The 72,089-nt window shown below is 46.9% G+C and overlaps 1 protein-coding gene across 1 annotated transcript; it reads left to right on the top strand.

Moving 5' to 3' along the window:
* Positions 1-31,805: 31,805 nt before the first annotated feature.
* On the top strand, positions 31,806-35,418 carry LOC123430731 (cyclin-dependent kinase inhibitor 4-like). Its single transcript, XM_045114580.1, has 3 exons — positions 31,806-32,303; positions 34,580-34,780; positions 34,874-35,418. The coding sequence occupies exons 1-3, from the start codon at positions 32,008-32,010 to the stop codon at positions 34,938-34,940; spliced, it is 564 nt and encodes a 187-aa protein (XP_044970515.1). The 5' UTR covers positions 31,806-32,007; the 3' UTR covers positions 34,941-35,418.
* The last annotated feature ends 36,671 nt before the right edge of the window (positions 35,419-72,089 follow it).

Here is a 72,089-nt window from a genome sequence, read left to right as displayed (position 1 = left end):
CTATGGTTACTACTCAGGTAGAACAAGTACTTAAAGTTCAGAATGACTTGCTCAGTGAATTAAATGACAACTCTGTCAAAGTCACTACTAGAGGAGGCAAAATGACTCAGGAACCTTTGTATCCTGAAGGCCATCCTAAGAGAATTGATCAAGATTCTCAAGGAATTAATGCGGATACACCCAGTCATCCTAAGAAGAAGAAGAAGGATGATAGAAACCTACATGTGAGTTCACCAAATACTGTCACACCTGAAGAACCAAATGATATTTCTGCGTCTGATGCAGAAACATAATCTAGTGATGAACATGAACCTCGCGACAATATGGATAGTGATGTTCGTAATAATGCTCAACCTAGCAATGATAAGGATGTGGAGATTGAACCTACGGTTAATCCTGATAACCCACAACCTAAGAGATACGATAAGAATGACTTCACTGCTAGGAAGCATGGCAAAGAAAGGGAGCCATGGGTTCAGAGACCTATGCCCTTTCCTCCTAAGCCATCCAAGAAAACGGATGATGAGGATTTTGAGCGCTTTATTGAAATGTTGAGACCCGTATTTCTGCAGATGCGGTTAATTGATATGCTCAATATGTCTCCATATGCCAAGTACATGAAAGATATCGTGACGAATAAATGGAAGATACCAGATCTTGAGAGCTCCACCATGCTCGCCAATTACACTTTCAAAGGTGAACTCCTAAGAAACTTGGTGATCCCGGAGTGCCCACTATACCTTGCTCCATTAAAGGAAACGATGTAAAAACTGCCTTATGTGACCTTGGAGCCGGTGTTAGTGTTATGCCTCTCTCTCTTTATCGTAGACTTGAACTGGATAAGTTGACACCCACTGAAATTTCTCTGCAAATGGCCGACAAATCAACTGCTTTCCCTATCGGCATTTGCGAGGATGTGCATGTCGTGGTTGCTAACACCACTATCTTAACAGACTTTGTTATCTTGGATATTCCCGAGGACGATGCCATGGTTGTCATCCTCGGAAGACCCTTTTTAAACACTGCAGGGGCTGTTATAGATTGCAACAAAGGCAATGTCACTTTCCATGTCAACGGTAATGAGCATACAGTGCACTTTCTGAAGAAACGATATCAAGTACATTGCATCAATGCTATCGAAAAAACTTCATCGATTCTTATTGGGAGCTTTGAATGCCCTATTCCTCGTGTCAAGATGAAGTATGATTTGCTTGTTGGGGAGATTCATATCCCCATTGAGGTGACTTAGCGGCTATTCGACAATTCTCTGTTTCCTTTTGCGATTTGAAAAGGTTTTGTCATGAGAACTTGATCAACCCCATTGACGGATTTCTTTCGATGACCATGAAATGGATAAATCAAAGAGTCACAAACCTCTGTTTTAAACTTTCACTTTTTGTTGTTTAGAAGAAAAATGATAGGTTTAGTTTAGTTTTCCGTGTTTTATGTCTTAGCGTCCAGTGGAAAAGTACCCCGAAAATAAAAGTTCTCCGAACGCTGTGAAAATCTAGTATGATTTTTTCTGGAATATTTGAAAAATACTGGGACTAAGAGCTGGCCTGGGGGCCACACCAGTGGGCCACAAGCCCTGACACCGCGGCCTCCCCCCTCGCCACGGCCACCAAGCTTGTGGGGCCCATAGGGACCCCCTCCACTCATTCCAGCTCCCATCCTCTTCTTCTACCTCCAGAAAAAATCGTTTCGCAGCTCAAACCCGTGTTCTTGCTCATTTGGCTGTGATTTTCGATCTCCTTGCTCAAAGCACCATTCTCCGAACCATTTTGGGAAATTACTCCTTGGTAAGTGACTCCTCCATTGGTCCAATTAGTTTCTACTCTAGTGCTTTATCCTTCGCGTATTCTTGCTACCTTGGTGACCCCGTTCTTGAGCTTGAAATGTTGATTTTAGCTGGCCCAAGTAGTTTTAGCGCGTGATACGGTCTCTAGACACTAGTAGGAGTAGTTGCTACGAGTTGGGTTAATCCTTACTCACTTTTCTTTCGAAGTCTCTAAAAATTTCAGAATTTTTTAGAGTAAGAAAAGGGGAAAGATGAGGAGGTTCTTGAGAGGCTCTTCAAGTCATAACCCCAAGGAGGATGAGAAGAACCACCCCAAGTACGTGGTTCCTCGAGTCACAGAAGTTCGAGCGTGCGAGTGGCCAAGTGATGAATTTTTGTGCGCTGCTGGGCTTTATGAAGACTTTTATTACTTGGTGGAGAACACAGGTCTTACCACGTTCGTTGAATATAAGAGCCCACAATACCTCCTTCTCACCAATATTTTTGTTCAAAGCTTCAACTTTTATCCGAGGAAGAATCCTCCTATGGTTGAGTTCATGTTATACGATATCCCCCAGTGCATGACACTACAGGATTTTTGCAATGTTTGCAAATTACCTTATGTTGGGGGTATTCATGATCCTCGTCCATGGGACTTGGAGGCTTTCATAGATAGTATTGCTGTTGGAGAGGAGAGAGGAGTGTCTCACGCTAGAATTGCTAGCATACATTTTCCTATGCTTCGGTACTTCTCATTATTTGTGGAAAAATGTTTGATTGGCCATGGGGAGGCTGGATCACTTAGCTCTCCAGACCTTGCGGTTTTGCGTGAAGGCCTTTATAACAATAAGACTTATAGCCTAGGTGTAATAGTAGCTCAGCGGTTGAACACAAACCGTTCCAAAGGTGTCGTCTATGGAGGTATCTATGCTACTCGTCTTGCTAGACACTTTGAGATACCTATTAGACTTCGCGAGGAAGAAGAAATGCTTCTTCCTGAGAAATATCTGGATTATGACAGCATGGTTCGCCATGATTTTCTGGATAGAGATGCTAGTAGACGGATGATTTATAACCTGGTATTTAGTCAGGGTACTCGAGAGACTATTACTTTGCCTGCTCCTTGTTTGTTCAACCTTTATGCAGGTAGGTACATTATTATGCCCTCGTACATCTACGTGTATTGGGGTTTGGCCCAACCACAAGTGCCCGTGCCCGAGCCGCCAGTCGAGTACCAGACGCCAGTTTATCAGTGGGAGCCAGAGGAGCTCACACAGCAGTGGCATCCACAGTCCGCTCCGGAGTATCCCGGAGCTAGTTATTTCCCTCCTTAGGAGTAGACCAAGCTAGGCCAAAAGCCTAAGCTTGGGAGAGTACGTGTTCTCACCGACTTTACATTCTTGCTTATGCTTTCACCTTGTTAGTCGGTGTTTACACTTTGCCACTGTATTATCCATGCTAGTTTATTTTTGTTTTCTTGTTTTGAGTCCTTCTGAGAAAACCCAAAAAGATTTTCCTTTCTTCTTTTGCTTGTTGGGAGCTTTCCCATGTAAATAGTTTTCTTTTTCTTTGGGTCAAGGTAGAAGATATTGGTTACAATGTTTAGAGGCTCTTGCATGCATACCTGTTTAGCTTTCAAAGAGCCATATTACTTCTTCTTCTCCTTTGTGTTTGCCTATAGATTCTAGCTTTAGTCCAATGCACAAGCACTCTTATTATTGTTCACATCGTTCGATCATGCAAGTGAAAGGCAATAATGATGATATATGAAGAAGTGACTGGGACTGGAAAGCTGGTATGAACTCTATCTATTTTGTTTTTGTAAATATGACTAGCTTGTTGTCCCAGATTCAGCTTTGTTGAGAGAGAACCATGTTTGCAATGACAACTTAGAGATCATAGTTTCTGATGCCATGCTTAATTAGCTAGGATCTTATAATGGTTTGTCTTGAATGCCAACATACATTTCGAGATGACTATGATGTAGTATGATAGGATGGTATTCTCCTTTAAATGATTCAAGTGGCTTGACTTGGCGCATGTTCATGCATGTAGTTGAAACAAAATCAACATAGCCTCTATGATGTTCGTGTTCATGGTGATTTATATCCAGCTCATGCTTGCACTCAATGTTAGTCAAACTCATTGCATCTTGATGACTGTTGTCGCTCTCTAGTTGGTCGCTTCCCAGTCTTTTTGCTAGCCTTCACTTGTACTAAGTGGAATACTGCTTGTGCATCCACTTCCATAAACCCAAAAGTTTTTCCATGAGAGTCCACCATACCTACCTATTTGCGGTATCTACCTGCCGTTCCAAGTAAATTTGCATGTGCCATTCTCTAAACCTTCAAGAAATAATCTGTTTTGCTTGCCCAAACCGCTCATGTGGTGACAGGGGGCTATTGGTATCTTCCATGTTAGGCGTGTTATCCTCGACATGTGCTTATTCACTGTCATTCACGAGAAAGGGGTCGGTAATTGGAATGCCCGGTTCCACGCTTAAATCGAAAACAAAACTGTAAAACAAGACTCCCCCCAGATTGATGTTAGTATGGACGGTACCCGAGGATTCGGCTAGCCGTGGAGTGTGATCGATTGGTGGTGGGGGAGTTAAAACTTTACTTTTCTGTTTGGGACCCGCCTATAGCATGAGTAGCATGGAAGATATTGAGAACTCTTGGTCATTGCATTGACAATGAAAGCATGCCACCCAAAATTATTATCTCTGTTTTCAAAGCTTGAGCTCTCGCACCTGTGCAAATCAATGCTTCCCTCTGCGAAGGGCTTGTCTATTTATTTTTCCTGTTGAGTCATCCTCTTCTTATATAAGCACCAATTAGAGAGCACCTCTGTCATTTTTATGCTTTGCTTTTGATTGATATTGAGTATGACTATGACTGGATCTTCGTTGCTATGAATTGCAATGTTTAGTCAGCCCTTGATCTTTGAAAGTGCTCTGCATTTATGTTTTGCGGTCCCAGAAAGAGCTAGCGAGATACCACTTATTCATATTGCTTCATGCTTGTTTTGATTGAATTGTTAGTATCTGACACTCATTATTATTTGCTCGCTAGCTGATTATGCCATTGATATTAGTTTACCATGAGACCTTTGTGTCACTTGCTTATGTGGTTAACTTGTGATCTTGCTGAAATTCTGGTTATGAGTTAGATATAGTTGCAACAACAAGATCAAATAGAGTTTGTCAAAGTTTTTCTTTCTCTTTTAGTTTGTCAACTGAGTTGCTTGAGGACAAGCAAGGTTTTAAGCTTGGGGAGTTGATACGTCTCCATCGTATCTACTTTTCCAAACTCTTTTGCCCTTGTTTTGGACTCTAATTTGCATGATTTGAATGGAACTAACCCGGACTGACGCTGTTTTCAGCAGAATTGCCATGGTGTTGTTTTTGGGCAGAAATGAAAGTTCTCGGAACATCCTGAAAATTTACGGAGAATATTTCTGGAAAATATGAAAAATACCTGCGCAAAGATCCACCAGAGGGGGTGAGCCAGTGGGCCACAAGCCCTGTGGCCGCGGCCACCTCCCCAGGCCGCGCCGTTAGGGCTTGTGGGGCCCACGAGACTCCGCCGCCTCCAAACTCAGCTCTATATATTCCCTTTCATCCCAAAAAAAATCAAGAGAGAAGATTTCATCGCGTCTCACGATCCAGAGGCGCCGCCAAATCCCGTTCTTGCCCTGGAGGGCAGATCTGGAGTTCGTTTTGGGCTCCGGATCAAGGAGATCGTCGCCATCGTCATCATCAACCTTCTTCCCTCTCCAATTCCATGAAACTCTTCATCGTTCATGAGTAATCTATTCATAGGCTCGCTGGGTGGTGATGAGTAGGATGAGATCTATCATGTAATCGAGTTAGTTTTGACAAGGATTGATCCCTAGTATCCACTATGTTCTGAGATTGATGTTGCTACTACTTTGCCATGCTTACTGCTTGTCACTAGGTCCCGAGTGCCATGATTTCAGATCTGAAGTTATTATGTTGTCAGCAATATATGTGTGTTTTAGATCCGATCTTGCAAGTTGTAGTTACCTACTATGTGTTATGATCCGGCAACCCCGGAGTGACAATAACCGGAACCACTCCCGGTGATGACCATAGTTTGAAGAGTTCATGTGTTCACCAAGTGCTAATGCATTGGTCCAGTTCTTTATTAAAAGGATAACCCTAATATCCCGTAGTATCCATTTGGACCCCGCTGCCACGGGAGGGATGGACAATAGATGTCATGCAAGTTCTTTTCCCTAAGCACGTATGACTACACACGGAATGCATGACTACATCACATTGACGAATGGGAGCTAGCCACATATCTCTCCGTGTTATAACTGTTGCATGATGAATGTCATCCAACGAATCACCGATCCATTGCCTACGAGTTTGTCCCACTTCTATTGTTACTTGCTGCTACTGTTACTTGCTCTGCTTCTACTGCTGTTACTATTGTTGCTGCTACTGTTACTTGTTGCTACTGTTACTTGCTTTGTCCTGCTGCTGCTGCCACTACTGTTGCTACTTGCTAGTGTTGTTACTCGCTATTGCTGCTACTTGCTACTGCTGTCACTATTGATGTTCCTTGCCACTGTTGTTACTCGTTACACTGCTGCTACCTGCTACAATACTTTTTTGGCGCCATTGATACTTCAGTTGGGAATAATCTGCCTTGTCAACAGATCGTTTCTAGCACCGTTGCTATCATACTACTTTTGCTGCTTATATCCTGCTTGCAGATACTAATATTTCAGGTGTGGTTGAGCTGACACCTCAACTGCTAATACTGGAGATATTCCTTTCATTCCCATCGTGTCGAACCAACAAATTTGGTTTGAATACTCTACCTCGAAAACTGTCGCGATCCCACACGCTGGTGGGACGTTGCAAGACAATTGCTAATTGTTGAGCAACTGGAAGCAACTCTTTTCTGGCGCCGTTGTCGGGGAGGCATCAAGTCAGGAATAGTTGCACATCAACAGTTAGCACTGATGCACCTAGTCATCCTAGAAAGAATAAGAAAGATGATAGGAACCTGCACGCTAGCAACCGTGTTGCTGCTACACCTCAGAGTCCAAACGATGCCTCTGTCTCTGATGTTGAAAGACAATCTGGTGATGAACATGAGCCTAATGATAATATCAATAGTGATGTTCATGAAGATGCTCAACCTAGCAATGAAAAGGATGTGGAGATTGAACCTGTTGATCTTGATAACCCACAGCCTAAGAATAAGAGATACGATAAGAAGGACTTCACTGCTAGGAAGCATGGTAAAGAAAGGGAACCATGGGTTCAGAAACCCATGCCCTTTCCTCCCAAACCATCCAAGAAAAAGGATGATGAGGATTTTGAGCGCTTCGTTGAAATGATCAGACCTGTCTTTCTCCAAATGCGTTTGACAAATATGCACAAAATGTCTCCGTATGCTAAGTACATGAAAGATATTGTGACTAATAAGAGGAGGATACCTGAGATTGAGATTTCCACCATGCTTGCCAATTACACCTTCAAGGGTGGAACTCCCAAGAAACTAGGTGATGCCGGTGTGCCCACTATACCTTGCTCCATTAACGTTAGAACTGCGTTATGCGATCTTGGAGCTGGTGTTAGTGTGATGCCTCTCTCTCTCTCTCTCTTTATCGTAGACTTGGCTATTCCTGAGTATTCCTGAGGACGATGCCATGGCTGTCATCCTCCGAAGACCCTTTTTAAACACTGCAGGGGCTGTTATAGATTGCAACAAAGGCAATTTCACTTTCCATGTCAACGGTAATGAGCATACGGTGCACTTTCCGAAGAAACAATATCGAGTACATTGCACCAATGCTATCGAAAAGACTTCATCGATTCTTATTGGGAGCTTTGAATGCCCTATTCCTCGTGTCAAGATGAAGTATGACTTGCTTGTTGGGGAAATACACATCCCCATTGAGGTGACCTAGTGACTATTCGAAAATTCTCCGTTCTCTTTTGCGATTCGAAAAGTTTTGTCGAGGGGATTTGATCAACCCCATTGACGGATTTCTTTCGATGACCATGAGATGGATGAATCAAGGAGTCACAAACCTCTGTTCCAAGCTTTCACTTTAGGTTGCTTAGAAGAAAAATGATAGATTTAGTTTAGTTTTCCCTGTTTCTGTTTTACCGTCCCATAGAAAAGTACCCCGAAAATAAAAGTTCTCCGAACGTCCTGAAAATCAAGTATAATTTTTTATGGTATTCTTGAAAAATTCTGAGACAAAGAGCTTGTCTGGGGGCCACACCAGTGGGCCACAAGCCCTAGGGGCGCGGGCACCCCCTGGCCGCGCCACACAGACTTGTGGGGCCCACAGGCACCCCCTCCACTCATTCTTGTTCTCATCTGGTTCTCCTACCTCCAGAAAAAAATCGTTTCGCAGCTCAAACCCGTGTTCTTGCTCCTCTTGCTAGGATTTTCGATCTCTTTGCTCAAATCACCGTTCTCCGAACTATTTTGGAGAAATTAGTCCTTGCTAAGTGACTCCTCCATTGGTCCAATTAGTTTTTTCTCTAGTGCCTTATACTCCGCGTATTTTTGCTGCCTTGGTGACCCTGTTCTTGAGCTTTGCATGCTAATTCTAGCTGGTCCCAAGTAGTTTTGATGCGTAATATGGCCTCTAGGCACTTGTGGGAGTAGTTGCTACGAGTTTAGTTGAACCTTGTTCACCCTTCCTTTGGGTTACTAAAAATTTCAGAAAAGGAAGATGTTCAGGAGAAACTTTCATGGTGGTTCCTCAAGCAAGAGAGGTCCCCGTCTTGCGATTCGGGAGCCTGATCCTTACCAACCTAGGGACGCGCAGGTACAACCATGTGAATGGCCTTCTAATGAATTTATGATTGAGGCAGGCTTCAAAGATGAGTTTGATGCACTTGTTCACAACGTCGGACTCGAAGAATTCATCTCCGATAAATGTGAATAGTATGTTGCTCTCACTGCCTCTTTTGTTCGTAGATTCAAATTTTCAGCTGGCCGTGAGCCATCAGTACTGTTTGATCTCTATGATAAATCTTATACCATGGATTTAGAGGATTTAAATAGAATTTGCAAGATACCTATTTGGGGTAGCCTCAATGATCCTCCTAAATCTTCGGATATAGATTTTTGCTCTGGTATTACTGTTGGAGAAACTAGAGACATTACGCAAGCTACCATGGGGAGTATTCATTTTCCTGCCTTGCATTACTTTGCCCTCTTCATAGGCAGATGCATCAATGGCAAGATTGAGCATTGTCACCTCTGCGCACCCGACCTTAGTATCCTTAAGAGCGCAGTGACGGGTGACAAGAGCTTAAACATGGGAGCTATAATAGCAAGGAGGTTGAATAAGAATGCTATTGAAGGGGATTTCTTTGGTGGGATCTATGCCACTCGCATAGCAAATTTTCTTGGAGTACCCATCTGCGAAGGAGATCCCTCGCTCCATACAGCTTTCCTTGACCGCGTCGCTTTGACACGCTACCAGTTCCTTGAGAGGGATGATGAATCCCTCCTATACCGTTTGATATTTGACCGGCAGCGTGTTTTCCATATTACCCTTCCTGCTCCTGCCTTCTTTGTCTTTCAGGTAAAACGGAGATATTACATAACCAGAGGAGAGGCAGAGGAGTATGAGAGGGAGGCAAAGGCTGCTCGTCTCCGTGAGGCAGCTATTCAGGCAGTGGCTGCAGCGCTCCCGTATAACCCCCATTATGATTTTGGGTTTCGCCAGGACCATCCTTGGGAGTAGACCAACTTAGGCCAAAAGCCTAAGCATGGGGGAGTACGTGTTCTCACCGACTTTACATTCTTGCTTATGCTTTCACTTTGTTCGTCGGTGTTCACACTTTGCCACTGTATCATCCATGCTAGTTTATTTTCTTTTTCTTGTTTTCTTTTCGTGTGTCTCTCTAGTTTGAGAAAAACCAAAAAGATTTTATTTTTCTTCTTTTGCTTGTTGGGAGCTTTCCCGTGTAGATAGTTTTCTTTTTCTTTGGGTCAAGGTAGAAGACCATGGTTACAATGTTTAGTGGCTCTTGCATGCATACATGTTTAGCTTTCAAAGAGCCATATTACTTTGTCTTCTCTTTGTGTTTGTCTGCAGATTCCAGCTTTAGTCCAATGCACGAGCACTCTTATTATTGTTCACATCGTTCGGTCGTGCAAGTGAAAGGCAATAATGACGATATATGATGAAGTGACTAAGCCTGGAAAAGCTGGTATGAAATCATCATGCCTGATTCAGCTTTGTTGTGAGAGAAACATGTTTGCAATGGCAACTTAGAGATCATAGTTGCTTATGCCATGCTTACTTAGCTAGGAGCCTATAATGGTTTGTCTTAGTTGCCAACATGAATGTTGAGATGACTATGATGTAGTATGATAGGATGGTATCCTCCTTTGAATGATTCAAGTGGCTTGACTTGGCGCATGTTCAGGCATGTAGTTGAAACAAAATCAACATAGCCTCTATGATGTTCATGTTCATGTTCATGGTGATTTGTGTCCTACTCATGCTTGCACTCAATGTTAGTTAATCTCAATGCATTTTGATGACCGTTGTCGCTCTCTAGTTGGTCGATTCCCAGTCTTTTGCTAGCCTTCACTTGTACTAAGCGGGAATACTGCTTGTGCATCCACTTCCATTAACCCAAAGTTGTGCCTTATGAGTCCACCATACCTACCTATGTGCGGTATCTACCTGCCGTTCCAAGTAAATTTGCATGTGCCACTCTCTAAATCTTGAAGAAACAATTTGTTTTGCATGCCCGAACCGCTCATGCGGTGACAGGGGGCTATTGGTATCTTCCATGTGAAAGGATCGATACGGTTGACTAGAGGGGGGTGAATAGACAACGACCACTTTTTAATTAATCTTAACAAGTTAAGGTAAACAACATATGGGTTCACAAATATTACGACAATGAGGTGAACCCTAATGGAGCTAACAACGAGAGCTATTAAGACAAGTAAGATATAGTTAACAACATAAGCATACACAAAGTAAAGGTTAGAGATAACCACAAGTGGAACCGATGGAGACGAGGATGTGTTACCGAAGTTCCTTCCCTTTGACAGGAAGTACGTCTCCGTTGGAGCGGTGTGGAGGGACAATGCTCCCCAATAAGCCACTAAGGCCACCGTATTCTCCTCACACCCTCGCACGATGCAAGGTACCGTGATTCCACTATAGGTGCCCTTGAAGGCGGCGACCGAACCTTTACAAACAAGGTTGGGGAAAACTCCACACAAAGCTTGGAGGCTCCCAACTAGACCACGAAGCTTCACCACAATGGAATATGGCTTCGAGGTGACCTCAACCGTCTAGGATGCTCAAACACCCAAGAGTAACAAGATCCGCAAGGGATTGGTGGGGGAATCAACTTTTCTCTTGGTGGAAGTGTGGATCTAGGCCTTCTCAACCAATCCCTAAAGAATCAACAAGTTTGATTGGCTAGGGAGAGAGATCGGGCACTTTTGAGCTTAGGGAGCAACAATGGAGCTTGAGAGGGTGAGAAATGAGGTTCCACAGCTAGAAGAACCCTTTATATAGTGGGGGGGGAATCAGACCATTTTCCCACTCTCTGCCCGAGCTCCAGCGGTACTACCGCTGGCTGCAGCGGTACTACCGCTGACCAGGGGCGGTACTACCACTAGCTGCAGCGGTACTACCGCTCGCACTCCAGCGGTACTACCGCTGGGCCCCTGGTAGTGCAAAGGCACTACCACCGCCAAGAAAGTCTTCGCAAAAAGGTCCGTCCACGAACAACCGCTAGGCAGGCGGTACTAAGCTCGTGGAGCGGTACTACCGCTGACCACGGGCGGTACTACCGCCAGCTAGCGGTACTACCGCTGGCTGCAGCGGTACTACCGCTGGCTGCAGCGGTACTACCGCTCGCATTCCAGCGGTACTACCGCTAGGGCCAGCGGTACTACCGCTGGGGACCATTTTGCAAGGAGGAATGAAACACAGTGGCGGGGGCCGCTCCAAAGATGAAGGTAAGGGAAAATATGTGAAGTGTGCGTGTGCAAAGATAGATTCCACCCAAACCTTTCCACTGCGGTTCCCCTCTTAATAGTACGGCTTTCCTATGACTCAAATAAAGAGAATCGTAGAGAGCGCCATGCTTCCGTTCCATGAATGAGGAGGCGAGTCGTCTTGTGCCGTTGACGTGTGTTATCTGAAACCTTAACACACACGGTTAGTCCTTTACGGTACTGTCATCAATCACCAAAATTACTTAGGCATAAACTATGCCCCAACAATCTCCCCCTTTTTGGTGGATTGATGACAATACCGGATTTGCACAAAGAATAATATGAGAACAAGAAGATAGAGATATATGACAATACGGGGCATATGACTCACAACATATGATGGAAATAAATCTCACATAAGTTCATGTCTCGCAAACGATAGCAAACTAGAAGCAAACCAAGTTCGAAGCAAACCACGAAAGAAAGCAAAGCAAAGCAAAGTTCGACTCTGAAAGCAAGTAAATCCAGCTCCTAGACTCTCTCCCCCTTTGGCACAAGACACCAAAAAGGGGCACACCTAACGCCACAGGTGGTTACTCCTCATCCTCAGCATCGCCAGACTCGTCGGTACCCTCCTAATCGTCCTGCTCCTCCTCTTCCTCCTCAGCGCCAGACCACCGGTAATCTTGAGCCTGCATCCAAGTAGCCTCTGGAGTGATGTCGTCCTCTGATCCGCTGGAGATGTCAACATCAAGAGTCCTTAGGACACGCTTGTGCCTCTGGCGGCTCTCCTTCTGAGCCATGTGCGCCTGGTACTGGCCCTTGGCCTGCATACAGAATAGGGTCTTCATCTTATCCTGCAGTTTGATGGCCCAAGATGGCATGGCAGAAGAGCGGGACTGAGAGGCGGTTCCTCTGTCAGCAGCAGTCTCTGTGTCAGTATCCATGTGCTGAGAGGAAGTTGATGGGTTGGCCCATTTATCCTTGACGCAAAGCTTGACAGGGTCGTGCACAATGTAGTCATACTGAATGTAGAGTTCCTCCTGCGGATAAGTATCTTGCCACTTCTGACGAATATAAGCGAACAGATAGGGCCCGTAGATGGGAACCTTACGCATTATGATGCAGTTCCAGAGCTCCGTGAACATCACATCAGAAATATCAAGAGGGGCAGACTCCTTAGTCATAGCCTCCTCACAGAGCAGCAGCATCTCATCCAAAGAGCCATGAACCTCGTCGAAGTTACTAATGCGAGGGAAGAGGGTGTTGCGGAAGATCCGATGCATGATGTCCAAATGCTTGGGGAGCACACCCTTCCTCACATAGAGTTGTTGTAGTCTGTCCTTGGCTGGGGGCCTATCAATGGGGGCTGCAGCATGAGGACGCGACCCAAATGGAGTGTCAGCTCCCTGGCACTCAACCTTGAGGAATGCCATGAATTCACGCCAGGTACCGGTCATCTTCTGAGTCCAAGTCATCCATACCATAGAGCGCTCTTCATTAGGAGAGAAGTGGACCGTGACATAGAACTGGGCAACAACATTGGGGTCAAAATCTGTCTTGAAAGTGATGATGTCCTTGATGCCAAGTTTGTCAATCAGAGAGAGGGCATCACCAAAATAGTCCAGGTTCCGCTGAAGATGAGCTAGGTCAATCCACTGAACGGGGACATAGTTCTTCTGGAAATGCATGACAATATCACGGTAGATCCTGCAGTGATCCTTTGCCCAAACATGGTCAACATTCTTGATCACAACCCTCTCTTTGAGATAATGGTTCTGAGTGCGGAACCGTAGAAAGTCCTTGGGGGGCATTGTGCGGACATTGATCCCCTTGTCCTTGTTCGCGGTCTTCTTGAAGGACTGCTTTTTGGGTTGCAGACCTGAAGTGGTAGAACCCTCTGGAGCCTCTGGGTTGCGATAATGCTTTGACTGCGTGTCCCGTGGGGGGTTCGAACGGTGAGAACCACCTGTGACACAAAACACACAGCGAAAAGACGCGACAAAAAGAGTCAAGGCAATGAACTAGAAAAAGCAGAAAAATAAACACTCATTGCCAAGCACATGAAAAGAATGCACAGTGAATCCTCCTGGCGGTAGTACCGCTACCCCTGGCGGTAGTACCGCTACCCCTGGCGGTAGTACCTCTTGGGGTCCTAGCGGTAGTACCGCTACCCCTGGCGGTAGTACCACTGGGGTTTGATTTTCAGATCTGACAGATAAAATAGACCTCATGGATAGGGCTACATGATTTTTACGAGGGGCATGGGTTGTATATGAACACTAAGAACTCCACCACAGCCCTACACACATGAGGATCACAGGTATCACCGAAATAAGTACATGCCTAGGCAAGAGAGAGCAAGTTTTAGATCTAATCCAAACATAGTTCAAGTGCTTGATCTAAAACAAGTAAATCCTAGGGCATGGCAAAATAATCAGCAACGATTCATAGGACCTACACTCCCCTCAAATATCTCCTTCATGCCATCCAAGAACAAGGCACAAGATCAAAGATATGGATCCAAACCCCCAATGCTCCTAACCCTAGAACAAGAACATCAACCAAGAGAAGAAGGAGAGGAGCTTTACCGGGATTCATGGCCCTTGGAGGAGGAAGGAGAAGTGGAGCAAACCCTCCAATCCAACGGAGAGAAGGAGCTCCACGAAAAGAGATCAAAACAGTGGGATTTCGTGGTTGGTAGGGAGGAGCCGCGAGGAAGAAGAAAGAACCAGAGAAACACGGGCTCCCCCTCCTTTATATAGCCCAAGGGGTACGGGCCAGCGGTAGTACCGCTGCGGACCTGGCGGTAGTACCGCTGCCTCGCGGTAGTACCACTGGATGCAACGGTAGTACCGCTGGGGTCCTGGCGGTAGTACCGCTCCCCCTGGCGGTAGTACCGCTCCCCCTTGAGACAGCCCTAAAAATTTCCTAGCAGGTCGTGTTAGATGGGGATCCTGGCGGTAGTACTGCTATCCCTAGCGGTAGTACCGCTGGGGTCCTGGCGGTAGTACCGTTGGGGTCCTGGCGGTAGTACCGCTCCCCTTGGCGGTAGTACCGCTGCAAATGACACAACACGACCTAGAGAAGAGAAGAACGTGTGCAAATGACAAGTAAGTGAAAAATGAAGATAGCACCAGAAATACATACTGACTTGTCATTTTATATCCTTTCTCCGATATGAGAGAAAGGTGGAGGGGGGCGGTGGCCGAGGCCACCTACGTTTGAGATAATGGTATGACACCGCGAAGAATTATCCTTGGGTTCATGACCAATGCTCGTCTTTGAAGCACAAGTGCCATTTGACAATGGCTAAAGTGAAAGACTAGATTGATTTATGCATAATGGGGGGAGGGAAAGTTCATTGAGAGAACAGCACTCCCCCTATGTCCATGCCTACATCTAGACCAAGATGGAATGCAAAGTGAGGTGCCACATGGCTAGTTTCAATCCACATTACTTGAATCAATGATATTTAGCTCATGCCTTAACTCCCGGAACCTTGCTTCATCTAGAGGCTTAGTGAAAATATCTGCAAGTTGCTCTTCAGTGTGGATGAAGTGAACCTCAATATCACCTAGCTTGATATGTTCACGAATGAAGTGATGGCGGATATCAATATGTTTGGTTTTGCTATGTTGCACTGGGTTGAGGGAAATCTTGATAGCACTTTGATTGTCACATAGAAGAGGCACTTTGTCACAAGTGACACCATAATCCTTTAAAGTTTGCCTCATCCATAGCAATTGTGCACAACAACTTGCAGATGCCACATACTCAGCTTCGGTGGATGATAAGGAGACGCAATTCTGCTTCTTTGACGACCAACTTACCAATGAGCGACCAAGGAATTGGCATACTCCAGACGTTGACTTCCTCTCCACACAATCTCCTGCCCAATCTGAGTCAGAATAGCCAACTAGATTGAAGTTTGCTCCTTTGGGATACCAAAGGCCAAAGTTTGGGGTATGAGCCAAATATCGAAAGATTCGCTTAACAGCCATGTAATGGCTTTCTTTTGGTGCGGATTGAAACCGTGCACATATCCCTACACTCAACATAATATTCGGTCTAGATGCACAAAGGTAAAGGAGGGATCCAATCATGGAGCGATATACCTTTTGATCCACTGCTTTACCATTGGGATCACTGTCAAGCTTGCATCTCGTTGGCATGGGGAACTTGACCGGTTTGACATCTTCGAGCTCGAACCGTTTGAGCATGTCTTGAGTGTACTTGGCTTGTTTGATGAATGTCCCTTCTAGACCTTGTGTAATCTCGAACCCGAGGAAGAACTTCAACTCTCCCATCATGGACATCTCAAACTTCTCAGTCATTAGTGCAGCAAATTCTTCATTGAAGGAAATGTTAGGAGAGCCAAAGATAATATCATCAACATATAGTTGGCATATGAACAAATCCCCTTTAACCCTCTTAGTAAAAAGAGTGGGATCTATCTTCCCAATTTCAAACCCACGATCTTGTAACAACTCAGTAAGATACTCATACCACGCGCGTGGGGCTTGTTTAAGGCCATAGAGTGCCTTATTAAGTTTGTACACATGATTGGGGAGCTTGGGATGTTCGAATCCCGGGGGTTGTTTGACATAGACCAACTCATTTAAAGGACCATTAAGAAAGGCACTTTTCACATCCATTTGTTGCAATTTGAAGTTATGATGAGAAGCAAATGCAAGCAACATGCGAATAGATTCTAGACGAGCAACAGGGGCAAAGGTTTCACCGTAGTCGATACCCTCGACTTGGGAGTAGCCTTGAGCCACCAATCTTGCCTTGTTTCGAATCACAACCGATTGGCATCTTGCTTGTTCTTGAATATCCATTTGGTCCCGATGACATTATGTTCCTCCGTTGACCTAGGCACTAAATCCCAGACTTGGTTGCGCTCGAAGTTGTTAAGTTCTTCGTGCATGGCCATAAGCCAATCCTCATCATCGAGCGCTTCATGCACCTGTTGAGGTTCACAATACGAGACAAACACGTGATGCTCACAATAATTCCAAATCTGTTGACGGGTGCATACTCCCCTTTTTAAACTGCCAAGTACATTCTTCATAAGATGTGACTTGACTCTCAGCTTGTTCGCAATCTTGGCTGCTCGACGCTCCAAGAGTTCTTCATTAGATAACGGGGGAGCATCGACTTGTTTTCTTTGCTTGCCCTTGCGTCTTGAGCCGGCTGTTGGTGCTCCAGAAGGGAATTGTGAGACAGTCTCCTGATCATCTTGTCCTTCGACTTGAGCAGGTTCACTAGTTTGTTCTTGTATTTGTGGTTGCTCTTGATCTTGATCTTGTGTTTCTACTTGGTATGGATCTCGGGGTTGCACTTGATCTTGATCATGAGCAGGTTCGGAGTCTTGGGGTAGTGCTTGAATGTCCTGAGACACATCATCATTGTTGGGCAATTTATCTTGACCTTGAGCTTGTTTATTTTGTTGAGAGTCTTCTCTTTGTTCATCGGAAGCGTGTGGGACTTGTGGAGGTGATGGCTCCACTTGAGTAGAGCATTGTCCTTCTCCTTCGGCCACAAGGGGTTCCTCAATGGGGAGTATTTGACCAATCCCCATTCTTCTTATGGCTTGGGGAGGAATTTCATCACCTACATCACACAGACCACTTTGCTCCACTTGGGAGCCATTATTTTCATCAAACTCTACATTACACGTCTCCTCAATTAGTCTGGTGGACTTGTTGAGGACACGGTAAGCATGAGAGTTTGTAGCATAACCAACAAAGATACCCTCATGTGCTCTAGAATCAAATTTAGCTAACCGTGCACCTTTCTTGAGAATGAAACACTTACAACCGAATACCCAGAAGTACTTGAGATTGGGTTTGTTTCCAATTAGAATCTCATACGGAGTCTTGTTCAAGCCTTTGCGGATGTAGAGCCGATTGGATGCATGACATGCTGTGTTGATGGTCTATGCCCAGAAGTTATATGGAGATTTGAATTCTGCCATCATTGTCCTTGCAGCGTCTATCAAGGTTCGGTTCTTCCTTTCTGCCACGCCATTTTGTTGAGGGGTATATGGTGCAGAATATTGGTGTTTTATTCCCTCATCACCTAGAAACTCATCTAAGGTGTAGTTCTTGAACTCGGTGCCGTTGCCACTTCTAATCATCAAGATCTTTGCTTCATGTTGACGTTGCGCTTCATTAGCAAAGTTGATGACCGTTTGTTGAGTTTCACTCTTCTTTTTAAAGAAATATACCCATGTATATCTTGAGTAGTCGTCAACAATCACTAAGCAATACTTTCTGCCTCCAATACTATCAAATGATGGAGGACCAAACAGATCCATATGGAGAAGTTCCAATGGCCTCTTAGTGTAGATAAGAGTCGTTGGACGATGAGCAGTTTCATGAATCTTTCCTTCAATGCAGGCACTGCAAACACGATCTTTAGCAAAGCTCACATTTGTTAGTCCATGAATATGGTCCCCTGTCAGAAGACTTTGCAAAGATCTCATATTGACATGAGCTAAACGGCGATGCCAAAGCCAGCCCACGTCAACTTTAGCCATTAAACATGTCGCAGTCTTAGTGGGTCGCTTTGAGAAGTTCACCACATAAAGACCATTTTCGACATGTCCAACATAGGCTACTTTAAGAGTCTTGCTCCTCAGGAGGACCACGGTATCAAGATTAAAGAATGTGGAAAAACCCATAATTGTGAGTTGACGAACCGAAAGTAAATTGTAGGCAAGTGACTCAACAAGCATGACCTTCTCAATAGATAACTCTTGAGAGATGACCACCTTACCAAATCCCAATACCTTTGAAGAGGATGCATCGGCGAATTGGACATGGGTGGGCATAGATGGAGAAGGATGCACATCCACCACTAAGTCCTTGCTTCCGGTCATATGATTTGTTGCTCCACTATCGAGCAACCATGACACCCCACCGGAAGCAAACTCCTGCAATATATCAAGGCTTGGTTTTAGGTACCCATTTTTTAATGGGTCCTTTCATGTTAGAGACAAGGGTCTTAGGAACCCAGATAGCCCATTCACTATCCTCATCGTAGGAACCAACAAATCTGGCATAAACATGCCCATCACTAGCACAACATAAGACATAAGAAGAATTGAATTTGCCGGCTGTGTTAGTAGGAATGGTTTTGCCCTTCTTGAGGTTTCCATAGTCCACCTTGTTCCTGTTCACCTTCTGAGTCCCCTCACCCTCTTTGACAAAGATGTCCATGAGGGTGGGAGATCACTTGTTCCTGTTCCTCCTTTTACCTTTTGACTTGGAGGTAAGTCCAAGTCCCTCCTTTCCTAAAACACCCTTTTGAGTGCTCAAGAGGTCGTTCAGACTCTTCTCACCTTGTATGCATGCCACAAGGCCCTTCTAAAGTTTCTCCTTTAACTTGGCATTTTCCTCCACAAGATGTACATGCTCACAACAGGGGTTAGTTGCACAAGCATTATCAATTAACACAAAGGGAGGGCAAGTAGAGATCTCCTTGGTAAGCTTTGCTTGGAGTTGATCATGAGACTCTTTCAGAGAGAAATGAGCACCTTTCAAGACCTTGTGGGCCTTGTCAAGTGTGTCAAACTCCTCTTTGAGTCTGTCATGGCCAACCCCAAGAGCATACTTTTCAGACTTAAGCATACGAGTAAGAACAACATCATGATCTAGTTTCTTTTGCATTTTAGCGCAGTCATCGTTATATGACTCCTCAAGAGCCAAACGAAGAGTGCGCTCCTCTTCTAGAGCATTAGATAATTCGGCAATTTCATCGGCATAGTCACGACTGTGTCCCTGAAGCTCGGAGATGGTCTCCTCATGAGACTCAATGAGGTCAGTGGCCTCACCCAGTTGTTCCAAGAGAGCAACAAAGTGCTTCTTGGGTTCTCCCTTAATAGTGCACAGAAACTTGTCAAGATCATGCTCATTAAGTTCCCCAACATCACTATCTTCAACACAATTTAACAATGAAGGAGCAGAAGCAATGTTGGTCTTAATGATGGGAGTTACCTGATTGATACCTTTTGCCATGAGGCACTTGGTGATGTGGTTCTCGTTGGGGGCGTTGAAGAGAGACACCTTCTGGGGAGAGGTAGTGGCAATAGCAACAGTTTCCATTGCCACTGTATCATCATCATCACCATCATCATCGGAAGGATACTCTTCAAGGGCCACCATACCTTTTGGGTGAGGTTTCTTCACAAAGTTGTTCTTGATTGGAAATGATTTGGTTTTGTCTTTGCGAATGAGCTTGCCTCCGTTGTCTTCCCTTTTCTCATAGGGACATTCGGCCACGAAGTGACTCACGTTACCACAGTTATAACATGTCCTTACTCGTTGTTTGGGTTTGAATCCACTTGAGTTGTTCTTGGTGAAGGTGGGTCTTGAGTTCCTCTTGTTGCCCCAGAATTGCCTTGATGCAAGAGCCATGTGCTCATGATAGGTATACTTTGTGTCTTCAGGGCAGCCCTCCTCTTCCTCATCTTCTTCTTCTTCTTCAAGCATTGCTTTTGCTTTCAACGCAAGGTTGGGTGAAGTTGTATTTGATCGAACACGAGCAAGTGCATTGTCGGCTGTTTCGTTCATGATTGACATTGCAATGAATTCATCCAACACATCACTGGAAGACAAGGAGTGAAAGTCTGGCCGCTGACGAATGACAGATGACATGGCTTTGTTGAAAGGCATGATGGCTTTAAGGAATTTGCGCTTGACCCTTGTATCACCCACATCCTTGCTCCCATGATCCTTGAGTGCCACAGCAATAGTAGTCACCCTCCGATAGAGATCACGAGGGTCCTCTTCTTCCTTCATCACAAACTCATCGGCCTTATCAAGTATCACTTCAAAGTTGGATCGTTGAATGCTTGAGCTTCCCTTGTACAACACCATAATATGCTCCCAACAATCCTTGGCCAAAGTGAAGGGACGCAAGTGAGGAAGATCTTCAGGTGGCACTGCAGACTGGAGAATAAACAAAGCAGAGTGATTGTATTGATTGTCTGCATCTTCTCTTGGAGTGAGGTTGCTTGGATCATGGGGATAATATCCTTGCTCGATGATTCTCCACAAGTTTGTTGAGCTGTGATTCAAATGAGACTTAATAGAAAATACCCAGTTAGCAAAGTCACCTTTCACAAGCTTAGGAGGAGGACCAACAGGATTAAGACGAGGTGCGTGAACGGATCCTCCATAGACCATGGGGGTGGAACTAAGGCATATGTTCCAGTCCCATCCTTTTCGTGAGATGAGGAAGGTCGCATACCTTTAGTCGCTTCCTTAGAGGAGTTGGCCTCCAAATCGGTGACGGTGGGTTTAACCACTATAGCCGGTTCGGGTGAACTTTTAAATCCCTCAATTAACTCTTTAAGCATGGTCTTGACTTCGTTCGTCAAGGACGTCTTGAGGGCGGCCATAGCCGTATTCAAGTCGTCCCTTCTAACCGAAGTCAAGTCCAGGGCCTCGGGTTGCCCTTGGTTAATTCCCTCTTCGCCTTCCATACTCTTCGGGTGGTTAAACCCTTAATAAAGAGACGTGGCTCTGATACCAATTGAAAGCATCGATATGGTTGACTAGAGGGGGGGTGAATAGACAACGACCACTTTTTAATTAATCTTAGCAAGTTAAGGTAAACAACATATGGGTTCACAAATATTACGACAATGAGGTGAACCCTAATGGAGCTAACAATGAGAGCTATTAAGACAAGTAAGATATAGTTAACAACATAAGCATACACAAAGTAAAGGTTAGAGATAACCACAAGTGGAACCGATGGAGACGAGGATGTGTTACCGAAGTTCCTTCCCTTTGACAGGAAGTACGTCTCCGTTGGAGCGGTGTGGAGGCACAATGCTCCCCAATAAGCCACTAAGGCCACCGTATTCTCCTCACGCCCTCGCACGATGCAAGGTACCGTGATTCCACTATAGGTGCCCTTGAAGGCGGCGACCGAACCTTTACAAACAAGGTTGGGGCAAACTCTACACAAAGCTTGGAGGCTCCCAACTAGACCACGAAGCTTCACCACAATGGAATATGGCTTCGAGGTGACCTCAACCGTCTAGGATTCTCAAACACCCAAGAGTAACAAGATCCGCAAGGGATTTGTGGGGGAATCAACTTTTCTCTTGGTGGAAGTGTGGATCTAGGCCTTCTCAACCAAACCCTAAAGAATCAACAAGTTTGATTGGCTAGGGAGAGAGATCGGGCACTTTTGAGCTTAGGGAGCAACAATGGAGCTTGAGAGGGTGAGAGATGAGGTTCCACAGCTAGAAGAACCCTTTATATAGTGGGGGGAAATCAGACCGTTTTCCCACTCTCTGCCCGAGCTCCAGCGGTAGTACCGCTCTGGCACTCCAGCGGTACTACCGCTGACCAGGGGCGGTACTACTGCCGACTAGCGGTACTACCGCTGGGCCCCTGGTAGTGCAAAGGCACTACCACCGCCAAGAAAGTCTTCGCAAAAAGGTCCGTCCACGAACAACCGCTAGGTAGGCGGTACTAAGCTCCTGGAGCGGTACTACCGCTGACCAGGGGCGGTACTACCGCCAGCCAGCAGTACTACCGCTGGCTGCAGCGGTACTACCGCTAGCATTCCAGCGGTACTACCGCTAGGGCCAGTGGTACTACCGCTGGGACCATTTTGCAAGGAGGAAAGAAACACAGTGGCGGGGGCCGCTCCAAAGATGAAGGTAAGGGAAAATATGTGAAGTGTGCGCGTGCAAAGATAGATTCCACCCAAACCTTTCCACTACGGTTCCCCTCTTAATAGTACGGCTTTCCTATGACTCAAATAAAGAGAATCGTAGAGAGCGCCGTGCTTCCGTTCCATGAATGAGGAGGCGAGTCGTCTTGTGCCGTTGACGTGTGTTATTTGAAACCTTAACACACACGGTTAGTCCTTTACGGTACTGTCATCAATCACCAAAATTGCTTAGGCATAAACTATGCCCCAACACCATGCTAGGCGTGTTATCCTCGATATGTGTTTATTCACTATCATTCACGAGAAAGGGGCCGGTAATTGGAATTCTCAGTTTCATGCTCAAATCGAAAAGATAATTGCAAACAAAACTCCCCCAGGACTGATGTTGGTATGGACGGTACCCGAGGATTCGGCTAGCCGTGGAGTGTGATTGATTGGTGGTGGGTGAGTCAAAACTTTACTTTTCTCTTTGGGAACCGCCTATAGCATTTGTAGCATGGAAGATGTTGAGAACTCTTAGTCATTGCATTGACAATGAAAGCATGCCACCCAAAATTATTATCTCTGCTTTCAAAGCTTGAGCTCTGGCACCTCTGCAAATCAATGCTTCCCTCTGCGAAGGGCCTGTCTATTTATGTTCATGTTGAGTCATCCTCCTCTTACAAAAGCACCAATTAGAGAGCACCTATGTCATTTTTATGCTTTGCTTTTAACTGTGTTGAGTATGACTGTGACTGGATCTTCATTGCCTTGAATTACAATGTTTAGTCAGCCCTTGGTCTTTGAAGGTGCTTTGCATTTATGTTTTGCGGTCTCAGAAACAGCTAGCGAGATACCATCTATTCGTACTGCTTCATGTTGTTTTGATTGAAGTGTTGACACTTGAGGCTTATTATTATTTGCTCGCTAGTTGATTATGCCATTGATATGAGTTTACCGTGAGACCTAGATGTCATTTGCTTATGTGGTTTGTTTGTGATCTTGCTGAAACTCTGGATATGAGTTAGACATAGTTGCAACAACAAGATCAAACAGAGTTCGTCAAAGTTTTTTTTTTAGTCTCTTTCAGTTTGTCAACTGAATTGCTTGAGGACAAGCAAGGCTTTAAGCTTGGGGGAGTTGATACGTCTCCGTCGTATCTACTTTTTTTTGAAGGAATCGTATCTACTTTTCCAAACTCTTTTGCCCTTGTTTTGGACTCTAATTTGCATGATTTGAATGGAACTAACCCGGACTGACGCTGTTTTTAGCAAAATTGCCATGGTGTTGTTTTTGTGCAGAAATAAAAGTTCTCGGAATGTCCTGAAAATTTACGGAGAATTTTTCTGGAATAAAAGAAAAATACCTGCGTAAAGATCTATCGGAGGGGGCGTGCGAGTGGGCCACAAGCCCCTGGGCCGCGGCCACTCCCCTAGGCTGCGCCGTGAGGGCTTGTGGGGCCCACGTGGCACCACCGCGCCCAAACTCAGCTCTATTTATTCCGTCTCGCCCGGAAAAAAATCAGAGTGAAGGTTTCATCGCGTTTTACGATACGGAGGCACCGCCACCCCTTGTTCTTCATCTGGAGGGCAGATCTGGAATCCATTTTGGGCTCCGGAGAGGGGAAATCATCGCCATCGTCATCATCAACCTTCCTCCATCGACAATTCCATGATGCTCTTCATCGTTCGTGAGTAATCTCATCGTAGGCTTGCTGGACGGTGATGAGTTGGATGAGATCAATCATGTAATCGAGTTAGTTCTTGACGGGGATTGATCCCTAGTATCCACTATGTTCTAGATTGATGTTGCTACTACTTGGCTATGCTTAATGCTTGTCACTAGGGCCCGAGTGCCATGACTTCAGATCTGAACCTATTATGTTGTCGCCAATATATGTGTGTTTTAGATCCTATCTTGCAAGTTGTAGTCACCTACTATGTGTTATGACCCGGCAACCCCGGAGTGACAATAGCCGGAACCACTCCGGAGATGACCATAGTATGAGGAGTTCATGTATTCACCAAGTGTTGATGCGTTGGTCGGGTTCTTTATTAAAAGGAGAACCTTAATATCCCGTAGTTTCCATTAGGACCCCGCTGCCACGGGAGGGATGGACAATAGATGTCATGCAAGTTCTTTTCCCTAAGCACGTATGACTACATACGGAATACATGCCTACATTAGATTGACGAACGGGAGCTAGTTACTTATCTCTCCGTGTGATAGCTGTTACATGATGAATCACATCCGTCATACTCATCCATCACCGATCCAGTACCTACGAGTCTTTTACTACCGGTCCTCGCTACGTTACTTTGTCTAGGCTTGTCCCTTGCTACAAAAGGGATTGGGCCACTTTGCTGCTACTTTTGCTACTGCTGTCACTTTGCTACTACTGTTGCTATTGCTGTTACTTTGCTTGCAGACACTAATCTTTCAGGTGTGATTGAATCTGACAAACTCAGCTGCTAATACTTGAGAATATTCTTTCGCTTCTCCTTTGGCGAACCAACAAATTTGGGTTGAATACTCTACCCTCGAAAACTGTTGCGATCCCCTATACTTGTGGGTTATCAGCCTCCCATTGGAACACAGACTTGTGGCGAAGGAAAAAGTGTTTCAGGAGTGCTCTTAGGGTTTTTGGAATATTTGTGAATTTATAGGCTAGAGAGGGACGTCAGGAGGCATCCAGGGGGGCACAAGCCATCAGGGCACGACCAAGCCCTAGGTCGCGCCCTGTTGGCTTGTGCCTCCCTCATGCAGCCTCTCGTCCACTTCTGATCCTTGCAGGTCTTCATATAGTCTAGAAAAAATCATATTAAAGTTTCATGGCATTTGGACTTCGTTTGGTAGGGTAAACCTTCAAAGCAAAAAACACACAGAAAACAGGAACTGACACTAGGCACTTGGTCAATAGGTTAGTGCTCAAAAAAATTATAAATTGGTATATAACTGCCCAAAAAGTATCCTAGAATGATAATATATTAGAAGGAACAATAAAAAATTATAGATACATTGGAGATGTATCAGACGGCCAGCCTCATGGGCTTGTGTAGCTGAAATAGTGGAGAAGGGGAGGGGTTTGACTAGGAGGAGGGGTCCTCCTAGCGCCTTCACCAAACCCACTTGGAGGAGGAATCCTCCTCCTCTTAGGCGCGACTGGCCAACCTTAGGGGAAACCCTAGGGCGCCACCCCTTCCCCCTTCCTCCTATATATAGTGGAGGGTAGAGAGGGCAGCCACACCTCAATCTAAGACGCAACCTCTCTCCCTCCCTCTAGTTCGTTCTTCCTCTAGATTAGGTTCAGAAGTGCACGACGTAGCTCTGCCGGATCAGCTCCACCACCATCCCCGCCATGTCATTAGGCTCTCGGAGAACTCAGCTACCTCTCCGCCCCGTCTTGCCAGATCAAGAAGGTGGAGATCAACATCGAGTTGTACATGTGCTAAACGCGGAGGTGTCGTCAGTTCGGCACTAGATCGGGATGGATCGTGATGGGATCACAGGACGGATCATGATGAGATCGCGGGACGGACTGTGATTTGGATCGCGAAGATGTTCGACTACATCAACCGCATTATATACGCTTCCGCTTAGCGATATACAAGGGTATGTACATACAATCTCTCCTCTCGTAGATGGTCATCACCATGGATAGATCTTGTGTGTGCGTAGGAATTTTTTTGTTTCCCATGCAACGTTCCCCAACAGTGAGGTCATTGGAAGTATTAACAATTATGTGTTCATTTGTCCAATTTGTATCGCTCTGAATTTTGGTAGGCTTCTGCAGACATATTTTCTATATGGAAATGCTCATGCCTTGTTTACTTTATTTTATACAATATATATGGTAAATCCATCATATTCTTAATAGCTAAGATGTGCATGAAATTCAAACTCATATCTATATCCACATAATTGAGCGGTTTTTGCCCTATATATTGTACTTAGACTAACTACTTCGAACCCAATAAGTTTTGGGACCATATTGTACTTAAAAGTGATCTAGGTACATTGGAGAAGTATTGTTGTCTTGGCTTATTCATAAACAAGGTGGTGTCACCACGAGGGAATTAGAGCCAAGAGTATATGACTGAGTCATTACTACTCCATACCAATGCTTTCTCGGTAACAAGTATTTACTTCAGGCATGTATATAAGTAGAGCCAACCTTGTGTAGGTTGCATCATGGCATGTAATAGTACTTATTGTATTTGTGTTTTCCTGCGTGTTCTTGAGAACACTCTATTGCAGTGGTTAGACAATTGAGTATAATGACAGTTGAGTAGAATCATCTGATGGGGATCTACAAAATCATATTCACGATTCACTTATCCCAAGACATGCCAATTAAGAAATTCATTGCATATCAATTCCTAAAATGTTCTCTCATGTTATTTTTTTATGAAATTGCAAAAACACACTAATTGCTCGTAGTATTTGCTATATTCTTAGGAATTCATGGTTATACAAATGAGATCAATTTGTGCCACGTTCTTTTGTGCCATGTGCCTTGCTCTTATGTTAGGATCACAAGTGTATAATAATGGATTCACATGTGCATATCATGTTCTTATCAATTGTGAATATTTTATGTATGCAATTTTCTTTGTGGATACATATACTACTATTGTCCAATTGGAATTTTTTGCACATAAGTAAGTTCCCATCTTTGCTTGATATCACTTGATCCTTACCTGTCACGTGGTTCCTTCCTTATTGATTCATTGGTGGTCCTGGTAAGAGGTTGTGAAGTGAGTGCTTGTATGTTTTGCATATAATATTATACACTCAGGTGTTTGGATATATTTTGGACCCATACATATCATGATGATCAATTTGGATATTCACATAATATCTTGTCCAAAATATGTTGTTTGGATCTTTGAATGCTTTCCTCACACGTCGAATGCTTATTTCCATATCATACCTATTGCAATATCTAGATTCTGAGCTCTCCAAATTTCATGTCATTGCATATGTGCATTTTATTTCACTCACATCTTGTAATAAGCATACCCCAAGGAGGAACTCATTGTCTTCGAGATTTGTCCCATTTTGGCATTTTTTGCCAATGGGGTAGAAGCTTAGAGGATTTAAGATAATCTAAAAGCGCTTATGGCTCATTGTTTAGTGCACGAATGAATGTATATATATAGGAAAACTCCACCTAGTGTTTGTCAATCAATATATGCAAGGAAATCCATAGTTCATTCACACATGCATATATTGTGGGGGAGCTTGCACTATATATTGTGGTTCTACCAACATAAAATCCTCGTGTAGTATTTTGATGTTAGTACATCGAGTGTGATAAACTCAAGTATCTTTGTGACACTTGATGCTATCAAAACCATCCCAAGTATTCAATGTATCCTTGGGTAAATTGCATACTTGTGTCAAAATTCATTATATAAATTCTCTTGTTGAGATTGTCATCAGCTACCAAAATGGGGCTCGAAGGAATTGAAGGATGCTTGTTCCATGAAGATGCAAGAAGGAGCTCGAATGAATTCTAAATGAATGTCATATACATATTGTTGTGCATGCATCAAATATGAGCTTAATGATTTAATCAAATATGATACGATCAAGATGAATTCCATGTGATGAACAAGATGTGATCTATGTGGAGTTCATTGAGGATCTCAGACATTCACGTGCTTTTGCTTATGGTTTGAACCATGATGGATGAAGATCTTAAGAGAATAATTAAAGAGAAGAATTCTACACATGTCTTGAAAATAAGATCATGATGAGCTCGTATGTTGGGTCATGGATGATTATGTCTTCAAGCAAGTAATTCAAGTGAATAATTCATTGTGCCTGTCAAGAGACTATGTTGTATCATGAAGACGAGCAAGTTATGGCCAATGTGAGATTCATGGAGAAACTTGATATGGTCATGGTGAATTGAGATATTGGTAATCATGTCTTGAAGCAATGAAGCATAGTGAAGAAATCAAAAGGAACTTGAAGACATCAAGTTTAATCATGGATCAAGATAAATATTGACCAAGATGAAGATCAAAGATTTAACTCAAAGATGACCATCACACAAGCGCAAATGATGTACGACATGGGATCTTGTGGTATGGTAAGTATTTGTCAATTGGGCTTTGTGTACTAACCCAAACTATGTGTTTTATATATCTATGTTGATTAGGTGCTTCTCATGGGCTTGCGTCAAGAGAAAGATTCCAAGTGTCCATGAGAGGATGACATCAAGATATGATGATCATGGTTGACAAGGGCAAGCTCAATATAAGCATCCTGAAGGATTACATGCTTGAAGCTTGTGGATGATCACATGATGTACATGTGAAGATATAATGCAATGAAATAATCCTCACATGGCGTATGTGCGAGCTATCTGAATTCTTCACCAAATGGTGTGATCAAGGTTATGCTTCCATCTTGAGCCAATAATAAATGTCAAAATCAAGCTCAAGTGGAATGCTCAAGTCAAAGGTATTAGTTCCTTTGGTTGTAGTTGCATGGATCGACGACCATCAAAAAATATATATGCCCAAGAATGGATTTTCGGAAGCTATATAGTATAGATATTTTATGATTCTTGAGTTATAGGGATCCTGCACTATTAAGAGGGATCAAAGAGTTTCGTAATGGACTTTCTCAAGTCAACATCTTCTATACACAATTCCACTCCTATCATATATCCCAAAGTAAAACCATAAGCCAAAAAGGGTTCCCCAAATTATATAATCAAAGATTTGCATTGATTGCATCATCCATTTTGTTTGATATTGGGTGGTTCTCTATGTGAGGACATGGATCTTTTCAAAAGCTACAAAATGAGCCCAAGATCATCAAAATCGGAGTTCGTATGTAAAAGTTATGCATGTTTTACTTTTGGTATGCTAGCTGTTTATTGGGGGGGGGGGGGGTTCCACGCTAAATAGAAAGTTTGCAAAAACCTAGCACAAAGGGAGTCCAGAAGTTCGGGGCCCTCCGGAAGTTCTGGGGGTCAGAAGTTCCGGGCAGGTTTCGGGCTAACCAGAAAGTTTACACTGTGTGCTCCAATAGGGAGCCCGAAAGTTCCGGGCAAGCCTAGAAGTTCCGGGCAAGACCAGAAGTTCCTGGATACGTTTTTTCTGTACACAACGGGCAGATTTGGTGGGGTACTATGTAAGGTACCCTTCTTCCCCAATGAGTGTGTGCTTTTGGATCTAAGATTTCCCCATCGTTTTGAGCTCTCTCCTCCTCCCACAAACCTCAAAACTCCAATCCATTTGGGGGAAACTATCCCATGGATCTAGGGGTTTATTTATTGACCTTCTCCATTGTTCCTCTCCTCTTCCATCCCTCCATAGCATTAGTTGCTTTTTGTGGGATTTGAGAGAGAGGGATTTGAGCATTCTTGTGGTAAATCCTGAAGAGATTTCTTAGAGTTCTTGAGAGAGATTTCATCCAAGCACACCCACTCCTCCTTTTTTTTACCAAAGCAATTTTTGATTTGAGCAAGTCTTGAGCATTTCCCCCTTGATCTTGTTACTCTTGGAGGTTGGAGACTCCTAGACGGTAGGAGTGCTTCGGTGAGGAATCAACTTGTGATTTGTCCCCTGAAAAGTTTGTGAAGGTTTGGAGGCCGCCTCAAGGTCTACCACTAGTGGTTGGGAATCGCCTTCGCGGTGATATCTCAAGGATAATAGTGTGAGCCTTCGTGGCATTGGTGTGCCTTCATGGTAACATCCACCTTCTAACGGTGACTAGCTTCCCTCCAAGGACGTGAACATCGGGATACATCCTTGTCTCCATGACTTTGGTTATCCCTACCCCTAACTCCTTACTTGTGGTTTACTTTGGCTATTTGAGCGTACATTCACTATATATATTGTTGTCCTCATTATATTGTGTTGGCTATTTCCTTGTAAAGATTGATTATCTAGGCCTACACTTTATATCTCGCAATTCATACTTGCTACCATTAATATATCTTGTATTTAGTATGAATTGCTAACTTATGTCATACATTTCCATATCTCGTGATATTGCTCAAGTAAGATTGTGTAACTTACTTGTGCTTGTTTAGTATCCTTGTTGTGCTCATCTTATTAGAACAAGTTATTGGTGCACTTAGTTGAGCCTACTATATTTAGGATTTGTGCTCGAAACATATCCGCTTAGCTTATTTCTGCGTTAGGATATAGCCAAATTCGTAAAAGATTTTAAAACGCCTATTCATCCCCCGCTAGGCGACATCATGGTCCTTTCACATGGATCCTTGACTTAGTCCTTTCATGAGGACATGTACCGTCACAAAACCATGACACCCACTGAGGCTAGTCATTCGTCGACGTAAGCCATAATGGCACAAACAATGTTGCTTTTCCGTGAGCCCTTCGCGGGTGGAGCCCTTCCTCGACTCGCGCATCCATTAGCCTCCATGGGTTAAAGTATCGATCGATGTGGGCATGTGATAGCTCCACCTATCGAAACCACACCAAAAATCTTCGTATATTCATTGTGTTTGATTATATCTGACCCATCCTTTACGTTCATATGCAAAGTCTTCACTTTCCACTCCCTATTATCTTAGGCTTGCATGTGTATGGTGTGACTAGACTTATTAACATTGCTAAAATCTGCCAACAACTAAAATTAAAAACATCTAGGTTTTTATTGATTAAGTAGTCTAGTCACCCCTTTAAGACTTATTTACGATCATAGGGGGCGCGTGCTAGAGGAGTAGAGGGACGACGGGGAGCGTCACATGCAGGGGGCGCGAGGACGAGGAACTGCGTTAGCGTTGAGCATGTGAGGAGGAGGAGGATCGACGTGAGGAGGAGGAAGAGGCGTGCGCGGCGTGAGCTAGAGCTAGAGCTGTCGCGACAAGAGGTCGCTCGCGGCCCACCAACAAGCCTTCCGTTGCGTTGTGCCATCACAGTTCTTCAACCACACCACTCCAACAACGAGGACGACGCCTATGGCTCCAAGTTAGGATGATTGCGTCCTAGTCCATTTTAGTTTTTATGAATATTTATATTTAATTGTATTTAAAGTGGACTTTGACAACTTTTAATATGTTTAATTACATTTTATTAATATACATGTTTAAATTTAGATATTTTAAATTTATTTTATTAATACCTGCATCAATCTTCTCAAATTCAAAATCAGACACGTGGCCCCGCTCAGCCAACGAACAAAAATTGTTTTGTTTGCCTCCGACGGTTGGAGTTGCCCTAAGCTGTCAGTCTGTCACAGAAGATCCAAAAAAAACATAAAAAACAAATTGAACCCCCGCCCCAGACACCATAAAAAATACTACTAGGATTCCGCCGAAAAGGAAATCCAAATAAAAGCAAGCCGCCGCTCCTCTCTCTCTCTCTTACCTAAGCCTCCGTCTGTAAATAGCAACACCCACCCATTCCCCACCTCGCTCGTCCCCTCTTCCTCTACAAGCCAAGCCCCCTCCCCTCCCCCATTATTCCCGGGCTTCGTCGCCCCCCGCTCCGCCTACCAATTTACCCGCGCCTCGCTTAAATTCGCCAGGCGCACCCAGGGGGCCCCCAAACCCTAGCCCGTATCGCGCCGCGCATGGGCAAGTACATGCGCAAGCCCAAGGTCTCCGGCGAGGTGGCCGTCATGGAGGTCGCCGCCGCGCCGCTGGGGGTCCGCACCCGCGCGCGAGCGCTCGCGATGCAGAGGCAGCCGCAGGGGCCGGCGGGGGCCATCCACCAGGGGGAGTACCTGGAGCTCAGGAGCCGGAAGCTTGAGAAGCTGCCCCCGCCGCCACCGGCGAGGAGGAGGGCGGCCGCGGCGGAGCGCGTTGAGGCCGAGGCCGATGAGGTGTCCTTCGGGGAGAACGTGCTCCAGTTGGAGGCGATGGGGAGGTGAGCCTTCTCCTGCGCCAGCGATTTTCCTTCGGTTCTGGGGTTTTATTTCTAGGCGAGGGTCATTATTACCGTGCTAGGGTTTAGGGGTTTGTGTCGTGCCGAGAAGCCTTGGATTGCTTGTTCTATTTCGCTCTCCGGCTCGTTTCATTTCTCCTTGTCAATTTGGCTTGTTCTATCTGTGCTGCGTGCGGGGCTCGAATTTGGCGTGGATGATGTTTCCCCCAAAATCTTTGATAAGTTTTGCTGTTTTATTGGGGATTTTTTCTGGCCATCTCTTTCGCTATTTGCGCGATGCAATAGTTCTCCATTGTTGCTTAAGTTTCGGTGTGCTTTTCCTTGTTTCTTTTCTCCAGTGTTGAGTGTTGAATCCTGTTTTGCTCTGCTAATTTCCTGGGCCTCTCTGTTGCTAGTAGTAATGGGTTTAGCTTCTTGCCATTACTATTCCAAAAATTTATTCCAAGGACCACTTCTCACCAGCCTATTTTGAAGGAATCAGTGCCAAGCAGCCGCCAAATGCTTGCAACACTCACTTGCCTGGTGGCCAATTTATCTCAAGAAACCCCCAATTTTGTTGTACGTTTCGATTTTGTTAAGGTCAAGCAGCGACAACTTCAAGTGAAGTTGTTGCAGCCCAAAGCTCAATACTAGTGGTGTATTTGGCCTAAACCGCCTCCTTCCCAGCTTTTTCCACAAGCCACCTCTCTCATTCATTGGGGCTTTTGAACTAGTTATGAGATAACTACGGAGTAATTTAGAAGCCTCAATTTTTTTAGAAAACGGCTTATTTTTTTAAGCTGGGGAGAGGCAGACCCTTAGTGGGGTTTCATCCAGTAGCGTTGGCCCTCCTTTTCGTTAGTGGGAGGGAAAAAACATCCTCCTTTCCTTCCTGTTCTTTCCACAATTCCCCCATGGCCTCTCCCCCTGTTTTTCTTTGCTTGTTGTGATGGAGGTGGTAGGGACCTTCCAGTGTAGCAATCAAAAGCCCTCGCTTTTTGCAAGAAATTTCTCTCAAAGCACCCACCCTTCTCAAGCCCTCATTTCTTGATGGGTTCTCTACTACTAGGCTGTCACTTCTTTGGGTTCTGGAAGGTGAGAAAAATGTCATGTCTCGGTAAAACCACTTCCTGGGCTATGGCCCCAAATTGTCATCACCATTAAATTAAATGTTGAAGTGAATGGAGGGGTCGTCCCATCTCCCTGTACCAGAGATTTGTGTGCAGTTTTTAGTGTACAAGATAGGGAAAGCAAGAACGCTTTAGGATTAGCTAGACTCTAGCTTCTGCAGTTTTTGGCAGAAACATTTTAATGCGTGTCAGGAGCTAACAAATGTTTTGATTGTATTATCTTGCAGTAAGTAAGCATCTTCGCCTGCCTGGTCAAAATCCCCATTTAGCTTGCAATACTGCTTGTATTGTTGCTACATGCATTGCACAATCAGCCAAAGTACCACATTGTGGGGCACTTGTTTGCAAGGGACAAAGGGTGCAAGTAAGGGAGAGAGAGAGGGGAGATAAACAATACTTGGCTGTGCCATTTCCGTTGCCATCTTTGGTGCACCATCAGGTATGCCACATGTTGGTGGTGGGGATGGCATGCACCAACTGGGAGCTGTTTGCATCTCTAGCCATGGCCTGATGGTACTATTGCATCAGTGGATCATGGTCCTGAACAGTGGTGGGTCTCTAATCCTGGGCTCCCCATGCACATCCTAAACAGTACTTGGAGGGTGGATGTGCTTGATCCGAACAGCGCGTGTCTAAAAATCACCCATGGCCCTCCAAGCATAATAGCCAGGTGCAGAGTCAGTGTTTGTTGTTGGGCCACTGTTGGTGGCCGGCCGGCCTAACTTTTTTTTTTGAGGCTTGGGATACTGGGGCTGGAGTTATGGCTGGATGGGGGAGAATCTGACCTACTCATGTGACACTGAGAGTTTGGGGGCTCCCTAGCCCCAACCATTTTGTTGTTTCCCATGGGCCTTGTGTTTTGGTTGTGTGCTAGCCTTTTTATGGCATATGAGATAGATTGAGGGGCTGTTTGGTTAGGTAACTTGTGGCCCCAATTTGTTTGAACTAATCTTAGGTAAGTTTGGTAAGAAATGTGTAGCAAATTGTGGCATTGCTAGGCCTAGCTAGAACCAAACAAAACAACCCCAGATACTCATAAGGGGGGAATTCCTTATTGTTTATGACCATGGTTGCTATTGATATATGTTCTGCCTTTCTGCGTCGTTGTTTCTGAAAATTAAGTGTGTATGTATGTTCTGTGGCTACCAGGAGTACCAGGGAGACAACGCCCTGCAGCTTGATTAGGGACCAGGGAACGATAAGCACTCCTGGATCCACAACAAGACCCAGCCACTCGAATTCCCATCGCAGGGTGCAAGCTCCAGCGCGCCATATTATCCCATGTTCAGCAGAGATGAATGAGTTCTTCTCTGCTGCAGAGCAACCGCAACAACAAGCCTTCATCGACAAGTATGGCATTGTTTGGTTCTCTCAGTCAGTTATGTTGATAAAAGGTGTGATTATGACACTAACAACATGGTTCCCTGGCTTAATAATCTTCAGGTACAACTTTGATCCTGTGAATGATTGCCCTCTCCCTGGCCGATACGAATGGGTGAAGCTAGACTGATAGTTTCTCAGGAAGGAGAGCACCATGTACCTCACTTCTATGCTCCCTCCACCTTAGCATTGTGGTAGAGGCGCACACCATCGTGTTAGCTTTGTTTTCGTTGTAAAAAGAATTAGGGTTAGCCTGTAGCCTCAATGGTCGTGTAACATACAGAACTGATGCTGAGTTACCCCCTAATCCCTCCACTCCAATGTAACCGTTAGCAGCTCATTCTGTAATGACCTCCTCTAGGGCCTCTAATCTTATCATCCGTCACTAGCTGCCAGATTAATGTAGTAGAGCTAGCTAGATATTGTGTCACAGTTTAACTTGTAATGTTGGCTGGGCTGCAATGCCATCTGCATTGTAGTGTGTGCTGCAATGCCATCTGCATTCTAGTGTGTGCTGCATTGCACCTGAAGTGCTGTAACTTCTGTCTATACCTTTTGGTTCATGGTACTCCTATGTGAAAGTGAAAAGGCTGGTGACAATGCTTGAAGCCTGTGGCCTATTTGATGCGCCCTTAATGTGCAGTGGTATCTTGCTCGGTCCAGGGTACAACCACTGCCTGTGTCATTATTGCTTCTATGCTTTGTAGTATTTGCTATGCTCCATTGCTCATGCTCTCAACTTTCTGCTGCTGCTGCAATGCATGAGCATGAGCCTGGATTCTACTACTTGGAGTTCTCCAATGGTGTGCATGCTTGCCAACTTTAGTGGGTGATCCTTTCACTGTGCAAGCTGCCAATGCTTTTTGACTGGGATGGGTCATTTGGGCTTGTTGCACTTGCACTTGCACTGGCCACTCTCCGTCTTTTTTCCTACTCCGCTGTTAAACTAGTAATTATTTTGACAGTGTCCATCTTTTCACCCCCTTTTGGTGTCTGGTCTCCAGGGCCCTTTTCTCCTTTTCACTTGCCATCCTGGGCCTCCTTTGCTGAGATGAATGAAGGGACCTCCTTTGCTGAGATGAATGAGGCATGTACAATTCATAGCTTTAGGGTGATTTCTCGTATATTATGTAGGATGGGATGTCAGGAAAAGTAGTTCGGACAGTAAGTTCGGACGAGGAAACATGTATGCTTGAAGAAGGCGGGTGCTTGAAGAGAGAAAGTATGGTCAGGTATAAAAAGTTGAAAAATTAGAGTAAAAAGTAGAGATGCATGTGTATTAGTGTTCATTTTTTATTATTTGATGAGGTCTACTAATGATAGCTTGCATTGAAGAAAAAAATATCAATATAGATGCCTCAAGCTATTTTTTATCATGAGCCATCTGCATTCATATGCTATCATCGTACGTACATGCCCTGACAGTGCTTTCCATTTACCATTAGATCATGGTATACTGTCTCTGGTGAAAAAGGGTAAATATGTCGATTTGACCTTTGGAGTGCAACCTAATAGGTGCTTAGTTGATTTTGTCCTGTTGTTTCTTACTCTTCTCAGATTTTGGCCGGTGCATCCGGTGCGTCTGTATTTGTAAGGTTTAGGCTTCTGAGACTGCATGCCTATGTTTCCTAAGACTGACTGACAGGATCCAAGCTCCAAGGCCATATAGCATGTGCGATTCTCAGGAACTGTTGATTCGGTGTCCATCTATCCATCCTGCTCTGCTCTGCTAATCTAAAATCACTACTTATTTGCAGCACCAGGGCTTTCATTTTATATAAGCCGGTGTATCAGCCTAATTTGTATCAGCCTAATTAGGTATCGCCTTTGTTTCAAATTATAAGATGTTTTGTACTTCCTTCGTCCTAATTTTTTTTATCTTAGATTTGTTTAGATATGAATGTATCTAATTAAATTTTAGTATCTAGATACATTCATTTCTAGACAAAGCTAAGACAATAATTTTAGAACGGAGGAAGTATATTTTAGTATGGACTGCACGAACACACAAACATGTCTGTATGCATCTGATTCAAAAACAGTTTGACTATCTTATAATTCGGAACGGAGGGGTACCTGTCGGAGAGAATTCTGAAATAATACAATAGAATCCTTTCCTGGATTAGCTTATATTTTTTTGATTGAAATCTTATAACATACTTCATCCGTTCTAAATTTTTTGTTTCAAATTTGTTTAGATATGAATGTATCTAGTCATGTTTTATTATTTAAATACATTCATTTATAGACATAAGATATTTTTTTTGGAACAGAGGAAGTATTCATTAAAATGTCAATGGAATTCATTGAGACGTTACTGTCATTTGACATTTGTAAATGTTTTAATAAATCTAGCGATGAGACGGTTCACCCACCTGAAACTGTACGCCTTTATTCTGAAAAAAGGCTAACTGTACACCTTTTGAAATGTCAAAACTCAAGTAAGGTTAGGTCTTGTTTGGTATTAGGGTTTTTGAGAAAATTGATGGGGATAATCCCTATAGGAATTGGATGAAACTTCAACCTTCATCCAATCTCTTTAAATCCTCATTTATCCCCAATTCACTAGGTAACGGTAGTGTATTGTGTATTAAGAAAAATGCATTAGAATTTCGCGATTTGTGGGAAAATGTGAAGATGAAACATGTCAAATACACTAGAACCAACTGATGTTACGGGAAATGTGAAGATTTAGGGGTTTGACCGAGATAATTTCCATTAATTTCCTAAAATACACTAATACCAAACAAAGCCTTATGTTTTTCTTTTGAGGCAAGCAAGGTTATGTTGGTGAAGAGACGGTTCACCAGCCGAAGCTGTTCACTTTTTGAACTGTCAAAATTCAGACAATGTTATGTCCGGTATGTGGGGCTTATCATCTACAAGAAAGAGAGCCCATTACAACGGAGAAAATCATACAACACGTCCTAACACAATAATCATGACTCAAGACCATTATTTAAACTCACATCTACGTTGTCTTTTTTTTTAATACATCTATGTGCTCTCTCTCTTTAACTCTCTTTCTAAGATGAACATCAACTTTTCTGTTTTTATGCTATGTTCTGCCGAGGCATCATGTGCGATTATTGATAGTTTCTTTTGTCTTTAATATTATTTTGATGATGTGTTCATTTGTAACACGGATCGGCCTCAATACGAAAAAAATAGATTATGCGCTATTGATTAAAATTATAGCATAAATATAATTTTAAAATTGTTAAATAGGTAAAATAACATCATGTTTAGATTATGTGCATCACTGTAGATTTAAATTATATTATAAATAGAATTTAAAATAAATAAATAGGTAAACTAATATTATATTTAGATTCTACATATTTTTTGGACTATATGTTTTTCCTTCGCTCGCTCCTTGCCAACCAACGCCGGTTCGAAATAAAGACGGATCGTATACCATTGATTGACGTTGCACCCTAAATTGCATTTGAAAAATAATAATCATATAAAATAACACCATATTCAAATTTTATACATTTTTGCAATATAACATGTTAAAATTGAAGTTACGGTATAAGAGATATGTTTATTTGAAAATATATATTAATTATTAATAGATACGTGATGATTAACACATATATTAGGGGGGTTTATGTAAAACTGGAAAAAACAGTTCATTGTCACTTAAAAGGGACTGCATGTTAGTTAGGATAAAATATAGGGAGTTATATGCAAAATGTGAAAAAAAAGGGTTCGACCCATCTTAAAAAGGACTGCTGGTTGATTACCTCAAAAAACAAGGATTGGATTTTTCCACAAAAACGCGACGACGTTTTTTTGCTTTAATATTAGGTAAGATAAGATTTAAGAGCAACTCAAAGGGGCCGACCCAAACGGACAGCGATTTCGTCCACTTTTTGTGTGTTTGAGTCGGCCGCCCGCCCGGCGTCCGCCCTTAGATATGGATCGACAGCGCGCCCAACGCGTCGACCCATATGTGCCGGCATGGCTGGCTAGCCATCATATTTTGCATGATTTTCATAGTTTAAACCAAATAACTTAATTTAGATCGAATAAAATAGCATAGTTATGACAAGCCGAATAAAAATAAAAATGTCCCACATAGTTTTGCAAACGAATAAAAGAAGATAAATCTATTGGTTGCTAACATGAGCCCACATATGCTCAACCAAATCATTTTGCAGTTGCATGTGAGTTTTCCGCATGTCTTGATGACATTGGATGAACTGTTCAAATGTTGCCGCTCCTCCATGCTCAGGCACAACATTCTCACGCTGAAACTGAAACCCTTGATCGTACAGACGTTCCGGGCGCTCGTCTTCTACGATCATATTATGCATGATCACACAAGCAGTCACCACCTCGAATAGTTTCTGCGTGCTCCAGGTATTAGGAGGATACCGAACGATGCCCCATCGATATTGCAAAACACCAAAGGCACGCTCGACATCCTTCCTAGCACCCTCTTGCTTTTGGAAAAATATTTTCCTTTTCTCTCCGACAGGGTTGGGTATTGTCTTGACAATAGTGGTCCACTGAGGATAGATACCGTCATCCAGGTAGTATCATTTGTCGTAGTTGTGGCCGTTGACAGTAAAATTCACCGGTGGGCTATTGCCTTCGGCAAGCCTAGCAAACACCGGCGAGCGTTGAAGCACGTTAATATCATTGTGTGATCCGGCCATGCCAAAGAAAGAGTGCTAGATCGAGAGATCTTCAGATGTCACAACCTCTAGTATGACAGTGCAAGCCCTGACATGGCCCTTATACTGCCCTTGCCAAGCATAAGGGCAGTTCTTCCACTCCCAGTGCATGCAATCTATGCTACCAAGCATCCGTGGGAAGCCTCTGCTGGCATTCATCACCAACAAATAGCCTGTATCTTCAGCAGTCGGCTCTCTCAAGTACTCAGGGCCAAACACAACAATAACAACCTTGCAGAACTTATACAGGGACTCTAGGCAAGTAGACTCGCTCATACGGACGTACTCGTCAATGAGATCACTGGGCACTCCGTATGCAAGCATTCAGATGGCGGCAGTGCATTTCTGATAAGAAGAAAAACCTATCTTGCCAATGGCATCCTCTTTGCACTCGAAAAAGTCATCATAGCCGACCACCCCCTCTCTAATACGGTTGAAAAGATGCCTACTCATACGGAAACGGCGTCGGAATTTTTGATGTTTGAACAACGGGTTTGTTGTATCAAAGTAGTCCTTCCAAAGAAGGAAATGCCCGCTCTCTCGGTGGCGATTCAACACCGGAAGGTGGTCCGGAATGGAGCCACGGAACAACGGTCGCTGGCTGTTGAGGTGGTGATGGACCAACACGGCAGCCAATACCTCCTCCTCGTCATCGGACGACGAATCATCGGAGTCGCAAAGGAAATTAAAAAAAACTCATCGGCACAGTCCATTTTGTACCTTGGCAAACTGTCGAACAACTTGCGGGCATCGACAAAGGAGACGGCTGGCGAAGGGAGTCGCGGCGCGCACAAACTAGCTAGTTGCCCTGCCAGCGTTCGACGAGTGGGCTGGTGTTCGATGAGCGTGTCAGTGAGGATCTGGCCGGGCGGCTAGGTGGCTTCTTGGTTGGGGCGGGCTGTGTGGTGGTGGTGGGGGGCGCAGGAGTGGGAAGCAGTCGGCTCCCCGGCAGCAAGACGGCGGCGGAGGGTGACGTGGGAGTGGGCAGTGTTGCTGGGTGGATGTGCAGGCGCCGACAGCTGGCAGAGTGTCGGCGAATACTCATAACATATGCCATGGGTAGGCTAAAGTAGGTGAGAACCGAAGTGACAACAAAGGGCGATGGGGGCGAGGTTGGTACAAGCATGGAACACACGATGTACCCAGGTTCATGGCTCTCCGTAGAGATAATACCCCTAGTCCTGCCAGAGTGTATGATGTGTATGGATAGGATTACAAGGTTGCTCCTCGAGCTGTATTGCGGAGGAGGAAGAAGGAGCAGCCTACTCGTCTCTGCCTCTCATATGTGGTTGGTGTGTGTGTGTGATCAGTTGACCGACCCCCTGCATGGAGGGGGGCCGGGGGGTTTTATAGACGAACCCACCGGCCCACAATATGGATAAGGGGTACAAGAGTGGGACCCGGCTGACAGCCTTGTCGGCTGAACAGGGGGCCCACGAGGGTATTGTCTTGTCGCTTGAGGGGCCCGCCGGCTGCGAGGTCCCGTCTGGCTGTGGGACCTGCCGGCTAGCCAATGGGGCTCTCGCGTAAGGTTGACGCAAGACACGTATGGTACGCCCGGCATCGTCCAACGAGATTCGTCATGGGTAGACGGTACGGCCGCCTCCACTGTTCCCACGCCGAGTGCAGTAATGGAGTGGGAGTTTGACGGCCGACAGTGTGCTGGGTGATGGATGAGAGCCGGGGCAGGTCAGCGGCGTGGCCGCCGACGCTGGTACCCGCCGTGCACTCCGATCCAGTACCTTTGCTGGCGCATAGCCACCTTTAATCGTAGGGTCTCGTCATGACCTATGATCTGATGTGACTTGAGATCCCCGGCCGTCTAGCCCGCTTGGCTAGCCGGCTTGGGCACGACCGCCTCGTTCCTAGCCGGCTCGCTTGGTCTAGGCGGCCAGGAAGAGGTAGCCGTCTTGCTTCTAGCCGGCAGGTGTTGCATGCCCGGCCAGAGAGTTGGCCGCCTCGCCCCCTAGCCGGTAGGTGTTGCCTAGCCGGCCAGAGGACTTGGCCTTGCAGAATGGTTCTTGGTCATTCATTTGGGGCCGGAGATAAAGGAGCAGGCTCGTTGAGCCTACCCCGGGGTTATCCCCCCGACAGTAGTCCCTGAAGCTGGAGAGGCCCGCCGCCTGCTTGCGGGTTGCTTCACCGGCTTGATTTTTTGTCCTTGTATTTCTGCCGCCACCTGTGGCAGGGGTCGTCGGCTGGCTTCGAAGCGACGCCTCGGCTTCGTCGTAAGATGCGCAAATCGCGCCACGTGCCAGGCCCGGCCTGACATGGTGATGGTTTTTACTGGTGACGGGACCGGGCCTAGGCCCTGGGTCCCGCCACGACGCCTCCTCGGCCTCCGCACGGAGGATCCTCTACGGATTTACTCCGCGACGATTGGGTTTCGGGAAGCGCTACCGCCCGTAATACACGTGATTAGTGGGGTTCCGCCCGCACCGGATCCCCTCCCCACGATGCTTCGTGGGGTTTAAATGGGATGCGGGGGTACCAAGGAGGCCATTGGCCCCCTTCTCGCCCCGCATCGACGCCCTCTTTCTCCCTGAGCCCAGAGAGAAAGAGCTCATCTACCTTCGTCTTCTTCTTCTCCGTCTCCATCGCGCCACCAACCTTCTCGAGCATCCGCCGCCCGCAGTCATGGCGAGCGGCTCTTCCTCGAAGAAGACCTCGTCCCACGGAGCCTGGCTCGGGAGTGAGATCTGCGACGGCCGCATCGAGGCGCTCCGCCACCGTCGAATGCTACCCCCGGCCTCTCAGGTGTCGGTGCGGATCCCTGGCGCCGAGACAGCTCCAACACCGGAAGATGGAGAGATCATCGTGTTCGACGAGCACTTCTACAGGGGCTTCGGGCTCCCGACGAGCACCTTCTTCTCCAACTGGCTTATCTTCTTCGGCCTGCAGCCGCATCACCTGGCGCCGAACGCCATCCTGCAGCTGTCGGCCTTCGTCATCCTGTGCAAGCGCTTCGTGGGGATCGAGCCCCGCCTCGACCTCTGGCAAACCTTGTTCTTCTTTAAGCAGCAGTCCAAGAAAATGGACAAGGCTGAGCTGTAGAAGCTTGCCGGGCCTCGCCCGATGATGCCGTGCGGAGCCGCACTGGTGCACCATCGCTCGAAGTCCGGCTTCCCCCAGATGCCACTGCAGGAGTCCATCAAGCAGTGGCAGAGGGGCTTCTTCTACGTGAAGAACGCCAACCCCGCACACGACGCCCTCAACATGCCCCCATTCAACATGAATCCTCCGACAAAGTTGAACTGGGGGGCGAAGTACACGGAGCCGATTCCCGAGGTGGCCCCGATCGGTGCCCACCTCGACATCTTGCAGGATCGCGACCTCCTCGGCCGCGACCTGCTTACCATCATGGTCACCCGCAGGATTCTGCCCCTGCAGAGGCGGCCCCATCTGGTCTGCCAGATGAGTGGCCAGTATGACCCGTGCCGGACCTCCACCAAAAGCTTCACCGCCAGCGCGGTGGCGCGGGGGGTGAACCAGATTTCCACCGCCCGTATGGACGACAGTGGGAACTGGGCGTGGGGGATGACCCCTTACAGCAAGTCTCGTCCGCCTCCGGTGGTAAGCACTTTTCATTGCGTCTATTCTGGTTGTTTTTCTTGTGGTCGGACGTCTTCTTGAGCCGGCCGCCAACTCCATCGCGCAGGTGCTCGAGAAGCTGCAAGCACTCAACCCGCCTGCCCCCGATGTGGTAACGTCTGACGCCTCGGAGATCGAGGAAGAGGGCATGATCGAGTCCCGCTCTGCCTCCTCCGAAGGTTCGGAGGATGTGCTGGAGTCGGAGGGGACGAAGCCGTCTGGTGAGCATCTGAGGCCCTCCATTGTAGATTGGACGGATGATGATGAGACTCCCTCCTCCCTATCTGATGCAGCCTTCGAGAAAGACTCTGAAGGGGTGGAGGAGGTCACCAGCCCGCCTCTGACGCGCGGACGACGTCATAAGGCTGAGGTGGACGGACTTAGCGAGGCGGCCCGGAAGAAGGGAAAGGGTGCCACAGCTTCCAGGCCGGCTCCCAAGAGACCGGCGACGGGTCCTCCAGCCGGAACACGAATAGGCGCGCGCTAAGAAGCGCCGTCCCAGTGGCGGCAGGAGGCAGGTACCCATCGTCGCGGGGTAAGGGTTCCCTTCCCTTCTTTTTGCTTGGTCTTGTGTGAAGTTTCGTTCCTCAAAGTGTCGCTTGGCAGGGAGGCGAAAGACGTGGAGGAAGACACCGCCTCTGCCGCCGAGCGAGCCGGCTGGGCAGCGGCTGACGCTGCTCGAAAGGAGCTCGAGGAGCAGTCCGCCTGCCGCTGGGATGCGGCCGCGGGGAAGGCGGCCGAGGGCCATTCTCGGCCCAGCCGGGCCGAGAAGCCAGCGGAGAAGCGTACGAAGGCTAGACATGACCCCTTCACGTGTGCTCGCGTGGAGGAGCCAACTAGCAAGGCGGCTCCGAGGCGCGTCCCGAGAACCGAGGAGGCCCAACCGTCCGAGCCTCACCGGCATGATCTCTGCGCCGGTGGATCTCGAGGTGATCTCCGATTCACCGGCGGCCGAGGCGGCTGCAGGCGCGTCGGAACTGAACCTGGATGCGCCAGACGTGGCCCAGCATGCGCGAGGGGTGAACATGGATGCGCTGGATGCGGCCATCGACCTCCTGCTAAGGAGATGACGCTGGCTGGGGTGTTGGTGGAGCCGGCCAGCATGCCAGCGCCTCGAGACGGCACCATCGTCGTCTCCAACCATGGCCCGGCTGCTCCAGGAGCCGGCCCCAGAGTTGGGAGCCGGCCCATGAAGGCTTGGCGAGCGGCCAATCTGGAGCGCCAGAAGCTTCCTGCAGGCACTGTGCTCCATGGTGTCTCGGAGCTGGTATCGCTGTTTGCCAGCAGCCGATACAATGTGGACCAGGCGGCCTGCATTGTGGGCGGTGATCTGGAGCGTTTGGAGGAGCGCACCAGGGTAAGTGTCTCGTCTCTGTCTTTGATTTTTTCTTCTTCTTGAATCAGCGGGGGCGCGCCAGCGCACCCACTGGGTATAGCCCCCGAGAGTCGGGCCGACCGATCATCGGCCGGGCCGAATCTCTTTGAGCTTCGTCTCTTGCTTTGCTTTTTAGTGGGGGCGCGCTAGCGCACCCACTAGGTGTAGCCCTCGAGAATCCGTCTGGTTATGATTTAACCAGGCCGAATCTTACTTTTGCTTCTTCATTTCTTGTAGGATCTTTATGATGCCCAGGTGCAAGCGTACAACACGCTCTGGGCTCAAAACCAGGCGGCTGATGGCCGGATCGCCGAGCTTGAGGCCCGGCTGGGCGAGACTGCCGTGGAGCGGAACGCCCTGCGCGAGGTAGACGGCCGGCTCCAGCAGCAGTTGACTCTTCTCCAGGCGGAGAAGAAGGAGCTCGAGGCGGCCCGCCAGGCTGAGCAGGAGCAGCTGGAGGCCTCCCTGTAGGAGAAGGACGCCTCCCATACTGTCGACGTGGAGCGTCTTGAGACGCTTCATCTCGAGGAGATGAAGCTCAAGGACGCTGCCTTGCAGGAGAAGGAGGAAGCCCTGATCCAGAAGCAGGCGCGGCTGGCCAAGGACCTGGACACGACGGCGATCCTCCACGAAGAAGTCGCCCGCTTCACCCAAGCGAGCAAGGTGCGGGAGCTTGAGGCCCTGGAGGGTGCTCACGAGATTGACAGCCACTTCGACCGTGAGTCCTCTTTGTTTTTCTTGAATTTTCTTCTTTGCCGCCTCCTCTTCTTATCTTCTTTTGCGCCCCTTTCCCTATCTCACGTCTCTTCCCTGAGACACAGGACGCGGCCGACACGGCCGTCGAGGTGAGCCGCGAGGAGCGCCGCACGGCCGGGCAGGAGGTAGACGTTACGTCCGGTTGGTGCGTGTAGGAGATCGGGGTGGGCCTCAGAGCCCGCCTGCATGCCCTAGGCTAGTCCGTGGCTCGGCTCCAGGTTGCAGGCTCGTCGATGGTGAAGGCTCTGTGTCCTGATGGCGTGGAGCCAACGTCGATGAGCCGGCTCTCCCGCTGGCTTGCGGCTCGCGAAGACCGCCTTGACGCCTGGCGTGCTTCGGCCGCGCGTGCTGGAGCCTACATGGCCCTGCGCTTGGCCAAGTCCTGGTACCGTAACCTAGACTTGGGCAACTTCGCCGCTCAGCGCGACGGCTCGGAGGGGGAGCTGCAGGCCGTGAAGGAGGAGATGCGCGTGAGGGCTAGCGACATTGCCTCGTACGCCGCCTAGGATGAGATTAACCTGGAGCAGGGTGAAGGCGGAAATGTGATCCCTGAGGATCTGCATGGCCTTCAGCCCTATGACGCCGATGGTAGCTCCGACGAGGCGACCCATGAAGTGGAGAACGCCGCCGCCTCCAGTGGCGAGGCATATGCCGACTCCGATGCGGACGGAGCCGGAAGCCCTCACGGAGGAGACGGCGCCACCGCCTCGGGAGGAGACGGCGCCACCGCCTCGGGAGCAGCCGGCGATGGTGAAGCCACCACTTCAGGAGCAGCGGCCGGGGTGACAGACGAGGCCGCAGCCCCTTAGTCGGTCCTGTTTTTCTTTTTGTTGTCTGCAATTATTTTGTCAGTCCAACAGTTCCACCTACGGGGGGGGGGGGGGGGGGTGTAATGAACCTCGGCCGCGGGCCAATGCTTTTGAATGTATGGATTCAGCATTATATTCGTATTGCCATGCGTGTTTTTCTATATCTTCATCTTTTGATTCCTGTTTGACTTCTTTTTCTCCAACTCCTCCACCCCCAAGTTTCCACCCCGCTATCCCGACAGCCGGGAGCCGGTCTGTGAGTGGGTCGAGGTTTCTAACTTTGAGAATATAGGACTAAGATTTTTCGAAGCCATCAAGACTTAAAGATTCAGACATAAACCAACAGAGGCCGGCTAGAATGAGATCGTAAAATATATCAAGCCAACCCGAGCCGACAACCTTTTTGTAGTCAAACTTTCCATGTTATCCGGCCTTACCTGTCGTCGCCTCGCTAGCCGGACAGCCGGGAGCCAGTCTGTAGCTGTTACGAGGTGGCCAGGGATCGGTCCGGCGTACACTATGTGTTTTTCTACAACGTAAGGAAGTCGTCCGGGCGGCTAGCGAGCCCCCGAGCTTATTAGAGCCGACAAGGGACTCACAGAGTGAGCACTCTAAGTATGAATCTAAAAACAAGCATATGTCATGCTCTTTTCATTGCATTCATTAGAAATCCCCGAAGAGAGAGAAAGATACATATGTGCATGATCTTTCCATGTTCGATAGATGCCTTCTAGCAATAGAATAGGCGAAGCAACGTCGCGTTCCATGGACGCTCTGTCTCCTGGCCGGAGTCATCCCTCTTGCGCTTCCTTGGCTTCTGGGCATCGATCAAGTAGTATGTGTTGTTGTGCAATGCCCTACTCATGATGAAGGGTCCCTCCCATGGGGATGAGAGCTTGTGTTGGCCGGCGGTGCGCTGGATTCTTCTGAGCACCAAGTCTCCCTCTCTGAAAGAGAGAGGCTTGATCTTCTTGTTCTGGTAGTATCTCAGCTTCTGTTGATAGATGGTCGTCTGGCTCAAGGCCAGGTCCCTTGCTTCCTCGAGGAGATCAACACCGTCTTCTCTTGCCTCCTTCGCCTCCCTCTCCGTGTACAGGGTGACCCGAGGCGAGTCCAACTCAATATCCGTAGGGATGATGGCCTCGGACCCGTATACCAGAAAGAACGGAGTGAAGCCGGTTGGCCGGTTAGGCGTGGTGCGGAGACTCCACAATATAGTCGGCAGTTCATCCAGCAGCCGGCTGACCTGACGAGTGGTGCCACCAGTCTTGGCTTGATGCTGACCAGGATTAGGCTGTTGGCCCTTTCCACCTGGCCATTGGACTGGGGATGTGCCACTGACGCCAAGTCAAGCCGGATGCCTACCTTGGAGCAGTAGAGCGCCAGAGCGCCCTTGGCGAAGTTAGTGCTGTTGTCGGTGATGATCTGTGGGTGACGCCGTATCGGACAGAGATGTCCATGATGAACTTGACAACCATGGGGCCATCAAGCTTCTTGATGGGCCTAGCCTCGATCCACTTGGTAAATTTGTCGACAACCACCAAGCGGTGAGTCATGCCACCGCGAGCCGTCTTGAAAGGCCCCACATGTCCAACCCCCAGACGACGAAAGGCCATGACAAGGGGATGGTTTTGAGGGCCGAAGGCGGCATGTGGCTCTGCGTGCCAAAGAATTGGCAGCCCTCGCATTTGTTGACCATGTCGACGGCCTCCTCGAGGGCCGTGGGCCAGTAGAATCCGTGGCGGAATGCCTTGACCACCAGGGTTCTAGAGGCGGCATGATGCCCGCACTCCCCCTGGTGAATGTCTGTGAGGATCTCCTGTCCCTTTTCTGATTCGACACAGCGCTGGAACACGCCAGTCATGCTGCGCCGAACTAGCTCGCGATTGATGATGGCGTAGGCTGCAGATCTACGCTGGATCTGCCTCGCCTCCGCCTCGTCTTGAGGAAGTTCGCCGCGAAGGAGGAAGGCCAGGATGGGTTGAGCCCATGACGGAGCCGACACAAGGGCTGGCTCCGTCTCGACCTGACTGTCAGGGGCTTCTGCAGCCCCCGCGCTTGATGAAGCAGTAGTCGTGGGCTCGAGACATGGTGTCTCTGATGCCGTCGTGGCGGCCGGCTCGCCGTCTATCTCCATGACGTCCACCCATTGGGTGTCGAGACGACATGATTCGAGGCAGGGCGGAGCCGGATTTGTTGTTGTAGCCAGCGAAGTAGTCGTAGCCGGCGAAGTGGTTCTAGCCGGTGCCACAATTGGAGTCGACAGAGCGAGCATAGCTGACACAGGAGCTATAGCCGGTGTAGCTGGTGGAGCCAACGACGCTTGCACCAACGAATCAGCCGGCACGAAAATTGATGCCGACTCTGGAGACGGCCTGATAGACGGCTTGTGTAGCTGCTCGAGGGAGACGCCAGCTGGGATAGCCTGTCTCATGGAGCCAATCTTGGCCAATGTATCGGCCGCCTCATTGTCCGCTCTGGGAACGTGGTGGAACTCGCAACCCTCGAAGGGGCCGCTGAGCTGCTGGATGAGGAAGCGGTAGCTTGCCATGTTGGCGTCCCATTCGCCCGAAACTTGCTGCACCACAAGGTCTGAGTCGCCGAAGCAGATGAGCCGCCGGATGCCAATCTCCTTGGCGAGCAGGAGGCCGTGAGCGAGTGCTTCGTACTCGGCGACGTTGTTGGAGGCGGCGAAGTGGATCTGGAGAGCATACTTGAGCTGGTCTCCTTTTTGAGACGTCAAGACGATGCCGGCTCCTAGACCAGTCCGCATCTTCAAGCCGTCGAAGTGCATCCGCCAATGCGTGGAGTCTGGAGGTGGTGGCTCAAACTGGGTTTCAGCCCATTCGACCAGGAAGTCGGCCACCACCTGAGATTTGATGGCGGTGCGAGGCTCGTAGCAGATATCGTGGTCCGCCATGGCGATGGACCACTGGGCGATCCTGCCAGTTGCATCACGGTTGCCCATGATTTTTGAAAGTGGAGCAGTGCTCACCACAGTGATGGCATGATCTTAGAAGTATTGCTTCAACTTCTTTGCAGCAAGGTAAACACCATAACAAATTTTTGGTAGTGGGGATAGTTTTGCTTGGAAGCGGACAAGACCTCGCTGAGGTAGTAGATAGGGCGTTGCACTAACAGTACCTTGCCCTCTTCCTTGCGTTCAACTACCAACACTACACTAACCACGCGAGTGGTCGCGACAATGTATATGAGTATGGGTTCCCTTTCAGCCGGCGCTGCCAAGATTGGCACGCTCGAGATGACCCGCTTGAGGTCGCGGAAGGCTTCGTCCGCCTGGTCGTTCCACTCGAATTTCGTCGTCTTCTTCATGAGCTGGTAGAGTGGAAGGGCCTTCTCGCCGAGCCGACTGACGAACTGGCTAAGGGACGCCAGGTAGCCGGCGAACTTCTGGACGTCTAGGATCCGAGCCGGCTTCACCATCCGCTCGACGGTGCCGATCTTGTGAGGGTTCGCCTCGATGCCATGAGAAGACACGAAGAACCCCAAGAGCTTGCCGGTCTGCCCAACAACGCGTGATACGGGATGCTGAGGTCCACTACCTCAAACCATATGGACTTGCGGCGGAAGTGAGCCTTGTCGCCGAAGAGGACGTCCAGCTGGATTTTGCCGATAGGCGAGCAGGACTACCCCGGCACAATGCCGTGGAAGATAGTGCTGGTCGGCAGGACGTCCATCTCCTTGAGCCCGAGCTTGAGGAGGGTGTTGAGGTATAGGATGTTGATGCTGCTGCCTCCGTCGACCAACACCCGGGAGAACCGGCAGGTGAGCCTCTTGGAGGAGAAGGTGGGGTCGAGGACGAGCGCGTATGAGCCCTGGTTGGGCATCACCGCAGGATGGTCGACCCGGCTCCATGTGATGGGCTTTTCAGACCAGTGCATGTATTGAGGAACCGGGGGGGGGGGGGCGTGGAATTCACCTCACGCCGTCGCTGGCGCAGGCTATGCTTGTCGTTGCCTTCACTGGTGAAGACAACGAATGCTCCGTCTTGATGGGGGTAGTCGTCGTGGAGGCGGCCGTCGTCGCAAGGCGGGGGCGGTGGGGCCGGAGCAGGACCAGGAGCCGGGACTTGAGGCTCAACCTGGGCAGCCGACATGCCCTCCCCTTGCGACAACCATCGTGCAAAGCTACACTGTTGAAGGGTGTGGGTAGAAGGCTGTGTCCCAGAGTGTATGTTGCAGGGGCGTCAGGCAGCTGCTCGAAAGTCTGCTTGGGCAACCAGTTCGAACTGCCCTTGTTGGGCCGTTTCCGTTGAGAGCCGGCTTTAGAAGCCGACACCTCACCCTCCACGTTGGCTACCAACTTGTTGTTGGAGCGCGAATCTAGTTGATCCGCCTTGTGCTTGTTGTTGTTCTCGCCGCCTGGACTGTCTCCAGCCAGCTTGGGAGTAGCCGGCGTGGGGACAACCTTGTCCGAGGCGGTCACCTTGACTCGCATCGTGGAGTTAGCCGTGGCGTACTTGTCCGCCTTGTGCATGAGCACCGCTAGAGGGGTGGGCTCGGAGCACATGAGCTTGTGCTTGAGGAGAGTGCCGTCTCGGCAACCGTCGATGAAGTACTGGATGGCCTGTACCTCATGCACTCCCTCGCAGGAGTTGCGAAGCTACGTCCAGCGAGTGACGTAGTCGCAAAGGGGTTCGTCAGGCCTCTAGACGCACATGGCGAGCTCGCGAAGCCGGCCAGGGCGCTTGTAGGTGCCAGTGAAGTTGCCTACGAAAACCTCCTCAAAATCCACCCATGAATTGACGCTGCCGGCTGGAAGGCTGTTAAGCCAAGTCCAAGCCGAGCAGCCAACATGAGTGGCACGTAGTGGACTACTACGCGCTTGTTGCCCCTGGCAATGCCAACGGCGGTGGTGTAGTCGATCAGCCAGTCCTCTAGCTTGGCGGTGCCGTTGTACTTGGGAGTATCCCGAGGCAAGGTGAAGCCTCAGGGGAACGGCTCCCCTCGGATCCGGGGGCCGAAGCAGGCCGGACCGATGGGGTCGTCCTCCTCCAGGAGGGCTGACTGGGCCACTGCGTCCTGATCACCCTGGGGGACGCGAGCACCGATCCGAGCCGCGATCGGGAGGGCACCTTGCGAACCAGTGGCATGGGTCCTCCCCGGACGAGGAACATCATACACCAAGTCGCTCTCGTCGCCTCCATGACGCCGGCTCGAAGTATGCTCGCTCTGGCGCTGGGAGCGCCTGTCTTGGCTTCCCTCGCCCTTCCGGCCGGAAGTGCGATGCGAGGAAGATCCCTCCGCGTGCTGATGACCGCTAGGGTTGCGGCGCGCTCTGGGGTTGGGTCCCGGAGACTCTGACTGGGCTTGACCGGGGTCAAGCCGTGTCTGCTGCTTCTTGGCGGCGTCAAGGAGATCCTTGACCCGCTTCTCCTGGAAGGCGCGCTCCTCACCCTCCAAGCTTGGCATTTCTTCCATGGTCGCCTGTGCCGCCCGTAAGTTGGCTGCAGGAGTCTCGTAGACGAGCTGCTTGCCGCCTAGAATCTCGGCAATGAACCGGCCGCGGCCGCGGACCGACCCACGCCGGCTAGGGGCCTCGGAAATCGGAGTGATGCCGTATGTGGAGTTATACTCGCGCTGTGTGGCCTCCATCCGGCGCTTCGCGGAAGCGATGGCGGTGCCCTCCTTCAAGATCTGCTTGCGAGCCTCCTCGAGCAAGGCTCGTGCGTCGTTAGGGTTTGTGGAGGCGGCGATGGGCGTCTTTAGGCCGGTTAGCGCAGCCTCAAGAGTGGCAGCGGTGATAGCAGCAGGATCAGCAGCGTGTGCTGACGCTTTGCCCTGAGCCGTGCTGGTGCCGGCGCCGATGACCATCACCTCCATGATGTTGGAGGCGGTGGAAACATGGTATGGGGTGAAGAACCCCACCACGACGGAGGGCCATCGAAGACGAATACGTTGCTGGGGTACATGTCGTGCGCAGGCGTCTCAGCGATAGAGAGCCTACCGAAGCTGGCGCACAGTGCCTCAACATCGAAGTCCTCGCCGAAGTAGCGAGGACCGTCGTTGAGGCGCAGGTCGCTAAAGAGAACGCTGAGGATCTCCATAGCAGCGACGACGACGCTAGGGGGCGCCTCGTCATCGGACTCCTCGTCCGAATCCGCATGGCGGACCGGGACGTCGATCATCATCGGCGTCGCCTCATCAAAGGCTAGCTCCACAGGCATGCAGATCGAACCGGACGCGATGCATCCGGTGGTGTAGGTGCGGGCCCCGCCCAGCATGTAAAGCCAGCTGATGCCGCGATCGGCCCCACGGTGGACGCCAAATGTCGGTAAATACTCACAACATATGCCATGGGTAGGCTAAAGTAGATGAGAACCGAAGTGGCAACGGAGGGCGCTGGGGGTGAGATTGGTACAAGCATGGAACACACAATGTGCCCAGGTTCAGGGCTCTCCGTAGAGATAATACCCCTAGTCCTGCCGGAGTGTATGATGTGTATGGATAGGATTACAAGGTTACTCCTGGAGCTGTATTGCGGAGGAGGAAGACGGAGCAGCCGGCTCGTCTCTGCCTCTCCTATGTGGTTGGTGTGTATGTGTTTGTGATCAGTTGACCGACCCCCTGCATGGAGGGGGGCGGGGGGTTTTATAGACGAACCCACCGGCCTATGATATGAATAAAGGGTACAAGAGTGGGACCCGGCTGGCAGCCTCGCTGGCTGGCCAGGGGGGCCACGAGGGTCTTGTCTTATCGCTTGAGGGGCCCGTCGGCTGCAAGGTCCCCGTCTGGCTGTGGGACCCGCCGGCTAGCCAATGGGGCTCTCGCGTAAGGTTGACGCAGGACACGTATGGTATGTTCGGCGTCGTCCAGCGAGATTTGTCATGGGTAGACGGTACGGCTGCCTCCACTGTTCCCACGCCGAGTGCAGTAATGGAGTGGGAGTTTGATGGCCGACATTGTGCTGGGTGATGGATCAGAGCCGGGGGAGGTCAGCGGCGTGGCCGCCGATGCTGGTACCCGCCGTGCACTCCGATCCAGTACCTTTGGGGCCGGAGATAAAGGAGCAGGCTCGTTGAGCCTACCCCGGGGTTATCGCCCCGACACAAAGTCGCCGGAAAAATGGGCGTCGACGTCGGCGACGAAGGAGGCGGGCGAGGGTTGGATGGAGGGAGGTCAATGTGCCATCGGTCAACGGGCCCGAGAAAAGAGAAGGCGAGCGTGCGCGCGTCCGTTGCGTGTCCGCGCCGACGTAAATCCGGCTCAAAAATAGGTCGGGAATGGATCGCCCGCGGACGAAAACCGGACGCGCGTCCGTTTATGTCGACGCGTTGGGCCGCGTTTTGTGACCATGCAGACCCAAACGGATGGGGACGAACGAAATGGGTCGTCCCATCGGAGTTGCTCTAAAGGCTCCCTTAGTAAATTCCTTGGCAGTTCTTGTGAAGTAAGACTAGTCATGCATTAACCACGAACATGATGCGTGTAGTAGTGTTACGTTAAATAACGCTTCCTCTGTTCACAAATATAGGATGTTTTACTAATTACTTTCTGAATCAGATGTATCTAGACATGCCTGTTCACTCATTTTGTATATAGTTTATATCGAAATGTTCAAACCATCTATATTTGTAAACAGAGGGAATAATAATGAGCACGTAATTCTATTTTTTTTAACAACACAAAATGCTATTATCGAAGTAGTAGTTCTTATGATGGATAGACATGCCTATGGTGTTATCTGATGCGAATCTCAATGCCCGGCACAAATATGAAAACATGAGTCCGAATCTAAAGTTCGTAGCATGATTGCTCATGCAGCCCTTCCAATGTTGATACGCATGTCGCTGGAATGCTTGTGGTGATGACAAAATTTAAGGCATCCTTTTGGTGCATCAGGAAGTGCAAAAGACAAGAAGAGTTGGAACTTGCCTATCATGCCCATGTGTCACCTTAAAAGCCTCAATATGTACTTTGTTCTTGCATTCTATTCCTCGGGCTATGGAAGGTCCAAGCCCTGTATAATTTTTATGCTCGCTGGTCCTGTCTCGTTGAGGAATTCAGGGGTTGTAAAAAAAAGACCTCCTTCAGAAAAAGGACACATAGGACCAACACAATTATGTATCGGTTCAACGAGCGGTACATATGCACCTTTTTCCGCAAGTTGAAAATAAAGTAGATGTGAAGGAGGGTTTTGTGAGACTCCGGTCAGCAATCACGTAGGACTTTAGTTCGCCCTTTGTATCCTCACACTCCTTCTTCGACACCGTTTATGTACCTCCCCGGTCGCCACACAGGCATTGCCAGACCTCCGCAATCAGCATTGACGCGTTCACTCGCGTTTTACGCGGCGTCGTACACCCATGCCCCGTCCATGCATAGGTACACTCCTCCTCCCCCGCTGATGACATCAATGGCGGACACCATGTCCGACAAGTGTTCGGTCAAATGTCCTTGAGCTAATTTTTAAATGTCATGTAATTTTTTTAGAGTACGAAGGATGCGTGGGTACTCGAGTATGAACAATGAGTTGTTGTACGATACGTGGTTGGTCATATCCGTGGATTTTGTAGGTAGACACACAAGGGGACTTTTTAGGTAGCGCGTGCATGATTCATTTCTTGTGCGAAAGCACATTACAACCTACGACATAAGTATCATAACAACGCAAATGTGAGGTTGTTATCGTATAGATGGTACATCATCCAGACTACCTTCACCAAGTTTTATGACACGGTTGCTCTAGTGTAGGCAAGGTGGTCATTGCGCCTGGCAGCGGAGGTGATCATAAATTTTGCTTTTTCTTGCTCAATTTTCCGATTGAATCATTCATTCACTCAATGTTGGTCTACACATTGTGTAGGCCGTATGCATTGTCGTGATGTACCATAAGATAGAGGGATGGCACTAGTTGTACTTGTAATTATATGCTAGTACGAGGAGTCCGTTCTTTGCGTGACGGTTGGTCCCTATGTGGCGACTTGTTGAGCGATCTAGGGTTTCCGGTGCGGCGCGACTCCATCCCGTTGCCGGTCCATGCTTCCCCGATTGTGGCATCTTCCTCCATCACTCGTGAGGCCGTCGTTGCTGTGGCCGCCCACGTTCTTCCCCCTCCTACCACCAAAAGCCTTTCGTGCGTGTCTAGGGCGCACGATCGTACACCACCAATCACCCTTGATTCCTCAGTTTTGGATCCGGCTCGGGCTGTGGGGATCGGCGGATGGAGAAGGTAGAGGGCCTGTTGAAGGATCTGCATTTGTCGGAGAAGGAAAAGAAGGGGATCAAGATCGGATGGGTTGGGTCCGGTAAGGCTGGTGTTGTGGAACCACAAGCGCTCGCGAAGTGCTGTCGGAGAAACCAGTGTATGTAGAGGCTATGGCAGAAACCCTTGGTTGGATATGGTGTCCTATCAAAGGTGTGGATTGTAAGGAGGTCGGGGAAAACATTTTTCACTTCACCTTTGGTCAGGAGTTGGGGAAGAGGATGGCGCTGGATGGAGGGCCTTGGGAATTTGGTAATGATGTGCTGGTTTTGGAGGACTTTGTGCCCAGGAAACGCATTGAAGACTACTGTTTTGATACTATTCTGATCTGGGTACATGTTCTTCGGTTTCTGCTGGGTATGATGTCTATAGATACTGGTGAAACTATTGGTGCTGAAATTGGTGAGGTCCTGGACGTAGACACCCATGCAAAAGGAGGAGCTGTAGGCAGATACCTGCGGGTGAAGGTTAGGATGAATATCAAAGTTCCTCTTATGAGGGGCTTCACTCTTGAGGAGGAAGGGGAGGACGATAATCTAATAAGGAGTGGTATGGATACGGATGAGGAGGAGGATCGGAACTGCTGCCCGTTCGAGTACGAATACCTACGAGACTTCTGCTATAAATGTGGGATCCTTGGCCATGTAGACAAATTGTGCAAGGTACAGTTGAAGAAGGGTGAACAACGACAGTTTGGTCCGTGGCTGAGGGCATGCATGGACAAAAGGAGGGGTGGAGCGTGGTCAGCCACTGGTGGTAGAGGACAGGGTTCGAGAAACTCAGGGGCGTGGAAGGGGAGATCCTCGCCTTGAAGCGATGCACCGTCCTGGAGAAAGAAGGGTAAAAGTTGGGCAGACGTGGTAGAGGAGGAGGAGAAGGGCCAGGAGGTTACTAGCCCACTGAAGAACACGAACATAGGTGATCGAGGGGGCTTACAAAAGAGACTCACTTTTGACGATATAGGGAGGCCGTTTGTACGGGATGACGTGAGTTAGGGGGGTCTTAGCCTGACAGTTGGAACGGAGGACGTGCTGGATGATGACCCACAAGTATAGGGGATCTATCGTAGTCCTTTTGATAAGTAAGAGTGTCGAACCCAACGAGGAGCACAAGGATCTGACACGTGGTTTTCAACAAGGTAATCTCTGCAAGCAGTGAAATTATCGGTAACAAGTAGTTGTGTGGTGAGATGATTCGTAGCAACTAGCAAGTAACAAAAGTAACAACGATGCAGAAAAGTGGCCCAATCCCTTTTGTAGCAAGGGACAAGCCTGGACAAAGTCTTATAGGAGGTAAAGCGCTCCCGAGGACACATGCGAATTTCTGTCAAGCTAGTTTTCATCATGTTCATATGATTTGCGTTCGATACTTTGATAATTTGATATGTGGCTGGACCGGCGCTTGGGTACTGCCCTTACTTGGACAAGCATCCCACTTATGATTAACCCCTCTCGCAAGCATCCGCAACTACGAAAGAAGAATTAAGACAAAGTCTAACCATAGCATTAAACTAGTGGATCCAAATCAACCCCTTACGAAGCAACACATAAACTAGGGTTTAAGCTTATGTCACTCTAGCAACCCATCATCTACTTACTACTTCCCAATGCCTTCCTCTAGGCCCAAATAATGGTGAAGTGTTATGTAGTCGACGTTCACGTAACACCACTAGAGGAGAAACAACATACAACACATCAAAATATCGAACGAATACCAAATTCACATGACTACTTATAGCAACACTTATCCCATGCCCTTAGGAACAAAAGTGACTACTCACAAAGCATAATCATATTCATGACCAGAGAGGTAATGAGTAGCATCAAGGATCTGAACATATAATCTTCCACCAAGTAATCCAACTAGCATCTGTTGGAAATATGCCCTAGAGGCAATAATAAATTAGTTATTATTATATTTCTTAGTTCATGATAATCGTTTATTATCCATGCTATAATTGTATTGATTGGAAACAAAATACTTGTGTGGATACATAGACAAAACGCTGTCCCTAGTAAGCCTCTAGTTGACTAGCTCGTTGATCAAAGATGGTAAAGGTTTCCTGGCCATAGGCAAGTGTTGTCACTTGATAACGGGATCACATCATTAGGAGAATCATGTGATGGACTAGACCCAAACTAATAGACTTAGCATGTTGATCGTGTCATTTTGTTGCTACTGTTTTCTGCGTGTCAAGTATTTGTTCCTATGACCATGAGATCATATAACTCACGGACACCGGAGGAATGCTTTGTGTGTATCAAACGTCGCAACGTAACTGGGTGACTATAAAGATGCTCTACAGGTATCTCCGAAGGTGTTCGTTGAGTTAGTATGGATCGAGACTGGGATTTGTCACTCCGTGTGACGGAGAGGTATCTCGGGGCCCACTCGGTAATACAACATCACACACAAGCCTTGCAAGCAATGTAACTTAATGTAAGTTGCGGGATCTTGTATTACGGAACGAGTAAAGAGACTTGCCGGTAAACGAGATTGAAATAGGTATGCGGATGCTAACGATCGAATCTCGGGCAAGTAACATACCGAAGGACAAAGGGAATGACATACGGGATTATATGAATCCTTGGCACTGAGGTTCAAACGATAAGATCTTCGTAGAATATGTAGGATCCAATATGGGCATCCAGGTCCCGCTATTGGATATTGACCGAGGAGTCTCTCGGGTCATGTCTACATAAGTTCTCGAACCCGCAGGGTCTGCACACTTAAGGTTCGACGTTGTTTTATGCGTATTTGAGTTATATGGTTGGTTACCGAATGTTGTTCGGAGTCCCGGATGAGATCACAGACGTCACGAGGGTTTCCGGAATGGTCCGGAAACGAAGATTGATATATAGGATGACCTCATTTGGTTACCGGAAGGTTTTTGTGCATTACCGGAAAAGTTTTGGGCTCATCGGTAGTGTACCGGGAGTGCCGGGAGGGGTGCCGGGGACCATCGGGAGGGGTGTCACGCCCCAAGGGGTCTCATGGGCTATGGGAAGAGATAAACCAGCCCCTAGTGGGCTGGAATAAGTTCCCACTAAGGCCCATAAGGTTTGAGAAGGAAAAAACACAAGGTGGAAAGAGTTTCCAAGTGGGAAGGTGGAATCCTACTCCAAGTAGGATTGGAGTAGGACTCCTCCACCTCCAATTTCGGCCAAACCTTTAGGTTTTGAGGCTGCCTCCTCCCCTCCCTCCCACCTATATATACGGAGGTTTTAGGGCTGATTTGAGACGACTTTCTCACGGCTGCCCGACCACATACCTCCATAGTTTTTCCTCTAGATCGCGTTTCTGCGGAGCTCGGGCGGAGCCCTGCTGAGACGAGATCATCACCAACCTCCGGAGCGCCGTCACGCTGCCGGAGAACTCTTCTACCTCTCCGTCTCTCTTGCTGGATCAAGAAGGCCGAGATCATCGTCGAGCTGTACGTGTGCTGAACGCGGAGGTGCCGTCCGTTCGGTACTAGATCGTGGGACTGATCGCGGGATTGTTCGCGGGGCGGATCGAGGGACGTGAGGACGTTCCACTACATCAACCGCGTTCTCTAACGCTTCTGCTGTACGATCTACAAGGGTACGTAGATCACTCATCCCCTCTCGTAGATGGACATCACCATGATAGGTCTTCGTGCGCGTAGGAAATTTTTTTGTTTCCCATGCGACGTTCCCCAACAGTGGCATCATGAGCTAGGTTCATGCGTAGATGTCTTCTCGAGTAGAACACAAAAGTTTTTGTGGGCGGTGATGTGCGTTTTGCTGCCCTCCTTAGTCTTTTGTTGATTCCGCGGTATTGTTGGATTGAAGCGGCTTGGACCGACATTACTCGTACGCTTACGAGAGACTGGTTTCATCGCTACGAGTAACCCCGTTGCTCAAAGATGACTGGCAAGTGTCGGTTTCTCCAACTTTAGTTGAATCGGATTTGACCGAGGAGGTCCTTGGATGAGGTTAAATAGCAACTCATATATCTCCGTTGTGGTGTTTGCGTAAGTAAGATGCGATCCTACTAGATACCCATGGTCACCACGTAAAACATGCAACAACAAAATTAGAGGACGTCTAACTTGTTTTTGCAGGGTATGCTTGTGATGTGATATGGCCAACGATGTGATGTGATATATTGGATGTATGAGATGATCATGTTGTAATAGATAATATCGACTTGCACGTCGATGGTACGGCAACCGGCAGGAGCCATAGGGTTGTCTTTATAACTAACGTTTGTGCTTGCAGATGCGTTTACTATTTTGCTAGGACGTAGCTTTAGTAGTAATAGCATGAGTAGCACGACAACCCCGATGGCGACACGTTGATGGAGATCATGATGATGGAGATCATGGTGTGACGCCGGTGACAAGAAGATCGTGCCGGTGCTTTGGTGATGGAGATCAAGAAGCACGTGATGATGGCCATATCATGTCACTTATAAATTGCATGTGATGTTAATCCTTTTATGCACCTTATTTTGCTTAGAACGACGGTAGCATTATGAGGTGATCTCTCACTAAAATTTCAAGACGAAATTGTGTTCTCCCCGACTGTGCACCGTTGCTACAGTTCGTCGTTTCGAGACACCACGTGATGATCGGGTGTGATAGACTCAACGTTCACATACAACGGGTGCAAAACAGTTGCGCACGCGGAACACTCGGGTTAAGCTTGACGAGCCTAGCATGTGCAGACATGGCCTCGGAACACATGAGACTGAAAGGTCGAGCATGAATCGTATAGTTGATATGATTAGCATAGAGATGCTTACCACTGAAACTATTCTCGACTCACGTGATGATCGGACTTGAGATAGTGGATTTGGATCATGTACCACTCAAATGACTAGAGATATGTACTTTTTGAGTGGGAGTTCTTAAGTAATATGATTAATTGAACTAATTGTGATGAACATAGTCTAATGGTCTTGGCGAATTACGATGTAGCTTGCGCTATAGCTCTACTATTTTATATGTTCCTAGAGAAAATTTAGTTGAAAGTTGATAGTAGCAAACTTTGCAGACTGAGTCTGTAAAACCGAGGATTGTCCTCGTTGCTGCACAGAAGGCTTATGTCCTTAATGCACCACTCGGTGTGCTGCACCTCGAGCGTCGTCTGTGGATGCTGTGAACATCCGACATACACGTTTCTGATGACTACACGATAGTTCAGTACAAAAATACTTAATGGCTTAGAAGCAAGGCGCCGAAAACGTTATAAAACGTCACGGAACATAAGTGATGTTCTAAAGAGATGAAATTGTGATTTCATGCTTGTGCCCTTGTTAAGAGGTACAAGACCTCCAACAAGATTCTTTGTCCACAAAGTAAAGGAGAAAGGCTCAATCGTTGAGCGTGTGCTCAGATTGTCTGAGTACGACAATCACTTGAATCAAGTGGGAGTTAATCTTCCAGATGAGATAGTGATGGTTCTCCAAAGTCACTGCCACCAAGCTGTGAGAGCTTCGTGATGAACTATAACATATCAAGGATAGATACAATGATCCTTGAGCGATTCACAATGTTTGACACTGCGAAAGTAGAAATCAAGAAGGAGCATCAATAGTTGATGGTTAGTAAAACCACTAAGTTTCAAGAAAGGCGAGGGCTAGGAGGGATACTTCGTGAAACGGCAAAACAGTTGCTGCGCTAATGAAGAGACCCAAGATTAAACCCAAACCTGAGACTAAGTGCTTCTGTAATGAGGGGAACAGTCACTAAGGCGGAGCAACTCTAGATACTTGGTAGATAAGTGGGCTGGCAAAAGTCGAAAGAAGTATATTTGATATACATGATATTGATGTGTACTTTACTAGTACTCCTAGTAGCATAAGGGTATTGGATACCGGTTCGGTTGCTAAGTGATTAGTAACACGAAATGAAAGCTACGGCATAAATGGAGACTAGCTAAAGGCGAGGTGACGATACGTGTTGGAAGTGTTTCCAAGGTTGATATGATCAAACGTCGCACGCTCCCTCTACCATCGGGATTGGTGTTAAACCTAAATAATCGTTATTTGGTGCTTGCGTTAAGCATGAACATGATTGGGTCGTGTTTATTGCAATACGATTATTCATTTAAAGAGAATAATGGTTACTCTATTTGCTTGAATAATCACCTTCAATGGTTTATTGAATCTCGATCGTAGTGTTACACATGTTCATGATATTGGTGCCAAAAGATACGAGTTAATGATGATAGTACCACTTACTTGTGGCACTGCCGCTTGAGTCATGTTAGTATAAATTGCATGAAGAGGCTCCATGCTGATGGATCTTTGTACTCACCTGATTTCGAATCACTAGTGACATGCAAATCATACCACATGAGCAAGGCCTTGTTTTCATTGAGATGAAACAAGATAGTAACTTGTTGGAAGTGATACATTTTGATGTATGCAGTCCAATGGGTGCTGAGGCACGCAGTGGATATCATTATGTTCTTACTTCAATGATGATTTGAGTAGATACTAGAGTATTTACTTAATGAATCACAAGTCTGAAATATTGAAAAGTTCAATTCTGTTTCGGAGTGAAGTTCGTCGTAACAAGAGGATAAACTGTCTACGATATGATCATAGAAATGAATATCTGAGTTACGAGTTTTGGTACGCAGTTAAGACAATGTGGAAATTGTTTCGCAGTTCATGCCACCTGGAACATCATAGTGTGATGATGTGTTTGAACGTCATAGCCACGCACTATTTGGTATGGTGCATACTATGATGTCTCTTATCAAATTACCACTATCGTTTATGGGTTATGCATTAGAGACAACCGCATTCACTTTAAATAGGGCACCACGTATTTCCGTTGAGATGACACAGGATAGACTGAGGTTTAGAGAAATCTAAACTGTCGTTTCTTGAAAGTTTGGGGCTTCGACACTTATATGAAAAAGTTTCAGTCTCATAAGCTCGAACCCAAAGCGGATAAATGCATCTTCATAGGATATCCAAAACAGTTGGGTACATCTCCTATCTCTGATCCGAAAGCAAAGTGTTTGTTTCTAGAAATGGATCCTTTCTCGAGGAAAGGTTTCTCTCGAAAGAATTGAGTGGGAGGGTAGTAGAACTTGATGAGGTTATTGAACCATCACTTCAACCAGTGTGTAGCAGGGTGCAGGAAGTTGTTCTTGTGGCGCCTACACCAATTGAAGTGGAAGCTGATGATGGTGATCATCGAGCATCGGATCAAGTTACTACAAGTCTTGTAGGTTGACAAGGTCGCGTACTACTACAGAGTGGTACGGTAACCCTGTCTTGGAGGTCATGTTGTCGAGCAACAGTGAACCTACGAGTTATGGAGATAGCGATGGTGGGCCCGGATTCCGACAAATGGCTGGAAGCCATGAAATCCAAGAGAGGATCCATGTATGAAAACAAAGTGTAGACTTTGGAAGAACTACTTGATGGTCAGAGGACTATTGAGTAAAGATGGATCTTTAAAGGAAAACAGACGATGATGGTGATAAGTCACTATTAAGAAAAGCTCGACTTGTCGCAAAGATGTTTTCGATAAGATCAAACAGTTGACTATGATGAGACTTTCTCACTCGTAGCGATGCTAAAAGTCTGTTAGAATTATGTTAGTTGTTGATGCATTATTTATGAAATATTGCACGTAGGATGTCAAAACATTGTTTTCTCAACGGTTTCCTTGAGCAAACATTGTATGTGATACAACCAGAAGGTTTTGTCGATCCTAAAGGTACTAGCAAGTATGCAAGCTCCAGTGATCCTTCAATGGACTGGTGCAAGCATCTCGGAGTTGGAATATACACTTTGATGAGATGATCAAAGATTTTGGGTTTGTACAAGGTTTATGAGAAACTTGTATTTCCAAAGAAGTGAGTGGGAGCACTATAGAATTTCTGATAAGTATATGTGGTTGACATATTGTGGATCAGAAGTGATGTAGAATCTCTGTAAAGCATATAAGGTTGTTTGAAAGGAGTTTTCAAAGGAATACCTGGATTGCGCTACTTGAACATTGAGCATCAAAGATCTATGGAGATAGATCAAAAGCACTTAATGAAAGTTTCAATAAAATGCATGCCTTGACAAGTTTCTGAAGGAGTTCAAAATAGATCAGCGAAGAAAGAGTTCTTGGTTGCGTTGTGAGGTATGAATTTGAGTAAGACTCAAAACCCGACCACGGCAGAATAAAGAGAATAGACGAAGGTCGTCTTCTATGCCTTAGCCGTAGAATCTAAAGTATGCCATGCTGTGTACCGCACCTGATGTGTGCCTTGACTCAAAGTATGTTGAGAGGTACAGAGAGTGATCCATGATTGAATCACTAGAAGCGGTTAGAATATATCCTTAGTAACTAATGGACTAAGGAATTTTTCTCGATTATGGAGGTGGTTAAAGAGTTCGTCGTAAAGGGTTACGTCGATGCAAGCTTTGACACTAATCCGAATAACTATGAGTAGTGAAACGGATTTGTATAGTAGAGTAGATATTTGGAGCATTTCCGAATAGCACGTAGTAGCAGCATCTATAAGATGACATAAAGATTTGTAAAGAACGCACGGATCTGAAAGTTTCAGAACCGTTGACTAAAACCTCTCTCACGAGCAAGACGTGATCAGACCCCATATGGGTGTTGGATTCGTTGGAATCACATGGTGATGTGAACTAGATTATTGACTCTAGTGCAAGTGGGAGACTGTTGGAAATATGCCCTAGAGGCAATAATAAATTAGTTATTATTATATTTCTTAGTTCATGATAATCGTTTATTATCCATGCTATAATTGTATTGATTGGAAACACAATACTTGTGTGGATACATAGACAAAACACTGTCCCTAGTAAGCCTCTAGTTGACTAGCTCGTTGATCAAAGATGGTAAAGGTTTCCTGGCCATAGGCAAGTGTTGTCACTTGATAACGGGATCACATCATTAGGAGAATCATGTGATGGACTAGACCCAAACTAATAGACTTAGCATGTTGATCGTGTCATTTTGTTGCTACTGTTTTCTGCGTGTCAAGTATTTGTTCCTATGACCATGAGATCATATAACTCACGGACACCGGAGGAATGCTTTGTGTGTATCAAACGTCGCAACGTAACTGGGTGACTATAAAGATGCTCTACAGGTATCTCCGAAGGTGTTCGTTGAGTTAGTATGGATCGAGACTGGGATTTGTCACTCCGTGTGACGGAGAGGTATCTCGGGGCCCACTCGGTAATACAACATCACACACAAGCCTTGCAAGAAATGTAACTTAATGTAAGTTGCGGGATCTTGTATTACGGAACGAGTAAAGAGACTTGCCGGTAAACGAGATTGAAATAGGTATGCGGATGCTAACGATCGAATCTCGGGCAAGTAACATACCGAAGGACAAAGGGAATGACATACGGGATTATATGAATCCTTGGCACTGAGGTTCAAACGATAAGATCTTCGTAGAATATGTAGGATCCAATATGGGCATCCAGGTCCCGCTATTGGATATTGACTGAGGAGTCTCTCGGGTCATGTCTACATAAGTTCTCGAACCCGCAGGGTCTGCACACTTAAGGTTCGACGTTGTTTTATGCGTATTTGAGTTATATGGTTGGTTACCGAATGTTGTTCGGAGTCCCGGATGAGATCACGGACGTCACGAGGGTTTCCGGAATGGTCCGGAAACGAAGATTGATATATAGGATGACCTCATTTGGTTACCGGAAGGTTTTCGTGCATTACCGGAAAAGTTTTGGGCTCATCGGTAGTGTACCGGGAGTGCCGGGAGGGGTGCCGGGGACCATCGGGAGGGGTGTCACGCCCCAAGGGGTCTCATGGGCTATGGGAAGAGATAAACCAGCCCCTAGTGGGCTGGAATAAGTTCCCACTAAGGCCCATAAGGTTTGAGAAGGAAAAAACACAAGGTGGAAAGAGTTTCCAAGTGGGAAGGTGGAATCCTACTCCAAGTAGGATTGGAGTAGGACTCCTCCACCTCCAATTTCGGCCAAACCTTTAGGTTTTGAGGCTGCCTCCTCCCCTCCCTCCCACCTATATATACGGAGGTTTTAGGGCTGATTTGAGACGACTTTCTCACGGCTGCCCGACCACATACCTCCATAGTTTTTCCTCTAGATCGCGTTTCTGCGGAGCTCGGGCGGAGCCCTGCTGAGACGAGATCATCACCAACCTCCGGAGCGCCGTCACGCTGCCGGAGAACTCTTCTACCTCTCCGTCTCTCTTGCTGGATCAAGAAGGCCGAGATCATCGTCGAGCTGTACGTGTGCTGAACGCGGAGGTGCCGTCCGTTCGGTACTAGATCGTGGGACTGATCGCGGGATTGTTCGCAGGGCGGATCGAGGGACGTGAGGACGTTCCACTACATCAACCGCATTCTCTAACGCTTCTGCTGTACGATCTACAAGGGTACGTAGATCACTCATCCCCTCTCGTAGATGGACATCACCATGATAGGTCTTCGTGCGCGTAGGAATTTTTTTTGTTTCCCATGCGACGTTCCCCAACAGCATCAACTACAAAGAGTAATCAACACTACTAGCAACCTTACAAGTACCAATCGGAGTCGCGAGACGGAGATTGGTTACAAGAGATGAACTAGGGTTTGGAGATGAGATGGTGCTGATGAAGATGTTGATGGTGATGACTCTCCTCCGATGAGAGGAGTGTTGGTGATGACGATGGCGACGATTTCCCCCTCCGGGAGGGAAGTTTCCCCGGCAGGACGACCGTGCTGGAGCTCTAGATTGGTTCTGCTCAAGCTCCGCCTCGTGGCGGCGGTGATTCCTCCCGAAAGCCCCCTCCTATTTTTTTCTGGGATGAAACCCTTCTTGTAGCAAAAGAGGGGGGAGCAGAGGGCCAGCTGGGAGCCCACAAGCCCCCTAGGCGCGACCAGGGGGGAGGTCGTGCCTAGCAGGCTTGTGGCCTCTTGCTGGCTCCCCTCTGGTACTTCTTCGGTCCAGTATTTTTTATAAAATCCAAAATAAATCCTCGTTGATTTTCACGGCTTTTGGAGTTGCCCATAATAGGTATCTCAAACTTTCTCCTTTTTCAGTCCAGAATTCCAGCTGCCGACATTCTCCCTCTTCATGTAAACCTTGCAAAATAAGAGAGAAAAGGCATAAGTATTGTACCGTGAAGTGTAATAACAACCCATAAAGCGATAAATATCAACATGAAAGCATGATGCAAAATGGACGTATCAACTCCCCCAAGCTTAGAAATCGCTTGTCCTCAAGCGAAAGCCGAGATCAATAAATATGCCCACATGTTTAGAGAGAGAGGTGTCGACAAAACAAGATACGGAAATGCATGCATCATGATCGTAGTCAGAACAACAATATCATCATATGAACTCTTATGCTGAAGTGACAATTCCTTCACAAAGTAAAGTATGGATCGAGAGCCTTACCGAGAATTAACAACCGATAGCCTTTAGTCATTGAAGCAAATTGCAATTTATCATAACATCAGAAAGAGTCAAATAAGAGCTTGTAAAACAAATCCACATACTCAATCATCTTTTCGTCTTCTACAATTGCTACAACTCACATGGTACTCATGAGGTCAAAGTTTTAGTTGCACACAGAGAAAGATAGGGGCTTATAGCTTTGCCTCCCAACTATTTACCTCAGGGGTAATGTCAACAATAATAATTCATGAATACTTACCTCCAAGTTGACATATGAATATAGATCTTTCCCTAGCATATGACGTTAGCCAAGAAAAAGGCGAAATAAGGAATTGGTGTAGATCACCATGACTCTTTCAAGGGCAAAAAGTAAAGGTACAAGATAGGCCCTTCGCAGAGGGAAGCAGAGGTTGTCATGCGCTTTTGAGGTTTGGATGTGCGACCTCTTAGTGTGAAGGAATGTCACTTTATATTGCCTCCTGTGATAAAGAACTTTATTATGCAGTCCATCTCTTTTATGTCTTCCTCATCACAGGTTCGTACAAAGCTTATTTTCCACACACTAATAGATCATACATATTAAGGGAGCAATTTTTATTGCTTGCACCGATGACAACTTACTTGAGGGATCTTATTCAATCCATAGGTAGGTATCGTGGACTCTCATGGCAAAACTGGGGTTGAAGGTTTGTGGATGCACAAGTAGTATCTCTACTTGGTGCGGGAGTTTTGGCTAATATGAGGTGGAACCAATCGTCACATGCTAAAGGATCTCTAGTCATATCACATTGTTCGGAACCAAGCAAACACAATTAATTATGTTGTCTTTCTTGTCAAACATCTACTTCTAAGCATGTAATAGTTTAATGAGTGTTCACAATCATAGATGGTGTCAAAGATGATATATTTATATGTGAACCTCTCCTTCTTTATCACTTCTTATTAATTGCAACACTGACCAAGGTCTATGTTTGTCCACCCTCAACAAGTTTCAATCATCATTATTTTTATATGTGAAGCTATCACTTCCCATAAGATCATTACATGATCTTTCATGCTTTTGTTTTTTATCAATCTTTTGATCATGGCATGGGGCAAGGCCCTTAACTAAGACTCTGTTTATTATATGGCTCACGAGCTCGAATACATCGGGGGTGACACAAAGCAAAACTCAAGCCTAAAACACTAAGAAATTTATTCTACTAGAGAAAGATAAAACCAAAAAGGTTCGAACTAAGAAAAGGTAAAGGCAAAAGGTGTGATGGTGATACGATACCGGGGCAACTCCCCCAAGCTTGGAACAAGCCAAGGGGATTGCCCATACCCGTGCTTAGTTGTCTTCCTTTGGAGGTGATGGTGGTGGAGTTGTTGGAACCAGGGTTTGATCCTCCGTCTTCCAAGGCATAGGTGCTCCATCATGGAAATATGATCGAGTCTCCGGAATCCTCAAATCTGCAGCTAACCATATTGATTTAAATCTATACTCATACTCACAGTTTTGGTTCTACATGTCATAGATCTCGGCTTGGAGGTGATCAATTCTGTCATAGAGCCTGGAGAGGTGCTTCCCGATGTCATTGGCATCGATCTTGTGCTTGTTGGTGAACTCCGCGATCATCATGTGGTTGGCGTTGAGTTCACGCTCCACCATCCCTTGGCACTTGAAGACTTGTTGCTCCATTGCTTCGAGCCTTGCCTCCATGCTTCCGGTCTTCTTGGGCCCCTCAACATCACGGATGTGCAACATCCCCTCACTCATCTCGATAGATTGAGGGTGTTGCAGCACTCCCGCGAGGTAGGGATTGATGACCTTCTCGAAGATATTGTCCTTCAGAGCTTTTGGGGATGCCATGGCGATTTAGATCTGCAGTAGAAATAGGCTCGAAACGAAAACAGAGGAAATTTGCGTGATACAAGGGTCAGACCTTTCGAGAGAATATATAATGGTTATTTTCCGACCAGAAGGACTACTCCGCAAGAAAACGGAGTCCGGGAGGCACACAAGGTGGTCACAAGCCCCCCAGGCGCGGCCAGGGGGTGGCCCGCGCCTGGCAGGCTTGTCGCCTCCTCGTGCGCTTTCCGCACTACTTTAAAATTTTCTTTTTTTTTCAAAAATTACAAAACGGAGAAAAATTCCTACTGGAAACGTTTTGGAGTCTGTTTACTTACCGAATCACATAACTCTTCGTTTTCGGAGTCTGAAACAGGCTGATAAATATCCCTTATATACTCCTCCGGAGTTATGGTATTGATAACTTTGCTTTCAACATTTATGGGAGTACCTGAGATATAGTGCTTGATTCTCTGCCCATTTACCACTCTCGGAAAGTTACCTTCCGTGTTGTTGATCTTGATGACACCAGAACGATATACTTCGTCAACAATGTAAGGACCTTCCCATTTAGAGAGAAGCTTGCCTGCAAAAAATCTTAAACGAGAATTATATAGTAAGACATAATCACCTACATTGAACTCACGCTTTTGTATCCTTTTATCATGCCACCTCTTAACCTTTTCTTTGAACAACTTGGCATTTTCATATGCCTCAGTTCTCCATTCATCGAGTGAGCTAATATCAAATAACCTATTCTCACCAGCAAGTTTGAAATCAAAGTTGAGCTCTTTGATTGCCCAATAAGCCTTATGCTCTAGCTCGAGAGGTAAATGACATGCTTTACCGTAAACCATTTTGTACGGAGACATGCCCATGGGATTCTTATAGGCAGTTCTATAAGCCCATAGTGCATCATCGAGCTTCTTAGACCAATTCTTTCTGGACCTATTGACAGTCTTTTGCGGAATTAGTTTAATCTCTCTATTGCTTAGCTCTACTTGACCACTGGACTCAGGGTGATAGGGAGACGCAATGCTATGGTCGACATCGTACTTACCAAGCGTTTTATGGAAAGCACCATGAATGAAATGTGAACCACCGTCAGTCATTAGATATCTAGGGACTCCAAATCTAGGGAAAATAACTTCTTTAAGCATCCTGATAGAGGTGTTGTCATCAACACTACTAGTTGGGATAGCTTCTACCCACTTAGTAATGTAATCAAGAGCAACTAGGATATGAGTATACCCGTTGGATTTTGGAAAAAGTCCCATATAATCAAAACCACAAACATCAAATGGTTCAATGACAAGTGAATAATTCATAGGCATTTCCTGACGTTTACCGATATTACCTATTCTTTGACATTCGTCACAATACAAGACAAACTTACGGGCATCCTTAAAGAGAGTGGGCCAGTAGAAACCTGATTGCAATACCTTGTGTGCAGTTCTATCTCCCGCATGGTGTCCTCCGTAGGCCTCGGAGTGACTATTCTATATGATTTGTCCATGTTCATGTTCAGATACACAACGTCTAATAACACCATCTACACCTTCCTTATAAAGGTGAGGATCATCCCAAAAGTAATGTATCAAATCAAAGAAGAATTTCTTCTTTTGCTCGTATGTGAAACTAGGTGGTATACATTTGGCAACGATATAGTTTGCATAATCAGCATACCATGGTGTACTACATGAAACATTGATGACATTCAATTGCTCATCAGGAAAGCTATCATCAATAGGTTGTGGGTCATCAAGAACATTCTCCAACCTAGACAAGTTATCTGCTACGGGGTTCTCAGCACCCTTCCTATCGACAACATGCAAATCAAATTCTTGTAGAAAGAGAACCCATCTGATAAGTCTAGGTTTAGCGTCTTTCTTCTCCATGAGGTACTTAATAGCAGCGTGATCAGTGTGAATAGTGATTTTGGAATCAACTATGTAAGACCTGAACTTTTCACATGCAAACACGACTGCTAAAAATTCCTTTTCCATAGTAGCATAGTTTCTTTGGGCACTGCCTAGAGTTTTACTAGCATAGTGAATAACATTCAACTTCTTGTCAACTCTTTGTCCTAGAACAACACCAACAGCATAATCACTAGCATCACACATGATTTCAAAAGGTAAGTTCCAATCAGGTGGTTGAACAATAGGTGCAGTTATCAAGGCCTTCTTAAGTATTTCGAAGGCTTACTCACAATCATCGTCAAAAACAAAAGGAATATCCTTTTGCAAGAGATTGGTAAGAGGCCTAGAAATCTTAGAGAAGTCTTTAATGAACCTTCTATAGAAACCAGCATGACCAAGGAAACTTCTTATACCTTTGATATCTGTGGGGCATGGCATTTTCTCGATCGCATCAATCTTAGCCTTATCGACTTCAATACCTTTTTCAGAAATTTTATGTCCTAAGATGATGCCTTCATTAACCATAAAGTGGCACTTCTCCCAATTCAAGACAAGATTGGTGTCTTTACATCTATGCAAGACTCGATCAAGGTTGCTGAGGCAATCATTAAAAGAAGACCCGTAAACGGAGAAGTCATCCATGAAAACCTCAACAATCTTTTCACAAAAGTCAGAGAATATAGCCATCATACATCTTTGAAAGATGGCAGGTGCATTACATAAGCCAAAATGCATACGTCTATAAGAAAAGGTATCAAAAGGGCAGGTGAAAGTGGTTTTCTCCTGATCAGCTTGTGCAACTGGTATTTGGGAGAAACCAGAATAACCGTCTAGAAAGCAGAAGTGTGTGTGTTTAGACAGTCTTTCTAGAATTTGGTCGATAAAAGGCAAAGGGTAATGATCTTTCCTAGTGGATTTATTCAATTTCCTAAAATCGATCACCATCCTATAGCTAGTAATAATCCGCTGTGGGATCAATTCATCCTTATCATTAGGGACAACAGTAATACCTCCCTTCTTAGGGACGCAATGCACCGGACTTACCCAATCACTATGAGCAACAGGATAGATAATACCTGCTTCCAGGAGCTTTAGTATTTCTTTTCTTACTACCTCTTTCATCTTAGGATTTAATCTCCGTTGATGATGAGCAACTCGTTTGGAATCAGAATCGGTTTTAATCTTCTGCTGGCATAGAGTGGGACTAATGCCCTTAAGATCATCAAGAGTATATCCAATAGCAGCACGGTGCTTCCTCAGAGTTCTTAGTAACTTCTTCTCTTCATGCTCTCAGAGGCTAGCACTAATAATAACAGGATATATCTCTTTTTCATCGAGATAAGCATACTGAAGAGTATCAGGCAACAGTTTAAGCTCGAACACAGGATCACCCTTTGGTGGGGGTGGATCTCCAAGCAGTTCAATAGGCAAATTATTCTTAAAGATAGGATATTGTTCTAAGACAACTCTATCTATCTCATCCCTTTCATCCATATGCATATCATTTTCATGCTCAAGCAAGTATTGCTCTAAAAGATCAGTAGGAGGCACGTCAATAGATGCTAAGGCAATAGTTTCATCCTTACTAGGCAACTCTTTTTCATGAGGTTGTCTACCAAACTTGGAGAAATTGAACTCATGTGACACACCTTCGAAACCAACAGTGACAGTTTGCTTCTCACAGTCAATATCAGCATTGAC

The sequence above is a fragment of the Hordeum vulgare genome, chromosome 1H, assembly GCF_904849725.1.
Source record: "Hordeum vulgare subsp. vulgare chromosome 1H, MorexV3_pseudomolecules_assembly, whole genome shotgun sequence".
Lineage (NCBI taxonomy): Eukaryota > Viridiplantae > Streptophyta > Magnoliopsida > Poales > Poaceae > Hordeum > Hordeum vulgare.
This window is presented reverse-complemented; position numbering and strand designations above follow the sequence as displayed.

What these genes read in the sequence shown, in the direction of transcription:
- LOC123430731 (XM_045114580.1), top strand. Translation starts at nt 32,008, where the DNA reads ATGGGCAAGTACATGCGCAAGCCCAAGGTCTCCGGCGAGGTGGCCGTC. An exon ending in CAGTTGGAGGCGATGGGGAG is followed by an intron (nt 32,304 to 34,579) that starts GTGAGCCTTCTC and finishes TGTGGCTACCAG; the next exon opens with GAGTACCAGGGAGACAACGC. An exon ending in CAACAAGCCTTCATCGACAA is followed by an intron (nt 34,781 to 34,873) that starts GTATGGCATTGT and finishes AATAATCTTCAG; the next exon opens with GTACAACTTTGATCCTGTGA.